Here is a 71,804-nt window from a genome sequence, read left to right on the forward strand (position 1 = left end):
GTAAGGCCTGGATTCATCTCCCTTTGAGCTGAGGCACTTGTCTAAGGCTTCTGACGATAGAGAATGAATGAATTTTGGGTTGTACATGATAAGCAACTCTCCACCATGGCAGGGTGGAGACTGCAGGAGGAAATCAAACACGCCTGAATGATCAAAACAAGAGATTTCATTTATTGTCTTGCTCCGGGCTGCAGTGATCTGTCTCACAACTGCCTGATAGATACCCCAGACAGCTATCACTGGAGCTTTTTTTGCATGCGTCATTGTCCCTTTTCCTGTTCCTTTGCCTTCCCCATCTTTGCCCACTAGTAATTAAATTTTGATTGGTCTCAGATTTGCTGTGTCTGTACCTGAGGTTGGTATTTCAGTTGTGCTTGCAGGGACACTGCTGGCCTTTTAAGCTTATGCTCCCCAGAAGGTCCCAAATACTCTCCTACAATTATCTGTGCTATTAGGCCATTTCTCATATAATTCACTTCTCATTTTTCATTATGTTATGTTCTATTCTGATGTTAAATTCTTAGCAGAGTGTCATATTGTTTCCTGTCACATTGAGCAATTTTCTCATATAATGGTCTGTATTTTTCACATCCTGTTCATGTGTTTTAACTTCACATGAGGGTTTACTCATCTGGCTGCACCACATTGTTCAAAAGGTCACTTCAAGTCCCACTTTTTGTTTGACGTTTTTACAACACAGGTTTTTCTACATTTTCAATTGTCCTAATCCATTCTTTATATCTAGTCTGAATCTATCCTCTTTTACTTTAGAGCCATTACTGCCATTATTGCTACAGGCTCCTTGTCCTATCTCTACAGGCCCTATTTCTAGGGTCCTTAATCAGAGCATGGTGATTCAAGGTCAGAACTAGCAAAGACCTGGGCAAATATTGTGGTGGCAGTAACGGCAATAAGACTTCAAGATTGTCAGCCTGGAGAAGGAGGTTATTCCGACTGCTGTTATGTCACTTCATGAGAGAGTTCACGCTCGTTACATTAACTGGGCTTGAGAAAGCAGAAATGCTGAAAGAAACAATCCTGTAGGCATCTCACCTTGAGAATGAAATAGCCTTTGAGAGTGACATCTGCAGCAGTCTCATGAGGCAAATCCAATGGCAGGATATTAGCGAACCTCTGAATTTTGTGGACGACAGCATCCGTATGTAACGTCTGAGGTCAGTGCTCAGTCTGTGGGGGTTTGACTGTATCAGTTGCCCTATCTCTTCTTCCTTCTTCTGACTTCTCCTGAGGAAAGGATCAACTACAAGGCAGAGCCAAGGGGTGATTCACCCCTGAGACATACTGTGTTTTACTGATATAAAGTATAAAACACCCTGAGTGAAAACCATACATTCTCCCAAAATCTTCTTTTCCTCTCAGAAATAATGGGAGGTGGACAGAACTACAGTGTTTGATCATTTCTTTACCAATAAGACACCTGAAGACTTGTATTTTTCTGCCCACTCTTCTGCCTAAAGTTTCTTGCTATGACCAAGAAGTGCCTCAAAACCCCCACTTGATTCGCAGCAGCCCTGTACCATAAACCGGAATGGAAATGTCAAAGAGCAATTCCCTGAATCTTCTCGGGTACTTAAAGCATCTGTACAGTCCGCTTAACATCAGGACAGTCCTTTGGTTTATCAACAGCCTGTTTCTGAGGGAAATCTGGATCGATTTCCTTGGCCAAGACAGGACAGCTCTCTTCTTTCTATTAATGAGATTTCACCGAGCAAAGGACTTGGCCCATGTGAACTCTGTTTATAATCTACTGGTAGGCTGACTAGAGTGCCCCTCACTGGGTCTGAGCCACGGGGCACAGCGATACCTAGACAATAATTAGCTGGAAATCTTGGCTTATTAACAGATATGTTGACCCTCCAGGTTCCTGTTCAGTTCCTAATGCACGGAGTGTAACAGCATCTGTTGTAAACAGCTTGCTCCGAATTTCAGGGTACTTTAGCATCAGCAGAAATCTCCAGTTTGGTGTGGTAGAAATTGTGTCAACACCAGCAGCAAACAAATTGCTCACCAAGCTTAGCAAGTTGCCTTTATGGAAATAGCCGTTAGTAGTGGATTTCTCCTGAAAGAAGTGGTTGAGGTAAAAGGATAAAAACTTAAGGCTTTCCATGTGAAAATGTGTGAAAATGTAACTAACTATTTACTAAGAAATACCTCCTATATTTTAAAAAAGTGTGGAAGGCAAAGGCGAGCTCTGGGCTTGTACCTGGAGAAGAATGTTGACGTAGGTTTTATGCTGTGCGTGATCTCTGCATTTACTGGGGCCGGTTGCAAAGGGAGCTGGTTTCTCTGAAGAAGGGAACCCAGAGACCCCAAATAAGGATCCCAGTAAAGCCCAGGTAGCGCTTTGGTTCGGTAATGTATTATGTTTTTGAAAGGGCCAGAAGGACTAGGACAACAGAGAGAGCAGATAAAAAGATGCAGCCTCTGTAAATGTATGGATACAGTCTGAAGAAAAGCACAAACAAGGCTAAATGTTTGCTGATTAAAAGGGGTTGGAAATACAACGGAGTGAAATATCTGCTCAACTCTACCAGTGCGTTATGTGTGTTTTGTCAAAGATAGATTCCCTAAGGAAATCTAGCTGTAATTATAAGGACTGAAAGGGAAGTGTAAATATCTTCATATAACGATAAAAGTTAGAGTAAATGAGAAAAGATCCAGTTACCTGCTGCTGTTTAACCAGGAAAGCATCAGTAAATCTTCTTTGATCATTTTTGTCCAGGGTTTTGAGATGTTCTCCAAAAGTAACTTGTACCTAAGCATGGAATTCACCTCTGCTCTGGAGGCGCCTTGTGAGCCCTTAGGAGGGACCCAAGGTGCGGGACGATGTTGTACACGTACAAGAGTAAAAGACGTTAGAGAGACTTTACCAGCCAGAGGTCTGAAAACACTACGGAAACAGATCAATAATGTTGTGCCCGCTTTACAAAAAGACAAAGACAAAGTCAAAGAGAAAGATTTAACATTAATGTTTTGTTCTTTAGACCATGAAAAAGTGACTGGACGAATTTGTGGTAGAAAATCCATCAAGGACCACTGAATACATGGAAAACTCTCAGCCCCAAATTACTCTTTTGCAGGAGTAGTGTGGATGTCAGGTGCAAACACCTGCAACTTGCCACCAGGGAGACGGAAATGTTGGCCAGCAACTTTTTTTATTGTTTAGCCAGCTCTTCCGCTAACACTTTTTTCTGTGTCAAAGCCTAAAGGAACAGAGATTAGTCTGGCGTGCGGCAGCATTGCGTGTGAGTATCAAAGAGTATTTATTACTCATTGAGACATTTGAGTGTACTAGAAGAATGGGCAAATGGATTTTGTATCAGGGCTCCTTGTACAGGGAGACCACGTATGCTATAGCTTCTCCCTGCCCCGTGTTCTGAGAGTGTACTGTTTTGCCTGGTCATTTTATACATTTGAAACATTTTTGGGGAATGCACTACGCGGTCTTATTTCTTCAGTCCAGGTTTAGCACTCTTCGGACTATAGCTTAAATATATTTTTGAGAGTCTGGGGGCTTGATTGTTGGCTTCAAGATTCTCAGGCTGTCTCCCAAGCTTTGTTTTGCCCCCGAAAGTGCTCGTAAGCCTATTATCTCTCAGCGTCTCAGATTTTTCTGTCTAATAGAAGCAATTGACTGCCAGTATTACTGCATTCCAGTGGCATCCAGTGGAAGAGCAACATAAAAATGTTTATCGTAACTGTAACCAAAGGTTTCCCGGCAAGCCTCATACCCGTACTCCCCCACAGTGCAGTCCTTGGTGGCCCATTTTCCCATTCGAAAGCCTCATAAGGCTGTGAGAGTGAATCTGCGCATCGCCTTCCAGTTTTCACCACGAGCAAAACCAAGCCCTTACACAAAAAAGAACATTTCAAGGTGGCAGAAGATTTTAAATAACTAACTTGTAGACAAATAATGTAGATATTTAGTAGTAGTGACTTTTAAAACAAGCTGAATTGCATCTAGGCTGAGGAAAAACCAATTTTCTCTTAAGTATTTTCAGGCCTTGATACCCTGAGAACTGAAATCTCAGTTCCAGTGCCCAAGTGATGAGTGCACAGAGATGTATTTCTTTAAAGCACTTAGGAACTGGTATAACTTTGCTTCCCTTGAGTTCATTGGGAATCACAGAATGGTTGATGTTGGAAAGGACCTCTGGAAGTCGTCTGTCCCAACCCCCCTGCTAAATCAGGGCCACCGAGGGCCAGTTGCCCTAGACTATGTCCAGACAGCTTTTGAATATCTCCAGGGAGGGAGACTCCAGAGGCTCCCTGGGCAACCTGTGCCAGTGCTTGGTCACTCGCAGTAATAAAGTGTTTCTTGATGTTTCAGAAGGAACCTCCTGTGTTTCAGTTTGTGCCCGATGCCTCTTTTCCTGTCACTGGACACCACTGAAAAGAGCCCGGCTCTGTCTTCTTTGTACCCTTCCTCCAGGTGTTTATACATATTGATAAGATGCCCCTGAGCCTTCTCTCCTCTAGGCTGAACAGTCCCCGCTCTTTCAGTGTTTCCTCATATAAGAGATGCTCCAGTCCCTTCAGCATCCTCACGGCCCTTTGCTGGACTCTCTCCAGTGCGTCCATATCTCTTTTGTACGGGGGATCCCAGAAGTGGACACCGCACTCCAGGTATGGCCTCACGAGTGCTGAGTCGAGGGGAAGGATCACCTCCCTTGACCTGCTGACAGCACCCCTCTAATGCAGTCCCGGACACCAATAGCCTTCTTTGCAGCAATGGCACATTGTTGCCTCCTGTTCAACTTGGTGTCCACCAGGACCCCCAGGTCTTTTTCCATCAAGCTGCTTTCCAGGTGGGTGGCCCCCAGCATGTACTGCTGGTTGTTCCTCCCCAGGTGCAGGACTTTGCACTTCTTCTTGTTGAACTTCATGAGGTTCCTGTCAGTCCATTTTGCCAGCCGATTGAAGTGCCTCTAGATGGTGTCACAACCTTCTGGTGTATCAGTCACCTCCCCCAGTTTGGTGTCATCAGAAAACTTGCTGAGGGTACACTCTCTCCCATCATCTAGATTGTTTATGAAGACATTAAAGAGGACCGGACCCTGTATTGACCCCTGGTCAATTGACCCTGCTACCTCCTGGCTTCCAGCTGGACCTCATACCACTGAGCCTCTGGGCCTGGCTTTTCAGCAAGTTTTCAACCCACCTCACTCTCTGCTCATCCAGCTCGTATGTCAAAAACGTGCCTATAGGGACCTTAGGGTAGGTAGTGTCAAAAGCTTTACTGAAGTCTAAGAATACTTCTTGTGACTAAGTTCTTGTGACTAAAAAGCTGCATCAGGGGTGTATGAGAAAGAAATTTGAGAGGCCTAAGCGGTGCCACAGAAGGACTGGTTTGCTTGGTTCCTGCTGGGAACACAGCACTGATTGTCTCTTCTAGGCAAGGATCCCTCCCCAGAAGCCATTTCAGGTGTGAAGCAAGATCTTTCCGGCTTTGAAGACAACATTGGCAACAGTTGGATTTGAAATGGAGAAGGACTTTTTATTTTTTCCATGCTTTTATCTTTACCATTAGCATGCACATTATTCTGTAGTAAACTAATTTTGCCTTCCAGACTGTGTATAACCACATGGCATCACCTGAGAGCCCTCTATGCATCTGCACTCCGGTTCTGCATCCGGTGAACGTCTCACATTTCCTTGTCTCAGGTTGAGCTGCTCAGTTATATTTCTCTGTGTGTGTGTGTGTGCATGCATTTAGGGCACTGGTGCGGGGATAAGTTGTGTAATGGACCATTTTTCTTAGGTAGTTTGGATGCAGCTGTGCTGGAAGTGAGGAAGGTGAAAGCCCCTGGGATTTTTTTTTTGTGTGTGTAGGTCAGTGCAGGACCTTCTGAGGTCTGGCCCAAAGACTGGCCCCAGCCTCTTTCATCGAGGGTGTGGTGGGTTGACCCTGGCTGGATGCCAGGTACCCACCAAAGCTGCTCTGTCACCCCCCTCCCCAGCTGGACAGGGAAAGAAATATAATGAAAGGCTTGTGGGTTGAGATAAGGACAGGGAGAGATCGCTCACCACTTACTGTCACGGGCAAAAGAGACTTGAAATTAATTAAGTTAATTAAATCAGTTTAATTTATTACCAATCAAACAGGAGTAGGGTAATGAGAAATAAAAACTAAATCTTAAAACACCTTCCCCCACGCATCCCTTCTTCGCAGGCTCAGCTTCACTCCTGATTTCCCTTCCTGCTCCCCTCCAGCAGAGCAGGGTGATGGGGAATGGGGGTGGTGGTCAGTCCATCATATGTTGTCTCTGCCGCTCCGTCCTCCTCGGGGGGAGAACTCCTCACACTCTTCCCCTGCTCCAGCGTGGGGTCCCTCCAATGGGGTACAATCCTTTAGGGAAAAACTGCTCCAGTGTGGGTCCTCCTCAGGGTCACAAGTCCTGCCAGCAAACCTGCTCCAGCGTGGGCTCCTCTCTCCATGGGGCCACAGGTCCTGCCAGGAGCCTGCCCCAGCATGGGCTTCCCACAGGGTCACAGCCTCCTTCGGGCGTCCACCTGCTCCGGTGTGGGGTCCTCCGTGGGCTGCAGGTGTATCTCTGCTCCACTGCTGACCTCCATGGGCTGCAAGGGGACAGCCTGCCTCACCATGCTCTTCACCACAGGCTGCAGGGGGATCTCTGTTCTGGCACCTGGAGCACTTCTTACCTCTCTTTCTTCACTGACCTTGGTGTCTGCAGAGTTGTTCCTCTCACATATTCTCACTCCTCTCTTCTGCTGCCATTACAGTTGTGCAACAAGTTTTTCCCCTTCTTAACTGTGTTATCACAGAGGCACTACCACCATCGCTGATGGGCTCGGCCTTGGCCAGCGGTGGGTCCAGCTTGGAGCCAGCTGTCGTTGGCTTTGTTGGACATAGGGGAAGCTTCTAGCAGTTTCTCACAGAACCCGTCACTATAGCTCTGCAACGCTACCAAAACCTTGCTGAGCAAACCAAATACAGAAGGGAACATGTGGAGGTGTAGGGAAGGACAGAATAAAAAGGGCTTCACTATCTCCCTTTTGGGATTCATCCTCAAAATGACCATCAACTTCCTTTTCAAAGAGTGTCTGCATGTCAGGACTGCCGCCTGCCGTAATGGTGGGAGAGACATCTCAGGCTATAAGACAAAGTACGCTTGGGCTAAAAACCCCCTACTGGATTCAGAAGTACCGAACTTCTCACATGGGACAGGAGACACAGATTTCATCTGGGTGTTTCAGGGAAAGGACACGACTAAGAAAAGCCTTAGGAACGTGGCACTGCACAGACCTCATGAGTCACTGGGGGGATGGTGATCCCAAAGGTGGGAGAGAGGTCCAGGTCTGAGATGGAAACTCCAGGGGGAGGACGGAAGGTGAACCTCTGCAGAAGGCTGGTGAAGAAGAGGAAGAGCTCCATTCTGGCAAGAGTCTCTCCAGCACAGATTCTCCGCCCTGGAACAAAATGCAGAACGGCCATAGGAAAGTTAGTGGGAGCTGCTTCTTGAGCTGAGGAGAGAAGAGTTGAGAGAGGAGAGGAGGGGAGAGGACAGAGAGAGGAGAGGGAGAGGAGAGGAGACCTCTGGTAAGAGTCTGAGAGGCCATCTCCAAGGGGAAAGGAGTCTTCGATGCCTAGTTCCCCTCAGAACCCCTTAAAACAGAGTGAAAGATACCTGCTGAAAAAGGTATGAAAGCTTCTTTCTTTACAAACTTCCCCTCTGAGTCGAGGAAATGCTCAGGGTAGAAGATGTCTGGTTTCTCCCACTGGGATTTGTCTCGCAGGACAGAGGCCAGTAAAGGGATAATGTAGGTTCCCTGCAAACCAAGGCAGAGCAGTTATTGCACTGAGGATGGTGTTGCTGTCATCATCAGAGGGATGGCAAGTGTTGGAGCTCAAAAGACCCACTTCAATAGGGGAGCTCCTACCAAAGTGCCTGTGAGAACCCCAGGGTGAGGAAGCACCCTTGGGTGCAAGCAGGACTTGAACGGGAGATGTGTTACGCTGGGGACAGAAGGAAGAAAAATAGGGCAGAGGTTGTCTCACCTTGGGAATGAAATAGCCTTTGAGGGTCACGTCTGCAGTAGTCTCATGAGGCAAGTTCAATGGCAAGATATTAGCAAACCTTTGAATTTCATGGACAACAGCATCCGTGTATGGCATTTGAGTTCGATGCTCGATTCGTGGTGGGGTTGACCCTATCACTTGCTCTATCTCTTCTTGGACTTTTTCTGTGAAAGAAATAGGGATCATCCATAGATAGATCACTTGAATGTCTCTCCCTCCTGCTAGGAATAGGTGGGTGTGGTGAATTCACGTTTTGTTCAGCCCTGCCTAATGTGAAGTCACATTTGAGGTGACCCGATGAGAAGGAAGCTGCTGATTGCCTAGTTTCCACTTACTCTGAATTTCAGGATATTTCATCATGAGCAGAAGGCCCCAGCGCAAAGTGGTGGACGTGGTCTCCATACCAGCTGCAAACAGATTTCTCACAACCTCAATTAAGTTTTCATTACTGAAATATTCATTGGCCTTTCCATTCTCCTGGAGATACAAAACAATAATAATATGAGCTGATTAAAGATTCAGGAAGGCACTTTTTCATTGGAGAGCAGGGAAAAATTTTCACATACAGCCCTCAGGGAGGAGTTAAGTGTAGGAAAAGTGAGTTTGCTGTCAGAGCTGGTTTTTGACATGACCTCAAGAGGTACTAGGGATCCGACCCATCATGATATTTACCTGCCACTAGCATCAAAAGAGACTTTAGAAAGGTGGTTCATGTTTTTTATTTTCCTGAAAAATTACTGGGGACACATAAAATATGCTTGTCTGTGATCAGTTTATCTCCTAGCTGACATGACTGCACAGTCTTTTAGCCTGACCACAGTGTCTGCTAGGAGTTTTGCACATGCTACATCTCTGCCGAAGACCATTTGTTTATCTACCAAGCCTTGAAAGGAAAGGGAGGAGAGTTGAAGAAGCTGCTGATATTCAGTTACCTCTTGTTGTCTCACGAGGAAAGCATCAATGAAGCTCCTCTGGTCATTTCTGTCCAGAGCTTTGAGATGTTCTATGAAAGTCACCTTGATAAAAGCACTGATTTCTTTTACATTCTGAATAAAAATTTTGTAGTCCTTCAGGAGGAACCCAAGGAACGGGAACATGTTGTATATCTGAAGATGCAGAGATAGCGAGGAAGAAAAAACAGCTGCTAAGCAGGTGCACTACAGTTCAACAGCGTGTATTAAGAAAAGACATTACAGAAAGTGGTGTATAGCCTTGTACTCAAGATGCAATACGTTTCTCTGTCCTCCTTTTTCCCTGGCCAACTGTGTAAAATGGTCGAAACGTATTCCCTCTTACACTGAGTACTAATCACAGTAGTTGATGATGGCCTAGAAATCCCATGTTTGTGCATATGTCCTTGACAAAGTTTCCTACCTCTCCGCTACTACAGAATTCATCCCTCCCTCTACACACTGGTTGGAATAGGGACTCTCAAGTTTAAGAGGCCATTGCAGTCATTCCCACACTGATTTTGACCTTGTTTTTTTGTGATGGAAGATGGGGAATAATGACCACCTTCTATTGCTAGGGGACACAATCCTTGTATCGTATTACACGTTATTCAATTCTTCAAGAAAGGAGGAACTTATAATTTCCCAGGCTGTGCTGCCAAGAGATATCCATAAATAACATCAGAGGTCCACCTTCTGCCATTTCAGGCTGCATTTGTCATGCACAGATAAACGTGTTGCAAAGATCAGCATTGGAGAGGTGTACCTCTGTATACCACCATCATGCTTTTGAAGAGCAGTATTCAAACAGTATGAATTACCGAAATTGATGGAGCTCCCAAAATCCTGGCATTTTCGTTCACCAATAACAGGAGCCTTTTGAATGTGGGGTCTTCATAGTCATATCGCTTTCCAAGCAATATGGATACGATGACATTAGCGACAGCGGCATTCAACATCAGAGTCATCTCAAGGGGCTTCCCTAGCATGGGAAAAGGAGGTACAAACAACAAAGTCAATAGTTATTCTAATTAATTAAAGTAGCATGCAGAGGCTCAGTGAAGTCCGGGACATGATAAGCATGGAGCTGGCAGGAGGAAAAGCTCCCCCATCTCAGGGTTCTCACATCCCTAACAGCATTTAGACAGACGAGAGACTGAATGCAAGTCTTTTGTGCTCCCTTCCATTTTCTCCAAGACTATTGCAGCCCTGGGTCTTTGTGGCCCTTCCCCAGGCTGCTCTATCTGGGCATACATGGTCTTAAAATTTCCAGGAATAAGGGAAAAGCTGCCTTGACACTTCCCCCATCGGCGCTGTCCTGGGCTGTCCCTTATCAGCACTCTTCTTTGAGGGTTGGACTGTGTCCGTTTAGGCCCTTTAGGTCCAATCTCTGAACTCAGTAGCTCCTGGTCACTCAGTCTTTCCTGCTGGGGCTCGCACTTCTACAGCTTCTAGATCCCTCTGGTGCATCCCCTTTGCAGCTGGATACAGCTCTTGCTTTCAGGGGTTCAAGGTGAGGACTTGAAGCCTGAACTAGAATGATGATGTAGAAATCTGTTTTTATCCCAAGTCTGCTTGGTCAAAAGAGCTACCTACTGAAGTCCTGTTGTTGGTAACAGCCTCATGAAAGGATTAGTCTTGGACAATGCTGGTGAAATGTGTAACTGGATGTTCTGCCTCCTATTGGAAAGGGTTTTGCAGACATGTGCCTTTAGCGACAATCAATTTTTTAGTATAGGTATGCAAGACCTCGCAATAGCCTTCTGCTCTCCCAGTGCCACTAAATCGATCAAAGGCACTGCACGTGGAGGAGCAATTACTCTTCTCAGATGTGCTGCTTGATGTCTGACTCCACATTTGACTTGCAGTGCCTCAATGAATGCTTTTCATTTGCATGTTAGGCAATTGCCAGGTAGAGAGGCAGAGGCAGACAGCTTGTGTAGACCCCTTGGAGCATGGAGGCTGGAGAAAGGTAGATCTCTGAAAGAGTTCAGAGACTCTTCTTCCTTTACTATTGGCATTTTTGTGGGAGGCTTGAGGAAAATCAGAGTGTTATAAAGGTAAGATTCCCCCCACCTTTCTGTGCCTCGATGGTGTCTGCCAGGCATCTGTACTCTTCTACAACACGATCCTCTATAGCCTTCTTGCCCATTCCAAAGTCTCGTAAGGTTGTAAGAGTAAATCTTCGCATCACTTTCCAGTTTTCTCCGTAAGAAAATATAACTCCTGAAACAGAAAACGAAAACACAGAAACAGAAATTTCACTATGAGAGCAAAGGTTCCTCATGTACCCTGAATCCTGGTAAAGATCAGTGCTGGAAGAAAACCTGTCAAGCTCTCAGGACATGTTGTGTCCCCATGTAGAATGAAATAAGACAAGAAAGATATGTCAGGAGAAAGTTCTGAGGAAGCAGCCACCATTCTCAGTTCATGAGGTGTCTGATGTGCCCTGAGACATGGGGGCTTTTGTTCAGCTTTATTTAGAACAAAGAGTGAGATTTGTGCCACTGGGACATCACCTGGGATGATGAGTGTGCTCATTAACCTCAGATGTCTCCCTTAGGTGATAGGCATCCTCTCTCAAAAGCACCTGTGTTCTTACCTAGACAGCAGAGGGTAAATGAAACCCCAAATATGGGCATCTGTTTGTAAAATCTCCCCACTTGGTGGGGGTAATCCTACCCCTTGCACACTAGAAAAGCTGCAGAGACTTGTCCGTGGCATCTGCAGAGAAGTTTTGGTCAAGCTGGTGCTGCTATTTACTCTCCTTGCACCTCTCATGCTCTCTTAGTCTTGCTCAGAGCCTTGTTCAAGAAACTGTCATTAGTGAGGAAAGAAAACAATTGCAGATAGGTGGCATTTGACAATATCTGGGTTACTCAGAGCTGGTCACAAGATAGAAATGTGCTCACCCTTGCTTTCCTGTCAGAAGACGACAATCCCTCATGTCCCTACTTCCACGTATCCCATCAATATTTATGGGTCACAAAAGATCAAGTTCAGTGTCTAACACCTGTGGAGGGCGCAATCTGCACCAGAAGGACTCAGAGCAGGAGTGAGCTCCCTCTGGGGAAGCAGACTAAAGGCTCAGGTTATTGTTGATTCTCTCTTAAAGAGAGATTTATTCTCAAATGCAAATTGAAATAATATCAGTCTCACAAGGAGTATTTGGAGATCGTGCTGCTGAGGTAGTAGACACTTCCCTGCCGACTTGTTTTGGGTTTATGTGGCAAGGTTTCGGTAGCTGGGCAAGTGCAGGGATGGCTTTTGTGAGAAGAGTTCAGGAGATGCCCCCATGTCAGCTCCTCAACGTGTCATCTTTAAGGGAAGACTCAGCTGCAGATTCAGGCCTTTAAATTACATGTCTGTGTAAATTAAGAGTATCATCTCTCCTTACCCCTGATGAATGTCACCACACATTGTTCAATTTCTACCTCATTTCCATTGCCTAACATGCTGAGCAAACAAAAGTCAGACGTTCTGCATTCTCCTCTCCATGACGAAAGTCTCATTCTTTGCAGAAGGCAGGTGTATGTGGAATAGAACAGCACACTCACCTTTTTCTCTTCCTTTTCCTGCTTTTTCAAGGATTGGTATTTTAGGTCTCCCTGCAAATGCATCCGCCTGGTTCACCAAAGCTTCTTTCACTGTGTCATATCCTGATAGCACCACCATTTTCTTTGGTCCCATCTGAATGCTGAAGACTGGGCCATAAGTTTTGGCTAGCTAATGGGACGAAAGGGGACAATAAAAGAAGATGATTTTCAGGTGATTTTTGGCAAGCTCCAAATGCTTGTTGTTCAGCAGGTTTAGTGTTCTCTTTCCTTCATGGCATTGGCTTTTCGCTCACTGTCCAAAATGTGGAGGGTTTGTCAGAAAAATGTTGGAGCTCTTTTGAGAAAAAGAATCACAATGGCTTCTGTAAATCTCTGGGGGTTATCTGAGTAAGAGGCTTTAGACAGGCTAAAGGAAAGGCTGAAGAGCAGACGGGCTTGGCCCTGTGTTCCTTTGAAGAGACAAATGGAAAGTGAATTTCTCAGTAATCATGGCAAAACGTGTTCAGTTCCTGGCATACAAATCTTGGGGAGGTACAAATCAGCTGGAATCACGAATAACAACTTTTAAATAGCCTGAAGTTATGCTTTTAGGTGCATCACTGCTTTTAGTGACAGCGTGCAAGAGCTGCAGCCACACCCAGGCAGGAGTAGACTGCATGGCTCACATGGGAATGAAATCTGGGAAAGCAGGTTGAGAATGGCTTCATTTTGAGTTGTGAGGTAACTGTGTCCACTACACGGACTCGGTAGGTAACTTTTGATTGAGAAGTTGAGAACGCATAGGGGATATGTTGGAAATGTTCCCCAACCTAGAAGGGGACCAGTTTTCAAGGTGGTACTACATCAGGGCACAGGAACTGTCTGAAACTCTTAGGTTTGCTCTTCATGGCTTTGAGGAGTAGTGCAGTGAGAGAACCCCAACATTCCTACACTATCCGACTGTCACAAACCATCTTCCCTGAAGTCACGGAGTTTACTGACACCAGATATGAAGGACTAAGCAGTGTTTATTTATTTCCTACTTTGTTTTGGGAAACCAGGAAAGCTCCTCCCTCATGGTGAGGATGAAGGGAGAAGGTCAAGAAGCTGTTTTCTGCCAGTTCCCTGATGGCTGAGTCCACCAAACAGCCTCCAGAAAGTTCTGGTCTTCTCCCTCAGTGTTTCAGCAGCCCCTGGTGGAAGCTCTGGTAGAAACTGGAGGGCCCCTCTCTTCTGGCTACCCTTGTCTGGAGAACCCCAGCATTTCCTGTGCTCCACAGAAGTCAATTCCCCTGCACTGACACAAGATTGTGTGATAGGAAGAGAAGTTACTGCAGATAATTAATTCTGCTGCCTTTGTGTCTACCTGTCCAGAGAAAAATTTGTACCCCTTTTTGGGGGGTCAGTGACTGCCTTAGACAGAGAGCTCTATAGAAAAAGAACAAGACAAGTTACCTCTAGCATTGTCAGGTAAGGTCTCTTCAGATCCACAGTGTGCAGATTTCCAATGATGGGTAAAGCCCTGGGTCCTGGGGGGAAGTTGTCTCTTGTGTGGCTGTTCCAGACATGTTGTCTTTTCAGAATCAGCAGGAGAACGAGTATAAATAGTAAGCCTTCAGGAGCAATATTGACCCAATCCATTGTCTTTCAGCAAAGGCTTAACAGAGAAGATGAAAATTCAGGCAAAGAGTGCAATCTTCTGTCAGAAGTTAAGTTTCAAGCATTAGTGGCACTTCTGCACATACAGAGATATGAACTTGACCTCTAAGAAATGGTAGAAATGCCTGCCTGGGTTTTTACCCTTGGAGAATCCCTACTAGGCACTCTCACCACTGTGTGCGCTCACTTTACCGTATGCTGGTTACTGTTTAATGAGTGATGTCTAAACTAGTCCTGTGCATTGGCAGAGGTGTCTGTGGGCATAAGTCCAATTTGGAAACAACAACTCAAACAGTGCCTTGAACTTTGAGACTGGGAGGAGGTGGGAGAAGAAGGAAGAGGCTCTACTGGTTGCTCAGGCTTTCCGTTCTCTCTCTATGGAAGATGGTTGGGATGCCAGGTCTTGACAAGAGCAGAAGCTTGACTGACTAGGGATCTGAGACAGTAGTGAAGATTCCTCTTGAGGAGCCTGAATGTGGATTTATGGCCTTGATGAGCTGTGGGTCCTACAGTGGAAAGCTGCATTGATCAAAAGTACTCAAGAGAGGAGGAACTCAGTGCCAAGCTCCTCTGAGCTAGCTGAATAATTTGTTGTGGCACACACATCTTTGTTTCGGCGGGAGTTCAAACAGAGTGGAATGTAGGGTAGAGTGATCTGGCCAAATGGTGAGGTCTGTATTGATCTGATAGCCTCAGCTTCCTTTAAAGTGAATAGAGGCCAAGGGGCACCTTCTCTTCCAAAATGAGAAGCTAAAACCAGTCAGGTAATCCATGCCTTACATGGTCCTAATTTTCACATAATGGTTGAGGCTAGAATGGAACTTTGGAGGTCACCTGGCCCAACATTGCTGCTCAAGCAGGGCAACCTAGAGCCAGTTGTACAGTAGGGGCTGTATCTTCAGCTGTGGCAATTGCTGTAACCATTTCAGGAAGAGAGGTGGAGGGAAGAGCTGCATGATTATCTCTGAACGGACAGCCAAAGCTGAGGAGAGAAGCTGAGAAAAGATGGCCTCTGTTGGTTGAGGAAAGAAGGCTGAGGTACAGCCTGACTTGTTTGTCTTAGAGTCTACGAGTGGCAGAGAAGGAGGTGTTAAAAGAAGCAGCCACGGAGAAGAGACCACCCAGGGCTTTTGTTGGGACTGACGAGAGAAGATGAGACACAGCCTTTGGAACAATGTTTGGAAGAGCTTTCTAGTAGAAGTGTAGAGAACTGAATTGTACATGACCTTGAGGCAAGAATGTGAAGGCTGTGTGAGGTGAGGTGCCCAGGCTGAGCACCTTGCCCTTGACCCTTTAAAGAGTCTGGATCCCTGCAGAGATGTGACCAAAGGCATAGGAGAGGAGTCAGCCTCACAGGGGATGGGGATGTGGAGACCTAGAGGAAAATAGCACGGGGACCTGTCTGGGAGTCTGGAAGAGGAGCTATAGCAAGCCTGCTCTTGCACCAGCTTGCCCCGAGGCTGCTGCTGCCCCTTGGGGTCTCTGGAGAAAAGGCCAGGACACTTCACCTACCTGGAAGGTGTCCTGGAAAAAGTCCTGGGCTGATGTCCAGCTGTGTGCCAGTTGGTTTGTTTCTACTCCACCTCCCCAAAGGAGGTAAAAAGGCATTGAGAAGGTAATTCTTACCACATATATCTGGGATTTAAGTATTAACAAAGGATGAGTCAGATACTGACTCTTGAGATATGAAGAGAATTCTATGGTGGCGTGACTGGCTGGGTCAGTGAAGGGAGAGCAGTGGATGTTGTTTATGTTGACTTCAGTGTGGTGTTCAACACTGTCTCCCATAAGAAGCTCACTGACGAGCTAAGGAATTGTGGGTTAGTTGAGAGGGCAGTGAGGTAGACTGGGAGCTTGCTGAACAACAGAGCTTAGAGGGTTATGATCAAAGGGGCAGAGTGTGGTTGGAGGCCCGTAAATAGCGCCGTTCCCATGGATTAATATGTTCAATAGGACTGGACCCAGCATAGACCCCTGGCGGGGGTGGTCCTCTAGTTACAGGCCTCCAACCAGACTCTGCCCCATCAATGACCTAGGTGAAGGGACAGAGTGTACCCTCAGCCAGTTCGCTGACGATACCAAGGTGGGAGGAGCGGCTGATACACCAGAAGGCTGTGCTGCCATCCCGCGAGACCTGGACAGGCCGGAGAGCTGGGCCCAGGGGAACCTCATGGAATTCAGCAAGAGCAAGTGCAAGGTCCTGCCCCTGGGGAGGAGCAACCCCCCACACCAGCACAGGCTGGGGCGGACCTGCTGGAGAGCGGCTCTGCTGAGAGGCCCTGCGGGTGCTGGTGGGCAGCGAGGTGACCCTGAGCCAGAAACATGCCCTTGTGGCCAAGAAGGCCAACGGTGCCCTGGGCTGCATAAAAATAGTGTGGCCAGCAGGGCGAGGGAGGTTTTTCTGCCCCGTGCTCTGCCCTAGTGAGGCCACATTTGAAGTCCTGTGTCCAATCCCAGGACAGGGAACTGCTGGAGCAAGGCCAGGGGGGAGCTGCCAAGGGGATCAGGGGCTGGACCATCTCCCTTATGAGGAAATGCTGAGAGACCTGGGTCTGTTCAGCCTGGAGAAGAGAGGACTGAGGGGGGATCTCATCAATGCTTATAAATATCTAAAGGGTGGGTGTCCGGACGATGGTGACGGACTCATTTCAATAGTGCCCAACGACAGGCCAAGGGGCAATGGGCACAAGCTGGAACACAGGAAATTCCACATAACCATGGGAAGAAAACTTATTTCCTCTGAGGGTGATCACAGAGCAGTGGCATGGGCTGCCCAGGGAGGCTGTGGAGACCCTTCCCTGGAGACATTCAAACCCCGCCTGGACGCGGCCCTGTGCCCCCTGCTCTGGGGGTGCCTGCTCAAGCAGGGGGTGGGACGGGATGATCTCCAGAGGTCCCTTCCAACCCCTGCCATTCTGTGAGTCTGAGAAGCAGCAATTTTTAGTTGTTTCCCAAGAGGTGGGTCCACGGTTAGGTCTGTGCAGAGTTTCAGTACAGGCACAGCATTTACCTGCCTCTACAAGACTCTGGGTTATTGGTAGGATGCTGTGGGAACTGGGGGCATGTCTTGAAATGCAGTGGGAGAAGGAGGCAACCCCTCCCACCCCATTGTCCTTTCCTGCTCATTTATTTTAACGTCACATGAGGGTTTACTCATCAGGCTGCACCACATTGTTCCGGAGGTCACTTTAAGTCCTATTTCTTGTTTGACGTTTTTACAACACATGGTTTTTTACATTTTCAATTGTCCTAATCCATTCTTTATATCTAGTCTGAATCTACCCTATTTTAGTTTAGAGCCATTACTGCTTGTCCTATTGCTACAGGCTCTGCCCTATCACTACAGGTCCTATTTCTAGGGTCCTTCTTTGTCAAAAAGGAAATGAGAATTTCCTGAAAAGTGTAGCTAGGTTAGGTGGAATAGACCTCTGTGTAAAGAGATATATCTCCCTTCTCTGTTTTTTGAGAGAACCTGAAGGACTGATTTCTGTGGGGCAGTAATCTTCTGAAAAAATGCAGAGGACAATAATGAGTACTTAGTGGATGAGGATCTGGGCTACTACCTCAAGGGAGGGGATCCTGCCCCTCTGCTCCGCTCTGGTGAGACCCCACCTGCAGTGCTGCCTCCAGCTCTGGAGCCCTCCAACACAAGAAGGACATTGATCCGTTGGAGTGGGTCCAGACGAGGGAAACAAAAAGATGCGAGGGCCGGAGCACCTCTCCTATGAAGACAGGCTGAGATAGTTGGGGTTGTTCAGCCTGGAGAAGAGAAGGCTGCGGGGAGACCTTATTGTGGCTCTCCAGTACTTAAGGGGGGGACTATGGGAAAGATGGGGTCAACCTCTTTAGCAAGGCCTGTTGTGACAGGACAAGGGATGATGGTTTTAAACTAAAGGAGGGCAGATTTAGACTGGATATAAGGAAAAAAAATTTTACAGTGAGGGTGGTGAGACCCTGGCCCAGGTTGCCCAAGAGGTGGTCGATGCCCCATCCCTGGAAACATTGAAGGTGAGGCTGGACGGGGCTCTGAGCAACCTGATCTGGTTGAAGATGCCCCTGCTCACTGCAGGGGGTTTGGACTAGATGGCTTCTAAAGGTCCCTTCCAGCCTAAACCATTCTATTCTATTCTATGATTCTATTATGGAGAGATTATAAGGAGAACTGGAGAACAAAACTACATAGTTTGTTTTTCCTCTGTTTTTTTTTTTTTGTTTGTTTTTGGTTTTTTTTTTTTTTTTTTAAAGAACAAAAGATAACTATTGAGGGCATTATTCTGAAAGATTTACTTACAGGGAGTGGTACTTTCTCACTCGGGTATTCTTTTGTGGTCAACAGTCACAATCAGTGAAATTACCTCACGGATGTAGGTGAATGAAAGACCCTCTAAATTCCCAAGTAGGATTTTGAGGAGTAAGCTTCATTTATTGAGGATAAGATTTTTACAGTTTGTCTACATATGGAAACTTTTTCAAGTACTTCAATACTTTGTGTTTGTAAATTATGCACAAAATACTTCTAAAATCTTCACATATGCAATATTCACATTCTTAAATACCTTCTCAGTTTTTACAAAAATTATTTTGTGAAAGCTTTCAAAGGATAAAAGGTGTCTTCTAGCCAAAAATATAGAGAATAGTCAGTAGTTGCATATCTGCAAAAGAGCATATCTGAACTCAAGTGTGTTACAACAAATGCATTTTCATTCATAGATAGAAACCTGAGATATATAGCAGTTTACAGCTGATATAACATATGGGACAGCTCTGCCCAGTATCTTTCTAAAGTTTTTCAAGGAAAAATACATCAGCAGAACCAAAAATATCTGTGCTATTTTATATGAGAAGAGTTTCCCCCTTAAATCTGATAAGTAAGACTTGAAACAAGACAGTGGTATAAAAAAGTCTTCAAAGTTCTTCCACTGTAGCTTGTCCTTCTGAGACATCAGTGATAGCTTTCTGTGTCTGAATAATGCCTAAAGGCACTGTGATCCTTCTGTTAGACTTTTCATCTCCCATCCATTGCCTCTCAATGGATTTCCCCATGTAGGTAGGCACAGATGTGTGACTCTGCTCCCAGCTACTGTCATCTCATAGAGTTCCTTCAGCTATCTAAATTTTTGTTTCTTTTAATTGAGCAGCCATCGTCAACACTTCTCAGGTGGAGTTAATTCACCTTAATTTAGCTCAGTTTTCTTCTTTCAGCTTTCTTTTGTTTTAGGAGGCAGTGACTTCAAAGGTAGCGACTCACCACACACAAGTTCTCCACTGAGTCTTCGGTAGGATGAACAGAGTTGATTTCTGATCAGCTCCTAACAGCTCTTGCATTTTCTTGGAGCTATCATTTAGTTCAGTTTATATCTCTTGACATTAACAGTGCTGCTATCCACTTATTACTGTTGGATGTAGTAAGACATATGTAATTACCTGTTCTTGAAGGCTCCTACTCAGTTTCCTTATTGTGTCCTTGAAACAGTCTAAATAAATATTTTTTTTTTATATTATTAAAAAGTTAATCTGGGATACCCTGGTGAAAGTCTTGTTAGAATCCAAATAAACATTATCAGTCCATTTCTTCTTGATTATCCCTATGCAGTTGAAGGATGTGACTGTAACTCAGAAATCTTGCAGTTAAATATGGTATCCTGTAATAGGCTTGAAACACAAAGGTTGTTTCAATGGCTGTATTGACTCAGTGATGACAAAAGGTAAAATACAGATAATTTTGTATAGCAGTTTGTGGTGGGTTTTGGAAGGATCTAATTAATTCACCTGAGCTTGGGATAATGACTATGTATTCTAAAATCAAGCTTGTTTTACATTAGAAAAATATACCTATCTACAGCCCCTTCTTGAAGACCTAGTGTGGTTTAGACACTACTTGGTTGTTGTTTGTTAGCATTAGAAACTGAAGAGCATCATTAGGACAAATATTAGAGATGAATTAGTTTTCTACATGGTGGTTTCAAGTCTGCTGTGCTCATCATAGTTGTTGAAGTGAATTTCATGTGGTTTCTCCTCTTCTGGAACCTGCCATGAAAATCGGAGAAGAGCTCAGTTGATGAGATATAGACTTCCTTTTGCCATAAAAGGAGACTAAAGTGAAATGAGAATGTCATTTTGTTTGTATATATTATTTGTCTGTTTATTAACAGAACCTGACATGAACCACCAGTTCTGAATTCTGAGGGACGAGTTCAGGATTTTCTTAATAGAAGAATTCCTTAACATTGATTTTAGCTATGAGAGTGCAAAATTAATATCTGGGATTTTCAAAGAGCTCTAAAGAAACAAGGTGACCATTTCTAATGAAATGTAAGCAATGCTGTATGGCAAATCTCATGTCCTTTCCCATTACCTGATAAAGCTCACTTAGAATAGATTATTTCTGAGCAGTTCTACTGATACTACAGGACCTTCAACTGAGCAGGGTTGTATTATTATCACTGGTCAACACAGGCTGTGAATTCTTCAGCCACATTTTAAAACTTTCCTTTTCCTGACTTTTTTTATCATTTACATATGACAGCTTATTTCAATTCTTGCCGAAAATCAGGGCTTTGGCTTTCCCAAGGTCAAACAGTGAATGACTTGTGGAGTTGTCATTAAAAGTTGTTTTTTTCTGTTTGTCATTTATACAGCTGATCTTTTGGCTCAAAAATTCCCCTTAAATGAAAAGCTTTCTCTCACCAAAAGCCAAATTGTGGGGTTCATACTGGAGTTTAATTCATTAAAATACTAATAAAATCTCCTTTGGGGTTCACAACATTTTATTTGCAATGAATGTACATCATGTTTTTCTCCTTGTCTTGCCTTTTTGAGTTTGTCCTGGCATAAAGGATAAAATTCAGACTGCCTAAATTAAGAACCTGTCATCAGTCTGTAATGAAGGGAAATGCAGAAAGCCTACAAACAGTACAGGGAACTTCTTAGGTTAGCCAAGAGGAAAGGTATGTCTCAGTTTCTCCTCTGCACTTGGTTGTAGGCATCCAACTCAGAGATGTAGGTGGGACTCAGCTGATCAAATCTAGGTCTCTATGGTATACATCTCTATACTTGAGGCAGGCAATGAAAGGTCTTTCATTATCAGTGGGAAATATAGAGACTTTCAAGGTTTTAATTCATGTAACCTAACATAGATCTGGAAGGATTAAAATGAACTGCAATCTAGAGCCATTTCTTCATGGAGCATAAAGGGAGCCTATCAGGGCTATTTCAGATATACTTGTTTCTCAGCCCCATTATTTGTGTCTTCATGCTTAAAACAATAGTGCCAGGAGGCCATCTTCTTCTGATAACCTCAGTTGTCAGATCATTCAACCAGAAAGCAGAAGAGCTTCTGCTCAGCCTAAAGGAGACTCACCCTAGAAATACTAAAGAAGTACTCTAAATTTCATTCAGTATGAAATTCTAGATGACCCTAGAAAAGCAGCACCATTTAGCCAAAATGCAAATATCATGTGTCTAAACTACAAGAAGGAAGAGGATACCTGACACAGTGAGCACTTAAAAGAGAGGTAAAGAGCTCCATTGAGGTCTCAATTTATTGGCTCTATTTCTGCTTTTTTTCAAGGTTAGTCCAATGTAAACGGCATAACTAGCTAGCAAACCCAAAAAAGATCCTGAAGGTGGCCTTGATAAATTCAGAGCCTGAGGCAGTGCAACATTTTTGAAAGCTGACTCCTGTGCAAATCACAAACCTCAGGAGAGCAGGACTGCAGTGTGCTGTACATCTTCCAACATAATGAAAATAAAGGGAGGTTTTATCTTACCTCCCAATAAACAGAGTCATCAAAGCAGTTCTGGTCAGATGCTTGTCCCAAGAAGGGCAGCTTTAGAATAGCACCTGCAGGAAAAAACAGCAACAGAGATTAAAGAATAGACAAAATGCCCAAATAACTGTTCCTCAGATGTGCCCTGAAGAGTGACCTAAGTTTTCTGACTTGTTTCCTAGTCTACAGAAATGCCCAACCATCTTGGGACATTGGCTCACTCATTATGAAAGGTGATGCAGGTTTCTTCAAGTCGACATGAATAAGAGCTTGTTTTTAATCACAGAATCATGGAATGGTGGGGGTTGGAAGGGACCTCTGGAGATCATCTCCTCCAACCCCCCTGCTGGAGCAGGCACACCCAGAGCAGGGGGCACAGGACCGCGTCCAGGCGGGGTGGGAATGTCTTCAGGGAAGGGACTCCACAACCTCCGTGGGCAGCCTGTGCCCCTGCTCTGGCACCCACACAGGAAAGGAGTTTTTTCTCATATTCAGGTGGAACTTCCCGTGTTCCAACTTATGCCCATTGCCCACGATCACAATCCTCTGAGCTCTGTTGTTCAGCCAGTTCTCAGTCCACCTCCCTGTCCTCTCATCTAGCCCACACTTCCTTAGCTTGTTCATGAGGACGTTATGGGATACAGTGTTGAATGTCTTGCTGAAGTCAATATAAAAAACATCCACCTTTCTCCCTTCATCGACGCAGCCAGTCACACCATCATAGAAGACTATCAGGTTGATCAAGCATGATCTTCCCTTGGTGAATCACAGAATCACAGAACCACAGGTTGGAAGGGACCTCAGGGATCATCTAGTCCAACCTTTCTGGGAAGAGCACAGTCTAGACAAGATGGCCCAGCACCCTGTCCAGCTGAGTCTTGAAAGTGCCCAATGTAGCTGAGTCAACCACTTCCCTGGGGAGATTATTCCAATGGTTCACTGTCCTCACTGTGAAAAATTTCCCTCTGGCGTCCAATCGGAATCTCCCCAAGAGCAATTTGTGTCCATTCCCCCTTGTCCTCTCCATGGGACTTCGTGTAAAAAGGGAGTCTCCGTCTTCTTTGTAGCTGCCCCTTAAGTACTGGTACATGGGGATGAGATCCCGTCTGAGCCTCCTTTTCTCAAGGCTGAACAAACCCAGCTCTCCCAGCCTGTCCTCATATGGCAGCTTCCCAATCCTCTGATCATCCTGGTGGCCCTTCTCTGGACCCCTTCCAGCCTGTCCACATCCTTTTTGTACAGCGGGGACCAGAACTGTACACAGTACTCCAGGTGTGGCCTGACAAGCACTGAGTAGAGCGGGATAATGACTTCTTTCTCTCTGCTGGTGATGCCCTTTTTGATGCAACCCAGCATCCTGTTGGCCTTCTTGGACGCAGCAGCACACGGTTTGCTCATGTTGAGCTTTCTGTCCACCAGGACCCCCAGGTCCCTTTCCACAGAGCTGCTCTCCAGCCAGGTGGATCCCAGTCTGTGCTGCACTCCTGAATTATGTTTTCCCAGGTGTGTGATCTTACACTTTTCCTTGTTGAACTTCATAAGGTTCTTGCTGGCCCACTCTTCCAGCCTATCCAGATCTTCCTGCAGGGCAGCTCTCCCTTCTGGAGTCTCCTTCCCCACTCAACTTGGTGTCATCAGCAAACTTCATCAGGCTACACTTGATGCCGGTATCCAGATCACTTATAAAGATATTGAATAACATTGGGCCCAATATCGATCCCTGGGGGACTCCACTAGTGGCAGGTTGCCACTTGGAAAAGGAGGCATTTACCACCACCCTTTGGGTGCGGCCTGTCAGCCAGTTCCCCACCCACTGCACAGACCACTTGTCTAGGCCATAATGCATTAATTTCTCCAGGAGGAGGCCATGGGGGACCGTATCAAAGGCCTTGGAGAAGTCCAGGTAGACAATGTCCACTGCCCGCCCCATGTCAACCAGGCAAGTCTGTTGTAGAAGACCACCAGGTTTGTCAAGCACGATCTGCCCTTAGTGAAGGCATGTTGGCTTTTCCCAATCACGTGCTTCATTTGACTTGTGATGGCCCCCAGGAGGATTCATTCCATAACTTTCCCAGGGACTGAGGTAAGGCTGATGGGGCTATAGTTACCCGGATCCTCCCTCGAGCCCTTCTTGTAGATAGGGGTAACATTTGCCTTCCTCCAGTCCTCAGGGACATCCCCCGTTCTCCATGACTGCTCGAAGATTATGGAGAGTGGCCTCACAATGACGTAAGCCAGCTCTTTCAACACCCTCGGGTGGATGGGGTCAGGGCCCATTGATTTGTAGGCGTCAGGCTCCTGTAGTAATTCACGTACTAACTCTTCCTTCACTGATGGTGGGTCAGTGTTCGAATCAACCGGCAATTTCATTCCCAAAGCCTGGGACCCAACAGTGTTGGTAAAGACAGAGGTGAAGAAAGTGTTGAGGACCTCTGCCTTTTCAGCATCGTTGGTGATTGACTCTCCTAATCTGTTTAACAGTTGGCCTATGTTTTCCTTCTTTTTCTGCTTGTGGTTGACATACCTGAAGAAACCCTTCTTGTTATTTTTGATATCTATGGCCAGTTTCAATTCAAGCTGGGCTTTTGCTTTTCTAACTGCATCTCTGCACACTCTGGCAATGCCCTTGTAGCTCTCAATGAATAATTCTTCTCTTCTCCGTCTCTGGTGTGCTTCCCTTTTGGATTTGAGTAGACCCAGGAGGTCATGGTTGAGCCATGGGGGCCTTTTGCTCCGCTTACTTCCCTTTCCTTTATAGGGGATAAAATGGTGTTATGCTTCCAATGGAGAATTCTTTAAGAACTCCCAGCACTCACTAGTTCCTTTATCTTCCATGGAAGCTTCCCATCAAATCCCTCCCAACTGAGCCTTGAGTGAACTGAAGTTTGCTCTTCTAAAATCAAGAATCCTTGTCTTAGAGGTGACCTTCAGCACACTCAGCAGGATCCCGAACTCCACAATATTGTGGTCACTGCAGCCAAGGCTATCACTAACCAAGATATTACAAAGCAGGCTTTCTCGATTTGTGAATAGCAAGTCCAGCAGCGCCTCATTCCTGGTTGGCACTTCTAACGTTTGTATCAGGAAACAGTCCTCTATATTCCAGGAACTTGGTGGATGACATGCGAGCTGCCATATTGTTCTTCCAGCAGATGTCTGGGTAGTTGAAGTCACCCATCAGGACCAGGTTCTGCTGGCCAGAAGCTTGCTTTAGTTCCCTAAGTATATCTTCATCGCCATTGTCATCATTATTAGGAGGTCGGTAGCAGATGCCCACTGTGAGGTCCTGCTTGGAGACGACCCTTTTGACTTTAACCCAGAGCCATTTGATAGAGCAGTTGCAATCACCATAGTTGACTTCAATACATTAGAGGTTTTCCTTAGAGTGTGACTCCTCCACCTCTTCTACCCTGCCTGTCTTTATGAAAGAGCATGTAACTGTCCATTGCGATCCCCCAGTCATTTGAGGTGTCCCACCATGTTTCAGTTACTCCTATGATATCGTACCCTTCTGAGTGGGCACGGAGCTCCAGTTCCTCCTGTTTGTTACCTAGACTGCGTGCATTCATGTACATACACTTGAGGTGATTACTCTTCTGTTTCACCTCTTGGGAGACAGCTAAGGAACCTTTATCACCACACTGCTTGGCCTGACTTACTCCCCCATTGGACGTGCTGGTGTGAGCATTTTCACAACAGATCCCACCACCCAAGTCCTTCAGTTTAAAGCCGCCTCACCACGTTAACCAGGCTACTGCTGAAGATTCCCTTACCCCTTTTGGACAGGTGGATTCCATTACTCTCTAGCATATTGTAGTCATTGAAGAACACCCCATTGTCATAAAAGCCAAACCCCTCACAGTGGCACCAGCCACATAGCCAGGAGTTGATATACAATATGCCTGTTTCTGGCTGCTCCCTTCCCTCGAACTGGCAAAATGGAGGAGAAGATAATTTTGGCACCTATGTTTTTCACTTGCTTCCCCAGGGCTTGAAAGTCTTCCTTGATTTTACCCAGGTTATGGCTCTCAGTGTCATTCATGCCTACATGAAATAGTAGCAGTGGATAGTAGTCCATTCTCTTGATGAGTTGTGGCACCCTCTTGGCCATGTTGACTACTTCTGATAACCTTCTTCCCTACATGCCTGGAGACAACTTCCAGGATGAACTCCTCCATCACCTTTCCAGGGGTGGAGAAGAGGCTGACTGGCCTATAGTTTCCCAGGTCCTCCTCCTTGTCCTTTTTGAAGACTGGAGTGATATTTGCTTTCCTCCAGTCCTTGGGCACCTCTTCTGTCCTCCATGACCTTTCAAAGATCATGGAGAGTGGCTCAGCAAGAACATCTGCCAGCTCCCTCAGCACTCGCGGGTGCATCCTATCGGGGCCCATGGATTTGTGAAGATCCAGTTTGCCTAGGTGATCTCTGACCCAATCCTACTCAACCGATGGTAAGTCTTCCTTCCTCCAGATTTTCTCTCTCTCCTCTTGGGGCTGAGATGCCTGAGGGCCAGCCTTAGCAGTAAAGACCAAAGCAAAGAAAGCATTCAGTAACTCTGCCTTCCCTGCATCCTGTGTCACCAGGGCCCCTTCCTTGTTCAGCAGTGGGCCCACTGTACCCCCAGTCTTCCTTTTACTGCTGACGTATCAGTCAAACCTTTCCCAGATTTCAGACTGGAACTTTCTTTTTCAGCCTGAATTTTTATTTGGAAAGTATCCACAATCACATGGAAACATGTGACACCTAAATGAATATGTCTTCATCTCAAACTATTTTCTGTTCAAAATTTTAAGTGTCTGAACCTAGAGAAGGATTCCATCCAGAACAACATCTTACTATTCCTATATATACAACCCAGTATCTTTGAAGTGTGTATTCAGTAAGATACCTAGGCTTCATTTGAAGACAAAATTATTGGAAAACTGCTTTTCCATATTTAAGTTTCTGTCAGGGTGCCATCATGCATTATTTCTATTTTTCTATTTTGTATTATTCACACAAAGTTGTTGATACATTGAAGTTCTCCATGGGCAAACCTCTAAATTCACATGCATTTCAGTTGCTATATGCATCATACTGACCTGTCAGTGCTCCGCCCACCAGTGCAATTCCAATTGTACTGCCCAGGGCAGCGGCCTGCCTGCCAGGAGTTAAGTAGATACCTTGCCTGAAAAGCACAGAAAAACAAACTATTGGCAATCAATAAATGGTTACACTTTGAGACTGATAATTGGTCTTACAACATTGTACTTGCTGTCTGCTGCACAAGGTGGCTCGTAGGAAACTACCCTGCCATTGCTGTGTATGAGTCAGAAATCATGATTTTATTTTGGTTTTGTTTTACACTACAGATGAAAACAAGTTCTTTGCAAAGATTATTAGTGTCTTGAAAGCCTTTAGAAAATGCTCCCCTTTGACAAAAAGACCAGCATTTCACCTTCTTGGAGTTTTTTAAGATAGTGGAAATTGCCTGTTTTGCCAATTTTCTTGGAAACCTTACAGTTACCACCAGTGTAATTACAGAATCATAAAAAAGATTCTTCCATGTTTTAGTGGTTCTGTATGCTGTTTTTGTGATGTTTTAAATTTATTTATTTTTACTTGAGCTTTTAATTTGGAACAAACTTGGCATATAAACAGTGTGTTAAAAGCAGGCTATCAAGAAAAGTCCTATTTAAACCAGAACACAATGTCTGACATCAAATCAAAGATGCATTTTCTGAAAAAAAAAATCACAACTGGATCCAAGAAAGGTGGAAGATTAGGATAGACTTTCAAAAATCAATAAACTCCCTTCTCTCTTCTCTATATAACTCACCTACTTTGGTGTCTCATCGCAGTTGCTACGATGCCAGCAATACCTCCCAATATTCCAGGTAAACCATGTAAATTATGAACTCCACAAGTGTCTTGAATTTTCAGCTTGGATGCCAACAAAGGCTGAAATGAGGAGAAAATGAAGTTTATAGTAAGTTTACAGTCTTCCATTATCTATAAAATGATACGTAAAAGAAAGTAGCACAGAAGTACAAGAAAAGACTTATTTCATGGACCCAAAATTTAGCTGTACAACATGCTATCTTTTCTGTCAGTATGAAATTATTTATATGCAGAGAAAAACAAGTACTTATGTATAATATCCAAGATACGATCATAAATATAATGGTACAAAATACATGACAGTCCACTGAGGTTCCTAATCTTTCCAGCCACTGCAGCAAAGGTTGAAAGGTGTGGCTAAGTAACACCTACGTGCCTGTTCTGAGTCTGCTAGTCAGGTATTTTCTTCCAGACTGTTTCTCCATGGGGAATGACAGTTTAAACAGTTTTAGTCAGAATATTTTGTTTTTACATTTTGCACATGGAACAATTCCTTTTTATACTTCAAAAGTATTTTTTGGTTACAGATCTATTTAGAAATTTTAAAAGACTGAAATGTAGTTAGTCCTATTTCACTTGGAGCAAAATTCTGGCAGCTTCTCGAACAGAAATCCCAACTTTAATAAACTAATATCTGTGTGGTCCTTCTCTGTTTTTAACTAGGTGAGGGACTGAAGTTAGCTCATAAGCATATATTTAAATCACACTGATTTAAAGATAATCATTATCTAGAGCTTACTGTCTGTAGTGCATCAGCCAGTTTCTAAACTCCCTTTCTAGCAAACCAAGGGAGCTCCAGTGAAGCCAGTGAAGTAGTAAGTAAATAAGAGCAGAGATGGGTCCTCAATACTTACAGTCAGGAAGCGGAACCCAAGGACAGAGATGATTCCAGCAATGCTCCCAATGCACATGGCAGCATAAGAGCCGATTGACATGTCAGCACAGGTACCCACTGCTACTCCTCCTGCCAGGGTGGCATTTTGAATGAGAACCTGCAAAGAGTATACAGAGATGGAGATGATATATGTGGAACACAGGCTAGTTTTAGGGCTGAATGACTTGTAAGACTCGCTTGCGTATAGGTTTTTCTTTTCTTTGGGTGGGATTTTTTTCCAATGAAGAATGAAGGAATTTAAAACAGGGTTCCCTGTTACATGTTCCAGGTGTTGGTTCAAGGCTGGTCTAAGGGAGTTTAACTGGAACCAGTTTAATGAAGCCCAGCTTTTGCAAAGTCACTAAAACTCATCTGATCTCTCAAGAAGCTAGGCTGAGCCAGTGAGAACTGCCTCTTACAACAGCAGCAAATTCTGCAAGCTCATTGAAAAGTGCCTGCTCTCACTGGGCTTAGATAAACACTGCTGGAAAGAAGAGGGTGTAAACATAGGGCTGAATTTTAGGGCAAGGAGATGAAAGGTGGGCAGCTTGGCAGCCCCCACCTAGTTTGGCCTTGCCTGTTGTGCAGCTGGACTGTGAGATTGCCAGGGAACAGGTCATTGCCTTGAAAGACCTATTTTGGCTATTGCAATACAGTAACTCACATAGGATCTTCCTTGGATAAGACCCAAAATTTCACCTGAGTGTTGGACTAATGTCTGTATGGTCCAGCAGGTTCTGTGGACAAGAGAGAACAAGGAAGCAGGACCATCACTATAATGCCTAAGAGCTTTTCACTCTCCAGAGTGAAAAAAACAGGGTAGGTTGCCTTAGGGCCCAATCTTACATTATAGCTTTTAGAAGTATAATAGCTCTAATTTTGCCCACAGTGTGAGCAAAGACTCCAGATAGCTCGCGGACATTGGGAATCTGCCTAAGCATCTCTATTATAGAAAGGTGACTTGATTTAACAGAGGTTGTGATGTGATTCTTACCATACTGAATTTGCCTCTTTGGTCCACTAGGCTGGAGAGGGCAAACGTTACAACAGTAGATGCAGCCAAGGAATAGTAAGTGTTGATAATTGCTTTTTCCTGGTAAATTTGTTCAACTGCAATAGCAGAGTTAAAACTGGGCCAAAAAACCCAAAGGAACAGGGTACCTGGATGAATATAAGACAAAATGAAACAAACACTGTTCAGTCACAAGCGGGTATTTCAATGTGAAATATCCAATACAGCAGATGAAGCTACAAGAAATGAGGAAGATGATCAATAAGAAACATGAAATAACCAAAATACTAGAAGAAATAATAGATTATGCAGAATCTTTTGACACTGGCAGCTGGGATTTTGACACCTGGTCTCTGTCAAATCTTACTGAAAGACTTAACACATTGTGACTGCTTGTCGTGCCCCACTCACTGCCAGAGCTCACCACCACTGTGAAAAACATACCAGAATAAGATGCATTAGCAGGGCAGTTCACATGCAAATCCTTTACCATCTATTGTCATAACTGGTAGTTTTAGCTCGTAAATTGATTTATGAATAGATCTCACAGGCAGTTGTATGGTTTCTAACATTCATTAGCGGGACAGGCACAGCTCAATACTTTTAATTATGGCCAATTTCTATGGAAATGCTGCTTATAACAGAAGATTTAACAAAAAGGGAGTCAATGCTAATGAGCAGTGAAAATGCATCTTTAATTTTATTCTTCCTTTTTTTTTTAACCAAGGAAAAACTGTAAAAATATGTATGTCACTAAAACGTTTTGCATGCATCAGACAAAAAAAAGACTATACCTCTAGGAGTGCACTTAAGGAAATGGGTGCAGCATAATAATAAGCAATCATTAAAAGATAGCGATGAACAACTGATCAGCACTCACTGTTACTTCACTTACCAATCATGGCAAATAATTCTGAATGATAAGTAGACTCTTCATTTTTGTGTTTCGTTTTCAGACCAGGACGATACAAGACTAGGGTTACAGCCAAACCAAAATAAGCTCCAAAAGCATGGATAGTCATTGAGGCTCCAACATCTGTGGCCTGTAAGAGGGACCCAAAATAGTGCCACAGATTTTATACAGCATAAAGATGAGGATTTGATGAAAAAGTCTGGATGACTTTAATGGTTTATTTTCTATAGTATAAACTAGAACCTAGCAAATGTAAACTGGAAGTATTACAAAGTGAAAGCATTTGCTATAAACAGAAAACAATTAGAAAACAATTCTTGCTAAATTGTAGTACCTGAAGTACTTCTGTAACTAGATGTTCGTTGCACGCAAAGATTGTGATCTCCAGAATTGTCAAGATCAGCATCTGAACAGGACTTGTTTTCCCCAGGACTGCTCCAAATGAAATCAAAGCAGTTGCTGTACTGAAGTCTGCATTTATCATGCTGAAGTTAAGAAATGAATAAAAACAAAACAAAAAAAAAAAAAAAAAAAAACACAAAAAAACAGAAGAAAAGAAAATCAGCCTAAAGAGACCTGAAATAAGGCTGTAATAGCAAACCTGTCATAGCATAAAAATTATAAAGCTTTAACTTTTCAGATATAAAATTATCAAGATCATATTTGTGATGAAAATTAAGCCTTTCTAGATGGGTTTTGTGGGGATCTTGCCAGCTACTGAGGAAAAAGTGTGGGAAGGTGTCCTTCTGCTTATACCATAAATGTGTTTAGCTACTTGAAATTATAGTGAAAAGTCAGATGAGATGTGTATTGCAGACGTGCAGGGATATTTCCAGCTCTGATGGTCACTTGAACTCCAAAGATGACAGGGAGCTCTTAGCTTTGGTCAGATGGTTTATCTCATTTCGGAAGCCTTGCATGCCTTTCTATCACTGTGCATCATGTTTTCACTAGCTGTCAGAAAGGTCCAGTGTTAACAGGGAATTGCAAAGGTAAAACCACAAATTGGTCAAAAACTTGCAGCACAGAGGGACTTTAACTTCTGGGTCTCCCTACAGGTGCCTGTCTTTAAGCATTAAGGAGCTACTTGCGTTATTTCTGCTTGTCCCTTAATAATACTTGGGCGGTGTTCCTTTCAAAATTGTCTACAAGTTGTCTCAGAAAACAGAGCTGCAGATGCGGAAAACACTCTGAGACCTTGGCAGAAGCAGGGCAGATGAATGGATGGGGGATTAAAAGTATCTAGGGACGTTTTTCATGAGGTTTCTTATTCTATGATTGGGGTCCAAAACCTACTGTGATATGGTGCTCATGCAAATCATTCCTTGAGATGTATGAGAAAACCTCTTAAGGGGATAGACACACTGTTCCAGCCTTCCTTCTGTGACCCCATGTGTCATGGGACAGATCCCTTCATGCCTGCTGGATGCAGGAGGTGGTGTTACTGCTGGAAATCTGCCTGCTTCCTCAGCTCCAGAGATTCAAAGCAGTCCTCTGCATGACCTATGGCCCACATGTAATGTAGCATCTCAAATGTCACCCCACCCTTTGGTTCCCTTTGCCCAGTGCCCAAGATGTTGCCTCTTCAGAGGTGAAGGACAGGTGAATATGGAGAGGTGGACGCTAAGGCTCAATGATATAGTGAATTTAGAAGTCTGGTCCCAGATTTGTATTTTATGGCTCCTCCTGATATCTTAAGGGATAGAAATGTCAGTTATGGTAAATTCACATGTACCTTTTGATATCAACCTGAATTTTCTGTTCTGTCATGTGCCAAAATCCTTGCATCAAGGTTCCCCACTGGAGACCGAAGGCAGCAATGAGCATGTTGATACCAACACTGCTGAATCCATATTTCTTCAGAAAGGTCATGAGGAAACCAAATCCAACAAATATCATCACATGGACATCCTGAAAGACTGAAGGAAAAACATGTCTATGTAGTGACTATGGCAAGTGACTATGAAGGGAGGAAAGCTAGGGACAAATGAAGATTTAATAAAAAAGAAGAGAGCTCCAAACTCATGTCTTCAGTGTGATTCATCCTTCCCCACTTCATGACCAGTCTACTAGTTGAAGATTGAGTGTCTGGAAAATGCAAGACCCAGTTATTGCTATTACTCCTTGCTATATTGTTATGGAAAAAAACACCAGATCTCTATACTAGGAAATTTAACGTGTCTGGAACTGTTCCCTGCATGTGAAGCTAGCTGGAACATCACAGCTTCATGTCCTTACAGAAAAATTCTCTTCCACCTCAAATGAAGGTTGTGACATGCAGCGTGTTCTGCCTAACTCCAAAATTGTACATGGGATTGGTTTGGTAGAGTGCTAGCTGGCCCAGTGAAAATATATGCTTGTGATCCCTAAAAATGACTGTACAAGAGATTGATTTCTTTACCTGGGTAAAATAAAATGCATTTAAGGTAATGTCTGAACTAGTAAATTAATATTGCTAATCAGCATATACTTAGTCCTCCTTCAAATGTTTTTTTTTTCCAAATATGAATTTTGTTAAAATATGGCTAATTATTTTTCTACTTCTTTTTAAAATGTTTGGGTTTTTAAAATTTATTATGATTTCCTTTTTTTAGGCTTTTTAACACAACTGAGTTTATCACCACAACATGGATATTTTATATTTTAAAATATTTTGTTACTCTGAAGTGTTTTATGTGAATTAACAGACTCTACACCAAACAGGTTTGAGCCTTATAATTAAAGCTTCTTCTCTGATTTTATTGTTAGTGAGAACCTCGGTATAGAGAAACTATTTATCTTCATTTCTATTTCATTGCCTTTTACATGCAAATACATGTGAAAAACTTGAGACATTGGCCTGGTTACTATAATATTTGGCTTGACGTTACATTTCACAGTTAGTTACATACCTCCAGCGTTCCTATAGTTTTGCTGTATGCATTACCATGTTTAGCCAAAAGAGGGCCCAGAAGTATAATGTTACTGGAGATTCCTAATAAACTATAATATTTGCACTGTCATATTTCAGCCCTGACCTAGCACTGAAACACATACGTGCAAGTAGTAAGATCCTTCACATTGGGCTACACGCATTAAGAAACAGCACAGAAATGCAGGTGGTTTGCAGACATCCCCGACGCTTTTGCGTCCTCGTTAGGCTGGATTTCTTCACAATTATTTCCTGATTGCAATAATAGCCAGTGATGGGATTTTTGAGGCCCCTGCAGTCCTTTGGAAGCTTCCTGGTTTTCTCCATGTTTCTCAGTTTCCAGAACTACTATCCAAATTCTTGTGTTGTCCTTACTACTTATCTTAAAAGACACACAATCAACACAACTTCCCTATTTGGGCGTCTGCTTTTGATATATTTGCATATTTTGTATTGCAATGCTGTGGGAAAAGAACTGTCTTGCTTAGAGCTCAACAAATTCCCTTGCTTGAGAGGACCTGGCAGTACATGAAAAAGACAGGGCCGGGGACAATACAAACCATGCTAATACAACCTTCCTGATCCTACCAGCAGCAAACTTTTTAGTGTCTTAGTGGATGCAGAACCCCAAACGCAGCTTAATTTGCCCATATTCCTGTGTCAGAGGGACTCAGCAGGGGTTGTTTAGGAAAAGAATATTTAACTACAAGATTATTTGACAGGTACTTCTGACTGTGCACCCTCCCAGCTTGCAGCAGCCTGTGCCACAGGAACGCAGAGCTGTGGCTTCGTGCCTGGCTTGACTGTGGTGGTGGACTGCGCATCTAGAGCAACTCTCCTTCAAATGTCTTGGAAAACATGTAGCAGTGGTTAGTGCCGATAGGACTGAGAGTGGATAGCCTTCCAGCGTTCTTCTGACACCTCCCTAATGATGTCAAGTACAGAGGATCACTCACTCTTTGTTTTTTTTTTTTAAGTGGGACAAAAATATGTTGGCAGGTCACATGAGAAAGCTCTCTTCAAATACGGGACGGAGTAACCCAAGATCTCTTTCCCTCTTTTTTGAGTATAAGTGGAAATAGGATGCTGAACAAGCCTTTTTTCCCCCCTTTAAAAAAAATTTTCTATGAGTGACCATTCACTCAGTAACCTGTGGTATCAGTGCTTTTGCATTTGAGAAGTGGCCTGGATTATTTGTCTGACTCTTGTAAAACTACTTTATTAAAAGCTTCTTAATGTTACCGGAAAAATACAGAAGTAGAGGGCAAATCCATAAAAACTACACAGCAACACCTCAAAAGCAGCCTTTTTTTTTACTCTAGAAGAAGAAAATTGAAATGTATTTAATAAATGCTTAGCATAGCAAGTTGAAGTATACATGGCTTCATGAGTTTTCAGTTTATATCACACTCGAGTCTCATGCACAAAATCAGGTGTACATTTTAAAATAACCTACTTCTGCTCTTTTTATTATTTAATCTGACTATGCCATGGACTTTCCAATAAAGTTTTTATTTTGTCCATTCAGGGGAGTTGGCTACAGGTAAGAAAATTTTTTTAGTATCCCAGAAGGGATTGTGTTTTTTTAGTATTTATTCCTTGCTCTTGTTTGCAGTCTCCTGGTTAAATCACTGCAGACAAAGCAAGTAAATTGTTCTCATCAAAACAATCCCATTCATGTACCCAACATCTCAGTAAATCAAGTCTGGATTAGTAAAAGACACTTTACTCCTTAAGTAACCTCACTCTACATATGAATAAAGGAACAGGTTTCAAAGGCACGTTGATGACTGAGGAGTTTAATTCTCAGTGCCCATCAACTGGGCTTCCCTCATATTCAGGTCTCTTTTAAAAGGTGCTTTTAAAAATCTTACCCCAGCCCTGAAGACTAGAAGCAATTCCGTTTGAAACAAGCAGCTGGTTGACATGTAACCCTGGGTCCTCCTGAGGGCTAGCCAGGATTAATATAAATGTTTTAAAGCTGTCTGGACTTCTTTAAACAGAAGATTAATAGTCCTGGTTAAAACTAGGCTAATTCGTGGATGTTGAGGACAAATTTCAACTAGTCTAGTTTATACCTTGTGCTTTAACTACCTCTTACACATCCTTTTAAAAAGTAAGTTTGGAATGATTTCAAATGATGGAGAAAGCAGCATGATTTCAAAGAAACTGTTTCAGTAACTAGCTGTGTTTAACAAAACATAGTATTTCTATTCTGTGAGACAGGAAAATAAAGATTGGGAAAAATGCTTCAGCAGCTCCTGAACAAAACCACTGCACATGATTCTGCAAAGCTGCCCAAGACCAACGTATTAATTCCACTGCAAGGTGGACAGTCCTAATGCAACGATGCTTGCGGCATCTAGATTTATACTAAAACTATGATTTTGCTCTGCCTAAAGGAGTAAACTGTTGAACCCTGAACAAGAGGGGCGCATATGTTTTCCTAAGCCATGAGTCAGGGTTCAATCACAGGACATTACATACAGGATACCAGTACTAAAGAAACCCCCTAGTAGCGCTTGCAAAACCATCACATGCCCTTGTCCTCCCATTCTAGTGGAACGACACACCTGAAGTTGTCCATCCAATTCGCCATCCCTGTACTTGCATCCACCAGAAACAGATATAATGGAAAGCTATGCTTTGAGAATGATCTCTGCTCAGCCCCTCCTACCTGACTGCAAAAGTATGGTGATCCTCAATTATTATTGTCATCTTTCTTCTGTCCAAAAATACTGAAACAGCTGGGATCCATGGTGCTGAAGTATTTAAGGCATATAAAAGCAAGCCCTGTGCTGCAGTTCTGAGAATAAAAATTGGCCCATGGATGAAACAACTAAATCTATGAGGTACAGATGGGTTAACAACCCTGGGACAGCATGGGAAGCAGGGAAGCAGTTTGCATCCAGACTCAGGATATGTCCTAATACATCTATACAACCATAGCATTAACTTTGTGCTGGGTCCCCAGGCAAACTGTGCTCTTGTATGCACTTTGTAGACAGGGAAGTTTGAGAGGAAAAGGGCCTAAAAGTGAAAACACGGATATTAGGAAATCCTGCTTTTATTCCACTTCTCTATTGTGAATGAGATCAATTAACTCTTAGGTCAGCACCTAAAAGTCCAACACTGCATCTGCGGCGTTTGCTTAGTTTATGTCTCTACTGGTAAACTGAACAGCCTGGCCAAAAGGCAAATGGCATAGATTGACTCACATCTGTACAGTGACATGCTCCTCTCTCCCAAAACACTGTTCCCACCTGTACTGCTTCTTGAGAGGAGTCACTTACCTATGCTATGCCTAAAGCCATACGCAGGAGGAGGTCAAGGTGCTGGCCTGCATGAGCCAAAACCATTCCAGAAGCTTGCTAGTTTAGACAGCTGGGGGACAGTGTGCAGGTATAATACAGTCATACACTGCCTGTGCAGGAAGGCATGGGAGACAGCAGGCTATTTCTCCTACGTTTTAGACACTGGTATTAGGGAAGGAATAACTATAGGTGAACCCTAACTGGATAGATCACATTTAAAGACCTATATTGTAGTGTTAGCATCTGATGAGAAGAATCCTTTTCTCTGTGATGCGGATGAGGGTCCTGCCCTCTCTCTGATGCATTTTTAAATGGAGATATTAAATTAAAAACAGGGCTCCACACAAGGGCTGGGAGAGGCTTTTGTGAAGTGTGAGAACAGCCTATCCCAGGAGCTCACTAGGGAACACAGTACCCACAGTGATGCATGTGTCACAGTCAGCCTCCATCCAGAAAACTCAAGGTTTACCAAGAAATGCACCACAGTACTGTAAGGGGCCACTGAAGACTATTAAATTACTGGCATAAGCGCAAGGATCCCATGCACTTTTCTTAATTTTCCTTGGTAAGGGGAACTCCCAGAAAATGCAGGTCAGTTTAGTACCAGAGCCAGCAGGTGTGATATTCAGACTGGAGAAGGTAATTTTCCCTGCTCTTGCCAGACAAACAGACCTTAATCTGAGTCTGAAGGACCCGTGTCCTAGATAGCATTCTTCTGGCTTACCAGATTATACAAAGATGCCCAAAACATTATTGTTCTGTGGCTGTATCTGTTGTTGACTTGTTGTTTTGAGGTCAAATCAGAGAAGAGGTAGGTGGACAGGTGTTTTAGGCAATAGCTGTTATTAAAATAACAGCGCCAGAATAGAATTATCTGTGCTGTCAAATTATTAGTGTGATCTCTGGCATAGTTTTTGCCTAGGCCAACTATCACCTCCTGGGTGAGAGTGGACCAAGGGTCATTCCCAGAATACTGCCTAGATAAGGCCACCTAATTTAGGAACTGGGATAGTTCAATATCATGGACATGACCAAGCTGCATCTCAGAAAGAGAACAAGCTCTGATGTAGCCTAAGTTACTATTTCTTAGGGATACTGCTGCATCTCAGTGGAGTTAACCCAAATGTGAGTAATTAGCTCCTGATGTTCATCAGGTGACTTGCATGTGGAGCTGGATAACACCATGCATTCACTGTTCTCTCAAATGGACAATGCTTTGTGTGAGAATACACAGCCCAAGGGAGTGAAGTGACTCCAAAACCCCATACCCCTTTAACAGTAACTGCAAGGCCAGTTGGAAAGAGACAAAAAGAGGGATACAATCAAAATTACATGGGCACTACATACAGGCAAGGAGTTCTGTACCGTTTTGATCATCATTAAGAGGTTTTCAATCAAGCCTACAAGTCATTAAGACATCAGAGCCAAGAAAACGAGCAACAACCCTTCAATACTGCCAGCAAGACACAGGCTGCTCCTCTGCAGACTTATTTTTCTATTTATTTAAAACAGTCTGATCTTTGCATGAGGAGGAGGAGGGTGGGAGAAGTCAGCCGCTACTTCTCAGGCCAAAAGCTTTCTCCCTGAACTTCATCAAGCATTTGCAGAACAACAAATCAACAGAAACTTTTGCAGGCTGAACCATTACTGCCTACAGCGGAGCCACTGCTTTGAAAGATAGGAGGAGGTTATCCACCTTGTGACAAAAGCTATTACCCTTCGTGGAGACCAGCTTCTGCAAACATATTTTTTTTAACAACGATGATTTTGCTGCCCAATTTCCATGTTCTCATAAGACAACCTTTTGGAACCTAGATGATAGCAATGAAATGTTCTGTTCATTTTCATTATTTGATAAAGTAATTGGGGTAGAAATTCCAGCAAGAAGCACTACCATCCATCTCTGGAAAATGCTAGAATTGTTCAAACCAATTCGTATTTCTCCAAGTTTTAACCTGCTATGCAAATACTAGAACTGTTTTCAGGACTCCTCTCTCCCGGAACAGCTAATTTCTCAGCAGTTTGCCTCTTTCAGAATTTTATATGTGCTCAACTTGAATTTGTCTTTGAAGCCTGCTTCTTTCACACCTCAGAAAAAGTTTGTTTGCCCCAAAGCATGCCTTTCTTTTCTAGCTATATCGGTAGGTCTCATAAGTTATTCAGAATTCTTGCTTAGGATTAGTTTAAAGAAATTCTAACTCCTATAAATATTAGATAGCAACACTTACTTGGGTATAATTTCTTGTGGGTATCACTGTCCTTATATTCCACAAATATCCCAGACAAAACAATCATGATCACTTCCAGAAAAAGAGCCAGGATCGAGAACTTGAACCTCATGTTGGTGTCATGGGCTGGAGGCATTGCAGGAGAGCAGGAGGCTGTAAGAGCCTGATAGAGGACGCTTGCCTTCAGGAGAACTGACTAATTTGGTGGATCTGGGTGATATAGTATTAAAAGAAAAAAAGAGAGACAGGCGAACACACTGTCACACCCACTGTGGGAGGGACACAGTACGGGTCAATATAGCGATTTCTATTTCCCAGGCTATTACTGTGCAGGAAATGCTGGCTTACATATTTTTTCAATTTCTAATGCAAACCAGCTCATTTAGACACACATATGCCTCTCACTGTCTATATATGTATTTTAAAAAGGAAATGGCCTAAAAGAAAATCTCACAGAGCCTGGTTTGCTGCACATATAAGGAACACAGCAGCAGTACATCGTGTTTCCTGTCGTCAATAATTTCTTCAAGTTGTAGCTTTCATTTTAAAAGTTAAATAATATTTCATCTTATAGGAAACATGGATAACCTCCTATCTCTTTGTATAGGGTATGATAAGCAAAGAGAATCTCTTTCAGCAGGCTGAAGAAGTACTTGCTCTTATTTCACAGTGAATAAAGTACTCAGAGCCCAAGTTCTCATTGTGAACTCTTATTTAAAAAGAAAAGAATTATACTTCTTCATAAGAAAAAAGGATATTCTCAGTTGTTAAAAAATAAAACTGTAGATTATTAAAAAGAGGAATTTGAAAAAAAAGCTCAATTTTTCAATTTTAATTATTGCTTTTTACATTTCCCTTAAGTCGAACAATGAAATTAGGTCAGATACCAAATCTCTCCAGTGGTTTTAAAAAGCTCAGCTTGTACACTTTCACATGAATGAAAGAGCAAATTAAATTTCAGTTAGATTGCTGTTGGATCATCACTCGTTCTTGAGATTCACATTGCTTGCCAAAATTTGTGTTGACTCTTAGAAGTTTTGTGGATAAAATATTTTATGGATGTGATACTGAGTAACTCGGCCTCTGTTAATCCAGTGTACAGAACATAGGACAAAATTGAATGGTAGGAGCCTTTGTTTCACTAAAAGATTGTATCTATTAAAAAAAGGGATTATACTGCAGTAATAGACTAATTGGTCATGAAGTAGTAGTGCTAGGATACAGCAATAAAATGCTGTGTCAGTGCTTGGGTATAAAAATTGGCATAATCTATAGATGCTGAGGGGTGATGCTACCTTGGGCTGCTGTCCTGGTGAGATTACTTTTGGAAATCTGCTCATGTGCTATGGGACTTTAAGAAGTTATTTTTTTTAGGGTACCTCTACACTGGTGTACCAGGCAGCGCGAGGTCCTTTTCCCCAGTCCTGAGGCCAATTTACGTATTTGTCAATCTTTAGCTTGGCAAGAAGGGTGGCTCACACCAGGCATCATTTAGGAATGGTGCCCAGTTCATGGTAACTCTTAGACTAAGTCTGCTTGACACTGCTGCTGTAATCTTAGGGAGGATAAAAGCCCTGGCACTGTTCAGTTTTCTAGTATAAAGGTAGAATTAGACCATTGTCCAAACTAAGTTTAAAACGATTTCAGCTTTTTCTCCTTGAAAATGGGTTTGTGGATTTGGAACGGAAACCAAATTATTTAGCAAAAGGAACATACCAGTCTATCACAGAATCAAACTTGCAAGTGGCAAAGCTAAAATAAGCATATACTTATTTTTTCTTTGTAGCAATTGTATTTCATTTGAACAGCTCAAAGAGAGGAAGCAGAGCTTTGTTAAAAAGCTATTGCCCATCCTTGCTTACCACAGGATAAGACAGATGACAATGTTTGACTGCAAGGACCTGTGAACTCCTTCGATTGCACAGGAAGTGATTAAAAAAGAAGTAAAAAATCACAAGAAAAGTTCATAGTTTTTTACCCATAGCTCAGCCATGAATATCTTTTGTTATTACATAATGTTTTCCCTAGTGAATATCTCACATGATATATGTGCAATCCTTATATTAAGTTCTTTTGGGGGTGCAGAAAAGGCTCCTTGTTGAAATCTTATTGGGAAAGTGCCTTTTAAGAAATGTTTAAATTTTAAAATAGGTCAAGTCAAGTTCATTCAATCAGGACTTTCTCTGAGATTGTTATTTTACATCTTAAATTGCATGCAGGTACATAACACACACAGAGACACACAATCTATATTGAGAGAGTACTCATGCATGTCTTAGTCACATTATACTGCCTTTTTAGTTAATGCATTTCAAGAAAATGGTTAGTCTTAACTCAGACGGTTCTCTTAGGAAAAGATGCATCATGTTTTAGAGATTCTCATTTCCCTTTATTAATTATAATGCAAGCCTATGGTCAGTAGTTCAGATTTAACCATCCAAACTCTAGAAACTTCACTGAGGACCAGGCTTTCCACCCAAAATTTTCAAGTACTTGCCAAATGTGCTCATTTCCTCTACTGTAATTCATGTGACGTGTGCGTGGATGAGACGGGGGTCTATTACCTGAGAGTACAAAAAAAGCTGTGCTTCAGCATGTATGGGCCAGAAAGCTGATGTACCAGTGTAACTAGAATACACAGTCCTTAAAAGTTACATTTAGCAAACCTCACATTGCCTTCTTAGCAGACTGCCCAATGCCTAGCTTCCCCTCCTCCTGTCCCCACTTCTTCTTTTTTTTTTTTTTTTCTTTTTGTTGGCCAGAAAGAGCAACTTACCCATTTTTCTGGTGAGGTAAATTTAAGTCCAGCAGCCACAGATAAATGGCCCCTACACATGTGCAGGTGATTTATGTGCAAATAGGAACTCTGAAGAAATTGTATTCCAATATTTATGTACTCCAGTATTTGTTCTTCTAAATAAATGAAACACTTCTCTCTCACCATTAACGAGGCTTAATCTGTCAACATTTAACTTCAGATAGTACCACCTTTAAGCAAAAAGGACTGCCAATACTACCTGTCAGGAGGGAAAAGATGCTTTATCCAGAGGGTGGAGCTGGGCTACTTTGCCCACTGGAGTTTTTGGGAAAACCCAGTTTGTCTTGACTCGCTGCATCACTTTCTGCCTGTTAGGACAGGCTCTGGCTTGTATCTTGTTTGGGTCTGGGGACTGCTTCAGGGAATAGCAGGTCTTTTAGATATTCTCTTCAAGCCTCTCCAAGGGAAGAAGGGTAAATAGCTATACCCTGAGTCTGAAGCAGTGGTGGCAAGGAGAACAGTTTCAGATTTCCTCTGCAAAAGCTTGAATTGCTCTTTGTGACTGGGACAAGATGATGCTCTACCCCGAGCATTGAAAATGACAGTTTTAAACTACTTGTAGCTCATCCAAACCCCATGAGAATTTCACAGGACAGGGAAAAGACCTATTTGCAGCATGTGGACTCCCCAGTGTGCTGGATCTGCTGAAAACTGGGTGGGTTTCTCAAAGAAAAGAGTGAAATGAAATCATGGGAATCATGGGAAGCATTACATGAGCCGTAAACGCTGTCCTCTGTATACATAGTTCAAAACAGAAACAGCTTCATTTCTCTGGGGGAAAAGAAATTATTCCCACTCTTTCAGATAATTTGTGTATGAATGAAGTTCCCTATTAAATAGAAAAACTCCTACAGGTGGCTGTGGGCCCTTGATTGTAGCATCTGTGGAAAGTGTGAAACATCTATCCTGTTAAATTATGAAAACAAGGTCTGATCCTGCAGTCCTACATCACAGTGGAAACTTTGTGCATAAGATAAAGTCAGTGCATAAGACAAAGCTCAACCAAGTAAATGCAGTTTGTCAATGCAGTCCTTAAATAGCATTCACCTTGAAGAGGGGAGTAACAGTAAGCGTGTTTTCTGACTCTTTGGATAGCAACAGTAAGATTGTCTTGACTGGATCCATATCACCCCCACCAGCTTCTTACCTGATTTCTTACAAATGTGGGGAAAATAAGGTCACTAATGCACCATTAAAAATTTATTACAGCAAACACTAAGATGTCCATCAGAAGAGGGGGAAACATAATGGGAAATAGCAATTGCAGATTAATAGATACATGGTTTAGTTTACCTCGTTATTACAGGGTCTCTTGCTGAAGTAACTGTGTGTTATTTTTCCATTTGAAATCACACAGACTTCTCTGTGGAAGGCCTTGCTTGATTACTATACCATGCTTTTCCTCTCTCCAGTGCACAAAGAACTGATAGGGGTTAAGACTAGAAGGAATCACTCAGTCTTTTTGCTCTCCTCTCTAAAATAAAATAGGCCAGAGAATTACATCCAGTTAAGCTGTGTTTGGCTAAAGTGTATCTTGTGGAAGAGGAGCATGGTGGGCTTAAAAACGTCATTCTTTCATGTTCTGCTTTTATTGCGTAAGTGTTGCAAAGAAGACAAAATGCAGGAGCAGAAGCTTTTGGTTGATGTGTATCCCAAAGTTGCAGGAAAGCTGTTTACAAGAGATAACAGGGTTTGTCTTGCTGTACACAAGGGCTAGTTTGTAATGCTCTTGTGATAAAAAGGGACTACCACAGGGAAGATGGGTGTTTTACATACACCTTAAAGCTCTACTTGTTATACTGAGAAAGCAATAAAAAATAGTATAAATGAGATGAACACTTTAAGTCTCAGACGCTACTTGCAAATGTGTATTGGTAAACCATCTATGTCTAATGTCCTTGTGTTAACGTAAGTTTGTCTTGCTTCCCATCAGTCCTCTCTGCTTAATCGTATCTGGCCACTTGAGGTGACTCTTAAGGGATGCTGTTCCTGCCAGTGTGAAGTCCCTTACTTAAGCCTTGCTCTAAAGGCAAGCAGCTATTAAGCTTCTGAAGAAACACAAGGAGATTACTTCAGGCATAGCAATGATCATTTCAGTTGTCTTTCCTTACTGAGGACTGTCTCTAGGTTTCAAAATCCAGTCTGGAGCTGTGAATATACCTGTATTTGTGTTTACTCTACTCTTTGCATCTTGACAGAAGAACACTAGGAAAGGGCTCTTCTGTCAGGGAAATTGAGAAGTCTTTTGTTCTTCAGTGATCTTTCATGATACTTCTTTCCTTACTGGCATCAGCAAATGCAAGTGCATGTCAACCTGAGCAATCTCCAAGTTTCTTTTGCGTTGCAGACACTCTACAACATCACTTCATGTAGATTTGTTGCCTTCAGTTGTCAGGAGGATGGGACTAGGCTATTTTCAGTAGTGCCTAATGACAGGCCAAGGGGCAACGGGCACAAGGTGGAACACGGGAAGTTCCACTTAAACATGAGAAAAAACCCCTTCCCTGTGCGGGTGCCAGAGCAGGGGCACAGGCTGCCCAGAGAGGCTGTGGGGTCCCTTCCCTGGAGACATTCACCCCCCGCCTGGACGCGGTCCTGTGCCCCTGCTCTGGGGGTGCCTGCTCAAGCAGGGGGTGGGACGGGGTGAGCTCCAGAGGTCCCTTCCAACCCCCACCATTCTGTGATTCTGTGATTCTGTAATGTGTTCTTGTTACATTCATGTTAATAAAAATAAATTTTCCCAACAACGTAGGACAAGATTTAAATGGAAACAGAAATTTTTATTCTACCAAAGCAAAGGCTTTAGTAGAAGCTCAGTAGTCGGGATTCTGTTAAAAAAGAAAACTGGAAAGGTCACTTAAAATAATTATTTTTCATTGTTATTTACAGGATTTGTTAGCTTTGCTAGCTATAGGGTTATTGGCAGCATGGAGTTTGGAGGGTTGTTTTCCAGTGTCAAAGAAGTTACGTATTCTTCTGAATTACCTTTTACCTGAAGATCACATACACATGGGAGTCTTCAAAACAGTTTCTAGCAACCTCTTCTATGTCTTCTATTAGCTGAGATGAAATTTAGGTAGACTTTCAGCTCTAGGTAGAAGTCCTGGTCATCTATGAATCTGCACAGATTCTGTAACATGCTGATTTCCCGTATTAGTTTCACCCTTCTTAGCAAGGAACATGAATTTTCTCTACCAATTATTTTCTTCTGTAAAGTTTCATTTACATAGTGGTTTTTTTTTTCTCCCCGCCCTTGCCTCCCTTGATTCCAAATGTCACATTGCAGAACTTGTTTTCTAGACATATACAAGATATTTTTCTGGGCTTATGCACAGATCACATGTACCACTTTAATAATTTAAATGGTCGACTTAGGTGCCTCAGTTTGCACATGGGTGGGGATCTGTTTCCCTGTGAGGAATAATGGCAAAAAAAGTGCTTCTGAGAAATAGTGACTCTAGAGAGCAATGACATTAGATGATACAAACACACCAGTAAGTGTATTCATCTCTTTGCCTTGTCTGTGACAAGTTGATTTACAATCTCTGTCTTGTGGCCTAGGAACTTTTGGTCCTCATATCAAGTTTTTTAGCAGTTTTATGTGTTTCTGAGTTTTAAGGTGTCTATTCCATTTTCTGTAAATGTTGAGTGTGATTTCCATTTCCCTGTTTGCTGAAAACGAAATAAACCCCCTTCAGCTTTATAAATACTCTCTTTTTTTTGCCCCCAAAGGTCTTTTTAGAGTAACCATTTTGCTCAGTAAAATGCTGTGCTATTCCTGCAAAGATCCTGTGTGCTCCATTTGCTGCAAGGAAAGGCCACACCATCAGTGACGAATACAGGAAAATTGGCATGCTTTGTTTCAGCTGAAGGACCTATTCCCATCTCTTCCACTTCGTCGTGCCCTCCTATTGAGACGGTTAATTTCTTCTCTCTCCACTAAATCTAGAAGAGTACACAAATGGTAAAGAAATCTTAAGTGGGCTACATAATGCTAAGTTTGCCGCAATAATCGCAATGCATTCATGAAGAGTCAAAGAGGGCAGTTAGTGAATATTCCTCAATGAAAAGATGTGTTAGCTTCAATTTCCCTAGCTAATATAGCTCCCAGTGCTACCTTTGTACAACGATCCATCCACAACAGCCAGATCGGAGAGGGCGTCTGTAGGCTGAGACTGTAGGAACCAGGTTCCAGGGAGCTCAGCCCAGAAGACCTCCTGTTATGTGTGGCACATTCATCATTTATATAACTTCAGCCTTTTAGAGGCTGAGCTGTGGTGTTCTTAGTGGCACAGCAGCATGGTGCCATTTAGTGGCAGTGCATGAAATGATTGGTCTGACCTACATGAGGATTTGTTAAGACAGAGAGGTAGTAAATTTCTGATTTCAGTGACTCAATGAGTTCTGTAAACTCTGAGCCACATGACAAGTTAAAACCCAAAAAAAATTGTGCATTTTGTACATGTGTTCACACCGATCCACAAATTCTAATCAGTAAAACCTTGGCAGAAGTCACAAATGTAGGTAGAACAATCAATACATAAAAAACTCCTACAAGAAACTCCCATACTGTTTCTTTTTCCTAGGTACAACTAACACCTCCTTCATTTGCCTGAATATTAGGCAAATAGGGACTTCTTTGTTTGTAGCTTGGATGCTGACCAAATGGAAGACGTGATTTGTGACCTTCATAATTAATTTATATTACTGTTTTTTACTTGTCAGGAAGTAGGTACTAAATCACTGAATTCTCAGTAGTAGTCCTGTGCTATTGAACTGACAAGGTGAATTTATTATTTCCTTTCCTTGCAATGGGCCAAACACAAATTCAATGAACAACTGCAACGTAACTTACTATCTAAAATACAACACCCCTTCCAGGACAAGGCAACACTGGAAGTACTACAATGAGTTGAGAGCGCATAAGATGGGCACATAAGGAAAAATAATGTCAATGGAAAAGTCCAGTGTCTGAAGTGTTCACACCAATCTGTGAAAGGTACACGTTTTCATGCCATATCTCATTAGGTGCTACATTCTTCCTAGACACTTTCCACGTACCTCTAATATGTATGCTTACCAGCAAACATATAGGGCTGGATAAAAATCTTTTATATCAGTTTGTTCAACTGATTTGTCTAGCTAGATCTGCAGTGACTGTTCGTGTGAGGCTACTGGAATAATCTGAGCTCCAAAACTTGGTTTGTGACATATTATGGTCAATATTATCTCAAAATGGTCTGGATTGTTGTTTTGTTTCAAAAGCACCCACCCATATGTTTATTGATTACATAAAGGATGGTCCAAGGCCCACCCAGGAGTTAGGGCAAAAACAAGACTAGAGACAGGTACACTGAGATGAGACAGGCTGAGCTAAAATGGGGCTCCTGGGACCATGGGCAGGTAGTGGAAGAGGCTTCAAGGGAGGATGGTCAGGGCTGTTAAAGCCTATGAGTGCTTTCAGTGCCCTAAAACCTCTTTGATGCCCATTATTAAATACTAGGCTTGGATGGTCATTCATATTTCTGGTGATTTTTGCCTGTCCAGCAAACTTTCTACATTTTTGGATGGCCTTTCCCTTATCTCATGGTTTGCCTCCCTGCCTTCACATTCTTCTGCTTGCTTTCATATCATAAACAAGGGCTGCTTTAATTTATCCTAGGAAGAGGGTTAGCTGAGACAACAGCATACTAGATAGCACCGTTTCTGCACGCAAACATTAGTTGCCTGAGGAAGGAGAGAGGATAAAGAGTTGAGCTTCCTCCTCTGGGTACATAAAGTGGTAAATAAAACTCTTTAACCTGCAACAATAGTTCTCCAGGCAGTCACGAAACCACAGAATTCCAGGAAAGCCTGCCAGATAATCACAAAGTCACAACAATAGTGTCTGTTTGGGAAAAAATAGCAGGGAGGAGACTCAAAACCTGATTTTGATCTGGAAAGGCTTGTGAATAAAATGTGTCCAGGTTTACCAAACTTTCACAGACATGAAGTGTTTGCCTCCTTTCCTGCCATCACCTCAGATACCCAGATTTTGCCTTGAACCAAGAGAAAGGTTGCTGTCCTTACACTTCCAGAAGACTTAGAGCATGTGCAAACTAGATGCTCCCAGATCTTCATCTGGACCTTGCTAGATATTAACTGACTGGCTCTGACATACACTGTTGTCACAACCATTAGTAGGCTCTTCTTCTTACTGGAAGTATTTATGGCTAGAATCTTGGGCCATTAGACTTTCATGCCTTATGGATCAAGGTGATGAAAACAGAACTTGACTTTGAGTTAGTCTACCTATAGATGAGAAGTCTGTATTCATATACCAACACAGCATCCTGCCAACTCCTTCCTAGCTGGACAGACAGCTTTTAGTAGCAAAAGAGGTTTTTGACAACATTTCCAGTATTAGAAAAGCATCTCTGATGAAGGACGTTTTGCTGCTATAAGCTTCTGTACAGTAGAACTTCTTCCAGCACAGAAATGTTGGAAGGTAAGAATTCTTCACACCTCTGAGTTGACAAACTCCCCCCCCAAATCATTCTAACATTCGGACTCTGCATGAACAGTATTGTGTTTTGTGCTCCTCATCAGTCTGAGGAAATATGTATGGAGTCAAGCATAGGAGTGGAAAACTTTTCAATGGAGCTTGCCTGTAAGCCACAAATTGGGGATGAATGCTGTGAAGGACATCTAGAACTTATGGTTAAACTGAATTGTTAAACCAATCTATGTGATAGATTTCCAGGATATTAAATGTTCATGTGAAGCTCAATTCTCTTTCAGAGTTATTAAAATTAATCAAATATACTTTTGCATTACTAATGCATTACCCCCTGTACAATAAAAAAGGGGAAAAAACACCCAGTTTTTTCACTTGTGGTAACCAGTATGATGAGAAACATCTCCTGACATAAGAAATCAGGACCACTCCTAAAAACAAAGTACTAACTTAGGAGACTATTTCAAAAACATAGGAGACATTTTTATATTTTCTGATACATCAGTGGGTGAGGGAGAAAAGTATCCTCCATCACATGGCCAGAGTTGCACAGCCACATCTGCACAAGAAGTGAATCCATTCTTGCTTTGAAATGGCCAGTTTTGTGTAATTTTTGTGCTTGAAAAGCAGTAGTCCTTAGAAAGTCTCCCGAGCTCCTTAATGTTTCAATCCTGTGCAAAAATCACAAGGGCTACATTTCAACTTTTGTCAAAATAAACAGCTTGTGACCCTTCAGGAATCACTTTGTGGGAAACGTGGGTTATCATATGTGCCTGCACAAAGAATGCTGTATATCACTAAATAAAAATAATGTGGTTTAACATATACTTCCTTTGTTATCTTTAGTATGTGTTTCTGGAATATGTTTACATTGGGAAATGACTTTTTAAAAAAGATAGGTGAATGGTTATGCATGCCCTAAAATAAAAGCTGGCATTTTAAAGTCAAAGAATAAAATAAAAAATCTTGTGTTTTATTCAAAATTTGCCAACAAAACAAATAAAAGCCTTAATTTGATTTTAGTTTGGCAGCTTGGGTTTTCCTCCTTTACTTCCATCACTTTATGCAGAAGTGGGAGAGGAGAACAAAGCAGAGGAGTGTTAAAGATGCAAAACAGAAAGAGAAAAATGTCATTTGATTTGAAATGGTTATTCCTGTTACTGTGGAAAAACCCAAAAATCACATGATAAGGATTTTAAAGAGCCATTTTCAGTTATACACGTGTTGAGCATTGGGTTGATCATCAGGAACAGAATGACTAGGTAACCTTTTCCTTAATGTAAGCGAGAGTATTTCCATTCTAATCTGTTACCTCAATTTTTCCTAAAAATTGCCTTTATTCAAGACTTAATATTGATGTGGGTGTCAGAATATCTTTGTTAGTCCTAGGGAACAGCCCCGTGGCTGCATTGCACAGACCCAAAACCAGACGACTAAGCCCCGTGACCAGCCTCTGAACCGTCAGACGTCACCAGTAGGTCAGCGTGGGAGGGAGTGTTATTTGCTCACTTGTATCTCCTGGTGCCCCATGTCCCCTTGACTTGTGGTTAAACTGAGATATAATTACACTGGAGGTGTGGCTACCAAATGTGATATTATAATTAACAGGTCTTATGGCTTCATAGGCTCTTTCTCAGCATTTGCTAATTAATCTTCCTTGCCCTGACCATGTCAGTTTATCTCTGTGTTGCAGTTGGTGAGACTGAAGTACGGAGGTTAAATGTCTTGCTTGCAGCCTGGAGCGGAGACAGTAGCTGTCAAGTTGCTTCTTCATGAGAAAGCTTGTCTCCTGTTTTTCATAGTTTAACCGTGGCCCTTACACTTAGAGGAACCTAATTTTTGGCAGCCTGGCCTAGAAGAGCTGGGAGCAGCCCAGGGGTGGGGTCCTGTCCCTGCTCTGGTGGCCTTTTGCTGCTTGGTTTTGCTCAAGCATCTTGCTATAGGTTTTGTTTCGTGGGCATTAATTGGAAATTCGGACAACACATATTTCTAATGCCATGTCAAGGTTTCCAATCCTTGTTTTCCATTTAATATAAAGTTTTAGCTTCAGCTGCTTGCCCTGTTGTTACTGTAGGTGTGATATGTTAAGGACATGAGGGAGGCAAAATTTATGGAAATGTTGTTCTCTCTATAATACCAATAAATGGAGAAAACCAGGGAAGATTTAGGCCCATGAATCTTAGCAAGACTTTGTGATACTGAATGTGAAAGACCTTCCATTTTGCTTAGCCCAGAGGCTGATTCTCGGACAGCCAAATAGATAACGTGACTACTGCAGTTGGCACATTTTAAATATCAAAAATATTCTTTCTTCACAAGCCATAAAACTGTTAAAGTTACTTAATAACATTTGTTCAAAACTCTGTTTGCAGTCCTTGTCATGTAAATTAACTGCTGAAGGGCTCTTACACAATTTTCCACAGATAAGACTTAGACTTGCACCATAGTAGTTGCTCTTATCTTCTTTCAGCGTATGTGTTTCTTTTGAGTATATCTGGAACCAGACTAGAAATTCTAAGAAATTATCTGTGTTACTAGCTTCTCGCCTGAACTATACCTAAAAAGTAGCACAATTCTGTAGGTGTAACCAGCACATACCAAAAAACTTATACTAGTACCAGAAAGAAAACAACTCTCAGGGCATCAGTATAAAAAATAAGTTTGTGAAAATGCAAAGGATGGAGAAAGTATTACTTGACATGCTGGATCTCAGTGAATGTCATATTGCTTTTACCTCACCTGTATATGGCAAACTCATATTCAGAAGCATCTCAGCCTTTCCAGGGACATGAAAAACTAAGTGGAGTGACCTAAGCTTTCCTTGAAGTCTGTACTCAGAAACTGGATTATCCAGGCAGCATTTCATCTCACCTGCTACTACTTCTATTCCACATCAATAGCGAAGCAGAATCTTATGAAATCCCATATGGAAGGAAGAAGGTTAATGCCTGGATACCCTGCAGTAGCCCAGCAGGATGCGTTATGCTCCAGGGTGACACTTCATGATGCAGATCTCTTCCAACTCCTGCTGCTACCATGCTCAAACACCATAGCTGGATATCCAGAGCATAAAAGCTGGCTCTTTGGGGAGGGAGATCTCTCAGAAATCTCTGATAATAAAATCATTCCTTTTAAAATATTCATTGGCCCAGAGAGAGAGAGGGAGGAAAATGTGTGTGGATGGAGTTTTAACACCCATCTCCTTCGTTGTAAGCAGAAATTAAATCTTGGAAAATATCCCAGAAAACACCTGAGAATTTTGACAAAATTATGTATCCTCCTGTAAAGAGAACTGTGGTTGTATAGAATAGTATTTTCTGGGGGAAACATAGGCTTCCCAGGAAATTTTCACCACCTTTGGTTTGAATTACACTTTCTACAAATATCGCTGTAGCTGTAGGGGCCTTGAATAGTGACACACAGTCATGATGTTGCAACTGAGCTTCAGGCAGGTAGAAAATCAAGGCTACCAGAATTAGTCATTGATATCCTGGAAACCATAAGTTACCTTAATTTGATGGTATAAATTGCTTTAATTGATAGTAATTTGGCCAACAGAGACAGGATGAAACAACAGAGGGAAAGAAACTGCTACCAATCTGTTTCTATATGTAGTGATTATTGATTCATCCAGATTTGTCTAAGAAATTCTGTGCAAACAAATGTTAAAATCAGGCCAGGGTAGGCCCAGAACTTTAATGTCTAGAAAAAGGAGGAGCCCTTTATACAGGTAGCAAAATGAAAAAAACGCTGTAGCTGAATGTCTGGGTATGGTTCACCCTCTTGTGTTTTTAACCAGAACTGCAGTCCTATGGAGAAAATTAATTTTACTGGTTTAAAATAGGAAGGGAAGGTGGCAAGTGGGATCAGTCCTGCTCAGGGCTGGTCTATGTGACTCAAGACCTATGGGAGACCAGCACCCATCTTGAGGAGCAGCTGGAGGCCCGGTGGGACACCCTAGTGCATCCTGCATAGCACTAGGATGTATGGCTTGGGATAAGTGTCAGGAGGAAGGTTAGTAGGAAGGATCTTCTCTGTTCAGTGAGAAGATGCTGTTCCAGATGTTTGCTCATTTTTTAACACCTACCAAGGTTTATAAACTGTAAGAAAAGAGCTTCTATTTCTTCTGTGTCTACCTTTTTATTAAAGTTAGAAATATAAAGATCAGATAAAAGCTATAACATGTAAAAAAATAGCTTTAAGATGATTCTGAAATACTGTCTTACTAATGTAATAATATTTTCAGTATCTAAAGACGCATGTTTGTGATAATGCCCCTCATGAAATGGGTCAGAAAATTTCTCCAAGAGCCAATGCCACTGGCAGGTAACAAATCTAAGTCCTCAGTCCTAGGTCAATAGAGATACACAGTCCTTTGAAGTCATGCCCTGCATTGTAAAGGGCATAGAAATATATGAAATTAAAAATTTCACTCAAGGAAATGCATAATTAGAAGCAATACACCAACTAACATGGCACTGTGACCCCCGCACAGCAGATCCAGCTAAACTTCCCCCTAGGCAGGAGCTGGCGGCCTACCTGCAAGCAGAGTGCTTCTCCCACCTAAGGCCTTCACTTAGTCTTCTTGGAGACATCCTAAAGGTATGCACTGCTAGGAACAGGCACTAAGATGGTTCCTGGGAAGTTCTGGAGAAAATAAGATATTTTGATGGGGATTTCTGGGGCTTTGGATCTACTGCTTTTTGGGGTTTTTCTTTTGTAGCAACATTTTTTTTCTACATGCTGGAGTATGAGTTCCAAGCAAGTGTGAGACTTACTCATAGAGAGGATGGGAAGGGATATACACACCCTTCTTTGTATGAATGCTTTTAAAAAGTTATGTATTTCTCAACTGTTGGTGCCATATGAAAAAACATTATCATTTATCACCTGCATACACAGGTGTACGAGAAGCTTTGTGTTCAGGCCACAGAGTAAAAGTTGGCAGATTCAACATGTGCTTCTTATTTTGGCCATACAAAAAAATGCATCACTTTTTCCTTTACCTTTCTTTTCCTGTCTCATCCCCACTTAACATGAAGTATCAAAGAGCCTTGAAATGTCCATAAGGATTTTTTCCAAATGAAAAAATTGAATGATAAATAACTTTAATGAAAATCTGTTTGCGAGCTTGTAGTAAATCGTGTATTTATTTAGCAAAAATACATTCCATTGACAATAAAAGAGAAGGTAACAGAAGAAAGTTAAAAATGGCTGTCATGGTTTTAGCTTTCACATATTTTGAAAAATTCCTGAAGTGTTTTTAAAAGTGTGTTTCCTATTAAAAAGAAATGAATCAGTGGAAGGTGCATTGCAAAGAAAACCACAAAGTAACACTTTAGTAGCTTAAGCATGATTTCTACAAAGTCTAAAATACCATCAGAGGTTATTTTGAGCTACTAGTCTTCTTTAGGACTGAAGTAATGGTGAGATTTCAGAAAAAAACATTACCTGTGGGTCAATCTGAGCTGATGCGCTGAGAGTGAATATTCTCAGTGAGTTCTACTCTTTCCTGATACGTAAGTCTCAAAGCGACTATAACGACATCCACCAGGACATTATATGATTTGAGTCGTGCATCTACAGGCAACAGGACCTTTTTGCTTCACGAGTGAATGGTTACAGCTAAACAAGATTTTCAGATTTCTGCACTTTCCAAAGAAGTCTTGACACTTGCAAGGATTGGCTAAAATACAAGAGACAGAAACAATAACAAAAAAAAGAAATATTAATTGAAAACAAAGTCCTGACTGACACTTCTGCATTTTCAAAAAATTCCAGGTTTTCACATCTATATAGTCTTTGTACTTTTGGTCTGCTGTCAAAATGGCTTGAATATTATAGAATAGGGAATGCAGGCAGAAAGGTGGTATCTTACAGTTCCCATCTATTTGTACACTTTGACTTGCCCCACATGGAAGGCTGCAGAACTGAGGGGCCTGTACAGATCTGCACATACATGCAGATGTGTGAAGCCTCAGAATCTGTTCGTGCTCTTAGATATAGATGTACACGTTTTTGGCGTGAGCTTTCCAGAAGAGGGCAGCAGAAGATTGACCTATTGCTCGACACCAACACAGTTCACCCATTATCACGGGATGGTTGAGGTTGGAAGGGACCCCTGGAGGTCATCTGGTCCAACCCCCTCTCAAGGTTGTGCCTGTTCTGGTGGGATATTTAACCACTATTATTTTGGGGGGGGGAAATGAAATGGGCAGTTCTAGGATCTTTTGTCCGGATTAGCAAGAAACTACTACACAAAAGTAAAATGCTGCTAAGGAACGACACTGTTATCTGAGGTAATGCAATGTTTGTTGTAAGGAGGAGGATGCACTCACTTAATGCAAAGCCCTCTCTCATAGTGGCCAGGGCAGTCTGCACATTTTGATCTACTTTTGTAGATGTAGCTACTTGCATTGCATTATTTCCTCTGAAATTTGAAAGAAATACAAGACAAAACAAGGTCACCTTTTATTGAATTCTCATCAACTTGATCACAAAATAACAGAACCAGAAGATATTTGTTTTGTTTTGTCTATTTAGCTTTTAAGTTTACAATTTAGCTGTCAGAAAGGATAAATAGAAAAATGGGTTAACCATGCCCTACACTTTCCAAATGTTTCTGAACATAAATTCTGGCAGGGCACTAAAGTTTTAAATTAAAATATTTTCATCATAAATATTTTTCTTTGTAGTTTCTTAATCAGGTGTTTTAATCCCTGTAAAGAAAAATAAATATTTCAAAATCAAAGGTATTGAATTTTTTTCTACAGAATAATATTTCTCATCTGGACAGGTCTTCCAAAATACTGGTTCCATTCCCTCAGAATTAGGTGAAAAGCAGTTTTAATTTACCATTTATCTTCAGATCACAGTGTGAATGAATGATAATAGTTTGATGGGACTGATAAGTTTTGCTGATGATAAGTACTTCCCAGCTCCCTTAAGTGTACTCCTGTTATTCTAGCGTATAATTGCAGTTTGTTTCAATTCTCCATACCTGAGTATAGCTCTTGATACTGACATTTTTCAGGGTTGCTCCAAATCCGTACTTGAAATTGAAGGCCTGACTGTACCAGACTTGAACTGCTTCAGCCCGTGTTCTTGGGTAAGATGATAACAATACATTCTCACCACAGGTGACACCTCAAGTAGAAGTAAGTCTATTTTATTATTTAGGGGAGAAGCAAGCTGTAGGGTGAGAGGTAGGACAGAGGGATTGTATGTACATCCTAAAAAGACCACTATGATGCCAACCTATTTGCCCTGTGATTTTGAGAAGAGGACAGTACACCTAATCTTATGAAAGCTGCAGGACATGTTACTCTGATTTTGTGCGCTTTCAGTCGCAGATATTTACCTGACTACAAAGTGTTACACAAAAATGTCTGTACTTAGTCATGCTGAAAGTCATCTATTGCGCTGTCTTGTCTCCAGCAGGAGCCAAAAGCGAAAACTTGAAGAAAGGTACAAACACAGGGCAAGTACAAAATATCCCTCTCTCTAGAGTTTCAACAATTTGTCTTTCAGGGTATCTATCTGACAAAGATGATGGTTTTGTGTTTAATTATCCTAACAAGATATTCTGCAAGAGATTAAAAGTTATCCTTACTTCTATTTTATATGCACAGGGGTCATCTGCAAATTGTCATTAACCCATCATCTCAGGCTTCATATTTGTCACGTACTATTAATGACTCTCTGATCTCTTGCATGGATTTTCATCCCACACTTATTTGCCCATTCCTGAACGTTTTGGCAGCTTTGTCACTCCACACCTGAAAGACACAAAGGAAGAAGTAACCAGGTCACAGATAGGTCAGTGCAGTCCATGAGAACTAAAAAAAAACGGGGAGTGATGTGGGTGTTGTGTGCTGAATGCTCCCATGGTCCTCAACAGAAAGCAGAGGAGTCGTGCCAGTTTACACTGCTGGGGCATGGGCACCACATTTGTTCAGCTGTTAAAGGTTGCAAAGCAGGTTATTTTGCACAGTATCACACAGTCCTGATCTCAAGAAAGTCCTGGTTAATAGGAATTTTGTAACATACTGTTACTTTCTTTTGGCTTTGTGTCTGACTTAACTTTGCAGGATGCTGTGCATTGAATGATATAAAATTGATTTTCAGCCCAGGAGCAGCTGACACGTACTGATAGACACCAGCTGGACTGTGAACCTGGGAAATGTTTGTAAGTCTTACTGTGTAGACTTAACAGTAAAGCACTAACCAGCTCGCCAGCTCTTGGGATAGGGATAACGAAGAATATCAGGGGTGATGGGGATGGGAGCACTGATGGCCAAAGCAAGCTCAGCTGCAGACAAATGGCTAGGCAGGTCTAGGCCTTTTTTGCCCGCCTGACAAGTGTGTGATTCAGAAACAGGTTCTTGCTAGTGCTGCTGCTCCACCTTTGCTTTACACACGCTTTCCTTCATCCAGGGCACGTGTTTTCCATCTACTAAGGGAGGTGCTTATCCCACAGACTAAAGAGTGTTATCCATAATCTGAGAGCCATCACTGCATTTTGTACCCTAACCCCAGTTTAAATAATAAGGCTTGAAAAGGGTAAGTCTGAAAAGGCTTGCAGTTGCTGTCTACTGCAATGAGCAGACATAAGGCAAGAACATCCGATCCACTGTGCAGGCTATGTTAACATAAGCTTGATGGCAATAAATAGATGTGATTGGGGCAAGCCTGTGTTTGTAGCTCCTGTAGATGAATAACCCTAGGCAGGGAACATTTCTGATATTGCTTAATTGAGTTTTGCTAAGTGGAGAAACTAAGGCATACTGGTGCTCATCCTGAGATGTTTGCAATGATTTTACAAGTGCTTGCAGCACTGAGGAGTGCAAAATTAAGCATGAAGCATGCTCACATTGTATGAGAATTCCACACCAGTTTGCAGTCAGAGTATTCCAACACACACGTCACAGTGTATCATGTCACGGTAAGGGACTTGATGTAGCGGTGCTCTTGCCAGCATTTACCTTTAAGGTTGAAAACGACTTCCTCTGAATTTAGATGCTAATAAGTATAGGCATAGCTAGAAACATTAATCGTTTTTACAACACAGGAAAGACTTTCCACTAAGACAGGAGCACAATCAACCAGAGAACATAAATGTACCACATGACTTTTGCACTCAGACAAAAGATCTTAGGGCTAATATTCACAGCAAAGTGTTAATGAACAAATATAAGGCATGAGTCCATATATCAGAAGGTGCCAGTTGAGCCGCTGTTGGAATAAGACATGATCTTTATTTTTTCAGATGCCCAGCTATTCAGAGTTTCAACCTACCTCTAGGGAGGTAAAACCAAAGAAGAAAAGTGAACTCTCCTTTCATTTGCATGGTAGCAATGCAAGACTAATTTGTCTGAGCTCAGACCAAAAGCTGTTGGGTTATTCTATGCAACGTGCTGTATTCTTTCATGAACTCAGAAGGTAATAAGCTTGATGTATCGATTTCCAAACTGATACTAAGGAAAAATAGTAGCACAGCATCACCAGTCAGAGGTGTGAGTTTGAATTCAATGGACTTCATAGTTACCTTATGGTGGCATTTTGCCTGGGCTAAGAAATACTAGGAGGTCTATTCAACCTATGAAAACAGCAAGAGAATGTGATGTGGTGACCATAATACTCCCATTATGAGATAGGTTGCAGCTAGATTGATCATTGTTTTCAGTTCTGTATTCCATTGCATGATATAAATCAACAAGACATATCCCATCACACCAAAGACTTCACGTCATTCAGATATTCAGCCTTTAGCTTGTTTTCCCACGCTTGCATAAGGAAATCATTTGCATGAGGTAGAGGCAGGGATCTCATATTAATGAAGAAGAAAATCTTAAACTGAAGGGATATCTTTGGCCACTGAGGAGTTATCTTGTCCTTACATGCAGAAACAAGATCTTCCTGAGACTCCCCAGAAAAATGATACAACTGGAAACATAAAACGTTTCCAGCTCCAGAATTAAACTTGATTAAAATACGACTGCACATCATTGATTGTCAGACTGTATAATCAAATCTGTCACTTGGAGTAAATGTATTTGGCATTACTTTCAAAGTCGAAAGACGACAGTTCCCAGATACAATTATCCTTCCATGTCAATAGTATTCAATCCACTAAATCACTTCTAAGCTTCTGAAAAGACAAATGTTAGCAAAAACTTTCAGTTAGCTCTGCTTGAAAACTGGAATTCCATGCAAATTTGATGGAATGTAAAAAATAAAATCTATAGATAAAAAGCTAGAAACAGAGTGTTCTTTGAAAAATACAGTCCAGCCTTCTTGTGTTTAGTCCTGGTGCTTCATTCTTCAGCAGAGCCTTTCTCCTGCCAGCTGATAAAGCTTTCAGGGCATAGCAGGTTTGAAAGTTTGTAAGAATGGGAATATTTGTCTTTTCAGCTACCTTGATATAAGTTTTTTTCTACCTTCTCTGAGTTTACATCTTTAACTTTCATTTTGTAAGAAAAGAAAAATTCACTCTGCATTAAGAAAATGCAATCAGCTTACTGCACACTATAAGATATAATAGACATTTTAGTACTGCATATACCTGAAAGCTTGGACAGATAGATAGTTAAAATTTCTAGATGGCAAAATTCTGAGTTCAGCCGTACTGGTGTATCCCAATACTCAAGTGAAATAATTTCAACATAACATTAATTAAAATGACATTAAAAAGGCATTTCCAGTGATTGACCACCCTCTGCAAAATGGATTATTTTATGTTCATGTTTGAAGAATGAAGCAAGTGAGTCAGTGTTACCTTTTGATCTAAAGAAACATGGGTATTAGACTTCACTGAAGCCATTTCTCACCCAGAGAAGTGGAAGGTGTGCTTCCTAAGCACAGATATAATTTATTTTTAAATTCTTCCTCTGGGATTATTATAAGCAGAATTTCTCTTTTAATTATCACATTTGGCACAACTTAAATATTAACTACATTAACCTTTGCAACACAGTGCCCAGTCGATACTGACCAAGTGATTCTATGGGTAAAAGCTGCAATACTGAGATTAAATTCTGCATACACTACCTTTGTCCAGGCAGAATCCTTCTGAGTCTTAGGAAGAGTGGCAGGAGTTAGAGGCTCTCCTCACTCTACGGTTGTGTATGCATATGTATGCATTCCCTCCTCTTCCCTTGTCAATATTTATTGCTGGTAAATGACATAAGCTTTGGGGCTGCACATTTTAGAAGAAAGAGCTTTTCTTTAGGAATAGGTGACTGAAAATCAACCAATCCAGCTGCATTGTTCTGGCTTTTTTTTTTTTTTTCTTGTCTCCAGGGCAAGGAAAGAGAGAAAATAAAAGGCCTGTTCTTTTACAGCACTTTGACTTTGCCAAAATGCTTGCAGTCCTATCAGCAAGCTGCAGTGCCGATGATGCGTTCACAAAACGAAAGCTCAAATTTAAGAATGATTGCTTCGCAATTGTCTTTGCCGGCTCTGGCAAAAGAGTGGAATAAATATTTTGAGTCAGCAGCTCACTTCATAGCCACGCACAGAGTGACCTGCACACTGGGCACCACAGTGGTGCTTTCTTCCAAGTGGTTCCTGAACTTCCATTTGCTAAATAAAATGTATATTGCATTAGCTCGCTGAAGCCAAAAGGCTGTGGCACGAGGCATTATAGTACACACAAGCCGCCCTGTGTGTTGCTCAAGAGTGACCTGCTTACAGAATGGTTACAGACATGTACATCTTTGCCCTTTAGTCTGAAGACGTGTGGCGTGCGTTTGCTTTTTTGCGCCAGGGCAGCATCACCCGGCTCACCTTCCCTTTCTGCAGAATCTTTGCTTCCACTCGTTTATAAGGTAATATCACAAAGCCAGCTTTGACAGCTCAACGCTCAGTGCTGCTCTACTGAAACACAACCTGCCTTGCTTGCTTCCGCGCTGCCTGTTGGCTTTCAGAAGGCATAAAGCATCCGCACATCTCCTCATTCTTTTGCAGTTCCTTGCTTCACCCTTGCCTTTGCTGTGATGCCTTGCACACCGAGCACCATTTTCGTTACGCTCAGTTGAGGTTGCTGTCCACAGTACAGCTCAATATTGTTTCATTGTTTCCTGTTTTCTGCAGTATTTCTGCAGTGACATCTTGCTGCCAGCATTTTAATATTGGATTATAATTCCTTTCTAACACAGCTGATTTTGTTCTTTATTTGTACAGTGAGGAGCGCTACGGGAAATCGCTTGTGATAAGGTCTCCCATCTCCTTCCTCCTGGTGATTTTTAATCTGAAGTGCTTGTGAGAGCCTTGATGAGACCAGGGCTATCACCATCAGAAAGCCTGATAAATTGCCTACCGCAGTTATTAAGATTGCACCTCTATTGACTGCGAGGGGAGGCAGTCTAACACCTCCAGATGCTCAATGTCCTCAGAGATAGTGCCATTACTTTACCCCATCCACTGTACTCAGTAATTTTCATTAATTTGCTACAGTCACCTGAGCTTTATTTTCTATTATTAATTTCACGTTAAAATGAAATAATACTACCGCATGTGTTCCTTTAAAGCCTGCCACACCTGTTTAAACAGTGAAATCCATTTGTTCTATAAAGGACTTCTGTCATATGTTACAATTCATGTCTGTGGGTAAAATAATGGAAGAAAACAAAGATTAACAAAACTGACGTCCAGGACCATGGTACAAAAAGCAATTCCCACACCCTCATGTGGCTTACTTGAAGGGGTGGAGTAATTTAATTTTTTTAAAAAAATTAATTCCACAGGGTTCTGCAAATGTATGGGGTTTTAAAAAAGATAGATCTGTTGGAAGTCCTTTAAAAAAAAATAGTTTGAGAGATTTGACTGCGGAAGTTCTTCTTCCAGCCCTTATATAAACCTGAACAACAAGAGTCTAATATAAACTCAAACAATGAAGGCAAAATTCCAGTTTCTTCAACTCTTCAGTTCCACCGAAGTTAATGACAGCTTAACTAGTACTTAACTAGGGCCTTTGATTAAAATTCATGCTGTTCTGTGTGGCTCAGGCTTTGCATAGACCTTTTTCTTAGCTGTACAGAACACCTTACAGACCAGATTCTTTTAGCTAACTTTGTTTTGCAAAAAGGAACATTACTAATTTCTTCCACACAACCCAACCATTCCAGATTATTATAAGGGAGATAAACAACAGGGTAATAACTCAAACAGTTACTGTCAGATGGGGGTAGGAAAAAAAGCTAGCCCAGGCAAAGGCAAGGCGCACAAATGCAGAAACTGTGAGTCTCTGGGAAGGCTATTGGGACTACCAGGGCTGAGATGCTAGGCATAGGCGACTTGCGAATTGGAAATTTTGACTCTTACACCATTATAATACTGTGCCATTGTTTTTGAACTGGAGGACGTGTGTGTAAAGCCAACGTGGAGAGCAGGTAGAGAAAATCCACCCTCCTCAGAGAAACACACCATTTGATGTCTGCCCTCAGTCTTCAGCGAGCAGAGCTACTCACCACGGCTTTCCTCTGCCATCTGTCAGTCCAAGCAGACGTACTGATGAGGTCACCACCCGCTGTGGCACAGCTCCAGTCTTTAAGGGTTAACATTTGCTTTCACGTTACAAAGGAGACATTTCAGGCACCATTGCCTACAGGTGATTTTCCAGGTCCGCTGTCAGAGGCAGACTTGTAGAGTTTCATTGCAACTGCTCCTCGTTTGCTGGGCTGCATTGACTTGACTGCTGAGTTTAAGCCTCTGCTGAACACGGCTTAATCGGATCTACAGTGCTGAGGGATAAGGAGCAGCTGAGAAAGACCCAAACCATTGCCTACTAGCTAAATTTGGAAAGAGAATTCTGCTCAATCCTGAGGTTGTTTTGGTCTTGTCCTTGCAGTGGCTGCTACTGAGCTTTGTATGGTTATACACATAATATAATGTGACTGACTTGTAAGTTTAAAACTACTGTGAATAAATATTGTTCAGGTTATTTGCTCTCTGGCCAGTAGCATGGAAATTCTCAACAAGTGAGGCTGTAGACTAAGCACACGCATAACTGTGTCTGACTGTGGTTACCTGAGGCAGTGTTTTTTCCATAACTATTCACTTCTGCCACAGAAAAATAATCTCATAAATAGATTTAATGGTTAAATATATTTGTATATAGACTTCAAAATAGGAAGGAAGTGTTTCTGAATTTCCTGAGCTCTTGCTTTGAAATGGAAAGGGAGATTTTTTAACCTTTTGTGACTTATAAACAGGAGTTCATTACTTTTACGTACTTCCTTAGATAAATCAGGACCCTAGAAACAGAGCGCAGGAGAAGATATGAAATATCTTTGCAATTAATAAAATAAGAGATAAAATTGTCAGCATAATCATGGTAGTCACTCCCACTACCTGCAAGGACTAACCAGGTTAAGTCCTTCAATTTCCCATGTAATTTTGATTTGTTTAACAAAACATCTATTCTATAAGTATTAGTCTAATTCTTAGTTAGAAATAATATCTTTTCAAAAGAATGATAGCTTCACAACTGAACTCAGAAACTTATAACCCTAGCATATTGTTACTTGAAAAAAATTGTCAATAAAAAATAAAAGATTTATTTTTTGTATGATCAAATATGAGTCTGTCTTATTTGACTAATCTGTCACTTCTTGTATCACCACACTAGGAAATTCCCATTAAGTATATAGTAATTTGCTAGTTTTATTGAATAAAGGTTTGACTACCAGATCTGAAGTGGGATTCACTTCCCCTACATTGGCTATTGAGAAGTTAAGTATCTACTCCAAACTCTTGGTAGTCAGTGGACGAGGCAGGTGTAACCAATAGGTCACGCTTTGCATTAGAAGTCAGAGATCTCAGGTACACGGGCTGAATTAAGAGCATATGAAGTAGGAGCTAAGCACACTAACAAGCAGTCCCACTACGTCCCTTGGACAAGCTTCCTTTTTGTGGGAGGGGACGAGATACTTCTAGATATTTTGAGATGTTTTCTAGACTCTCCTGCTTCTGCAAAACTCCAGATCTCTCAAGCAAATGGAGACAGTACTGACTGGAGTGCACAACTTGTAGTGATTGCTGCTAACCTACTGCTAGTACCCGTCCTTTGGACTGCAGCTGAGTTCTGAAAGTATTCATCCTGAAGCAAAAAATACGGGTCTACGTCCTCCACAGGGGATTTCCACCATTAAAGAAATTTAACTTTTTTACAGGGCCCAGAAAATACAGTGATTGCCCTAGCGTTTGCAGTAAGTGTCCTTTCATGTCACTGTGAAACTTGAAACCACTGCCTACGTGGCTATTCCTGACCAAGGGAAAAAATCCAAAGAACTAAATGAACCAACAGTAATTGTGTAAAATGGAATAATTTTTTAAAACTGTCACCCAGAAACTTTAAGAGGCCTATTCCCTCCCTTCTGTCCCCAGAACAGGATCTGTTATAAATAGGCTGTGCCTGACAGATGTTTTTCTACATGGTTCTTAAAAGTTTACAGTGAGGAGAATTCATGGTTTCCTTGAGTAATACACTTTATTCCTTTCTAGTCTTGCCATTCAAAAACTGCTCTTAAAGACAAAAGTACGAAATTATAGAAGGAATTTTTTCTTAAGGGGTGGACGCCATCTGCATGAAGCAAAAAATGGATCAACAAATGATTCGATTACTAAAATCATACACTTTTCAATATCAAAGTTCAATACGTGCATATGTACATGTTCTTTTCAATTTTCTCTGTTGAAAAGTGGCAAAGATGAGCAATGTGAAAATGTAGCATTGCTGTTTTTTAACTGTATGCAGATTGGCACTTCAGCTACAGTTTAGATCTAGTAATTCATTAGAAGCATTTTCTAAATCTATACTATGGGACATCGAGGATCTGGCTCCAGAAATCCCTTCCCACTCCTGGGACAACTCAATAGTGAAAGCACTTGCATTTGAGCTAGTCTTTTTCATCTCCCTTTCTTGTAAATAGCTAAAAACCACTTTTAAAGTCACCTTTAAGGAGCAACATATCTAATGCATTTAAAATGTTAGATTAGAGTAAGAGAAACTACCAGATACAGGTCAATGAGAGAGGTAAGCTACATCCCTTCAATCGCTTCTTTTCCATAAAACAAATAAACCAATGCCTGTTGTAAGTGAATGTTAACAACAATATGAAAGGATACAAAGAAAGTGAACACAGAAGAGTTCTGTATGGAAACCTCATGTGGAACAACACTTTTTTTTGAGTATGTCTTCCTCTGTGAGAGTCTGAGGTAACCAAACCAAACAGGTATGCCCAGCTGATGTTTTAGAACAAACTTGTTATTTGAAATAAATCTGGCCAATAGAAAACAAAGCAAGCAAGCTACATTTTCAGAACCCAAATTAACTTTTGATAAAGGTGATATTTTGAGTGATTTTTTTAAAAAAAAAGGAAATGGAGAATACATCCCTTTCCTTCCAACTAGTAGTAAATGACACAAAGTGGTACAGACTCCAAACTATCACAGATATCTCAAATGTAACGACGATCTGGAGATATTTATTTCTTACTCAGTGATAAAAATGGTTTTAAGAGCTCAGCTTCAGTTTACATGGTTAATAACTTCAGCCATAATTACCTCTGTGTAAAACAGGATATACGAGCTGAAGGTTTTAATGAATGCCTTTTTGTTTGCTACGTACATTTGCTGGGAAAAGGCCTTTCTCTAATCTAACACTAGTGATGACATTGTAGGGACTTTTGTTGTGAATTCTTTAAAAAAGTTCCAGCCCTAAATTCATTCCATACATGAGCATTTTAGCCTTCTCATGCACTTGACATAAGAGTGTACCAGAGGTATTTTAGTAGATGGCACAGAAAGAAGGTTGATCTTGTAACAGTTGGTAAAAAACACCTTGAACTTGCTGAGACTGAAAAGCGTGTTGAAATGTAGAAGAACACAGGAGAATCTGATTTGCAAGTCAGTCATCCTGCAGGGACGTTCTATTGGACTGGTTGCAGTAAGCAAATGAAAAACATTTGGAGCAGTGAAAAGAAGTACTAAGATAATCTCCATTTAAAATCACAATATCCCAACACAAAGAGTCATTTGGAAATGATAATGCTGATTAACTACAGTTTGACTCATAATAATTACTAAACTAACTGTATTTGGCCACAGCCAGGTTTGTTTGTTGAGTGGCTTCTCACCATTTTTATAATAGCATAGAGGTTATAACACTCTGAAATGGGAAACTACTTGATAAAAGATGAATCCAACCTACATAACCAAAGGCATATTACATACCTATTCACAGCATATCTTGACTGAGAGGGTTTTGCACACACCTCTCTGAAGCTGAGCCGTTCCACGGTCTGGCACGCAGGGACCATAGGGCTAGATGGAAAAAAAAGGCAAGAGGGAGTTTTCAATTGCATGAAAAAGGGCCTGAGAAAAAAAAGCACTGTAAAGGGAGGCAGAGATTTTTGGTTTCTGCATCCTGTGATGTTCTTCCCTTTTAGAGAGACATGATCTGATATAAAATGTACACACAGTCAGGAAGCAGAACCTGGAACACTCTGTAAGATAATCAACTGCAGAAAAATAATTGGTAAGAGTAAAAATGTTTCCTGACTGAAACTGATACTTGTCTTTTACAAGTTTCTGCTATTGGAAAGTATCCAGTTAGTCACACTAGTGTCAATGATATCTAAGAACACGCACTTACATTAGTGCTTTCCTATGATCAAGGCAGGGAAAAGCAATCACATACATTTCTTCATAATTCAATGAATAAACTCTTTTGAAAGAAGTAATAAAATATAGTTGCGCCTAACTAAAAGAGGGTATCTAAAATGTAGGTTTCTACATCTGAGCTAATTATCCCAACTGAGGGAAGGAGATCTTCTAAGTTAACAGAGACCTAAGGCTAAATGCAGCAGCCTACATGGAGGCACTTGGCATCATTTCATATAAAACAAGATGTCCAAGATACCCTTGAAGTGCTACAGATATAACAGAGGACATATGGAAGACCTGCGCCCTTCTAAATTGTAGCTGGACTCCTGGCAGGAGTTGTGGACTCCCAAATGAATTAAACCCTTAGACAAGACAATGAGGGATGTCTGGGAGACACTTCTCTCATGCTAAGACGTCTACTTTTAGCAGGTTTATTGTGTATTAAGCTCTGTTGTCTTCACTGATCTAGCTCCACCAAGGAGAGGAACCCAGAGCAGTTTACTGGACAAGCAAACCTTGTAGAATCAGGTGAATCTATATAGAGAAAACAATAATGCATACCCAAACTTGCAGCAGCCAGAAATTGTTTTAGAAGCAGAGTAAATAAATACTCCAAGCTTTCTGTTTTCTTTGTGTGATGGATGTCTCATAAATTATGTCAATTCTAATAAATTAATCTTGCTCAGAACAACTGTGTTCAGAGACGTGGGCCTGATGGCTTTGTTCCACCTATTGTTCCAAATTCAAGTGCATTTACTGACAGTGTCTGGTTTAAGTTACCATCTTTGTCCTGGGTTCTGACATTCTGTTGTGTTTTTTTTTGGTATCAAAACTGGAGCAAAGACCACCTTTCTTTTCCAGTTTGCCTAGTACATGTCGGGACATGGTAGAACCTTAATACAAAATATAGTAAGCAGGAATTAGTGAGAAGGAAGGGAAAGAAATGAGATGTAAAAAGAGAACAATGCAAAAGTAAGATAAAGGTATAGGGAAGGCAAGGTCAGCTACAATACGGGGCCATTGAAGGGCACCACACTGTTGAATTCATACCCACCTGAAATTATGCTTTGTTGAGAAAGCCTGACAGTGAGTGGCTCAGGTGGGTAGGGCTAAATTCTGCTCTGCTGTATCCATTGACCACACAATCAGCAGCTAAACAAGCGATTCAGCAATCAGGTCCTAGAACAGCACACACACTTTTCTCCTCACGTCCACTGCTGGCAAGGAGAAGTCACTGCAAAAAGTTCATTGATACACAGCCTGCAGGTGCAAAAAGAAAAAGGTACTAACTCTCTTTTCCTGACCTCAGCTCTTAACATCTTAATACCTTTGACGAGTGTCTTGCTTACAGTTAGGGATTTGGGGATGGGAATCCTGTCCCTCACTGCATCAGTACTGCTGCAGAACACCAGGAGAGATCAGTTTTGTGGTAACAGTTGTGGATGTGGATTTCAGAGGCTGCAGCCATGTGCAGAGAGGAAATGGCTAGAGTAAGAAACATAGGGCTAATGGCTCGTAAAACCCAAAGCATAAGGGCAGAAGTCTATGGATCAGTGCTATGTGAACAGTGCAGCAATAGCCTAGGGCCATTCATTGCAGGTTGAAGCTCTTCCAGGTTTGATTTTTTATCCATCCAGCTCAAACTAAGCAGTCATATGTGCTTGCCAGACAAATAGCAAATCTGTGGCCTACAGGGGGAGAACATGCCAGCTGGGAGGCAACACAGAGCTGAAAAAAAATGTCTGATGTTGAAAGCAGTAGATCTTTCACATCCTACCTCTGACACTGAAGATGAAGAGGAGATATCAGGAGTATGCCACTTGCTAATGTCAGATTGGGTTGTGAAGTCAGCTAGGTTGATGTTTGCTGATCCTTAGGAGAATAGAACCTACAGAGAAAGGGTAGATAAAGGAGTTGACATGCACATTTTAATCTGTCCCCTTTGCAAGCTGTAAGAAGCTGTCCCTCAACCTAGATGACTCATGAACTACCTACTAACCTCTTCTGAGGAAAAGGAATACCTTTTTTGGATAGTCTAGCCTAAAGAAATGTGATGTGACTGGGTTGCTTTGGATCTGTGAGTTTTTAGCCCTCTGAAAAGTCACAAGGAAAGAATTTCTGAAAATGAGCAAGATGACGCTGTGCTCAGAGAGAGCAGAACTGTAGTTCAGCTGAGGACATAGCGACAAACCAGTTTCTCAGAATGGGAAAGCTCTAGTGTGACCACAATCATGAACAAAAGTTTTATTGGCTCCGGCCCAGAATGCTCAGCTGTAGAATTTGGAGATGCTTTATTATGTATTCTTGTTCGGAAAATTCTGAGCTAGCTGAAGAGCACTGTTTTAGTTATCCCGAAACTACTGGGGGTTTGGGTCACATCAGCCAATACGTTTTGTCTGGAAGTAATTTTTCAGAGTTGGATAAACACTGTTGTTTTCTCCTACTGGCATGGGATTAAACCACCGAAGCAGGCTACATAAAATCCAATTTAATTCCCTTTGTTTTAATAGAGAACACATAGCAGCTCTTAACAGAGTTCCCCAAAAGGAGTTTATCCATTATTTTGAGGCTATTCTCCCCTGGTGATACCAACTCTGCAGCCTCATGGTTAAAACATACCCCTAGGAAGCAGTGTAGATTTATTGCAGCATTGCTTTAGAAATTGCAAACCCTGACAGATATAGATGCTTAGAGTGGATGCCATGTAGGTATTTCCTCGACTCTTCCTTCTATTCCAGAAGGGTATGGGTCAGTCACAAACCATTGCCAGCCCCACACAGAGGTACTATTGGCAGTGGGTCATCTAATATGGCATTACACACTTATTTTTGGGCATCTTAACCAATTCCAGAAGTCACTGGGAAGAGGGAGAAGAGGGGATAAAGACAGCATATTCATGAGCGCAAGCCACTCCAAATCCCTGGTGATGGGAGGATTACGGCACTCTTCCAAGAGGGACGTGTGCTACAGCACAGATAGGAGAGAGATTTGTCCAAGTTTCCTACGCAGTGGGTGAAGTATTTTATTCATGTAGCTACTAACTGTGAATGAGATGGAGATCCAAGCACTACTTGAATCAGAGTCATAGAATGGTTTATGTTGGAAGGGACCTTTAGAGGCCATCTAGTCCAACCCCCCTGCCATGAGCAGGGACATCTTCAACCAGAGCAGGTTGCTCAGAGCCCCGTCCATCCTCACCTTGGATGTTTCCAGGGAGGGGGCACTGGCCACCTCTCGGGGCACCCTGGGCCAGGGTTTCACCACCCTCATTGTAAGAAATTTTTCCCTTATATCCAGTCTAAATCTGCCCTCCTTTAGTTTAAAACCATCACCCCCTGTCCTGTCACAACAGGCCTTGCTAAAGAGGCTGCCCCCACCCTTCCTACAGCCCCCCTTCAAGCCCTGAAAGGCCGCAATAAGGTCTCCCCGCAGCCTCCCCTTCCCCGGCTGCACAACCCCAGCTCTCCCAGCCCGGCCTCGCAGCAGGGGGGCTCCAGCCCTCGGAGCATTTCTGTGCCCCCTCTGGCCCCGCTCCCACAGCCCCGTGTCTGTCCCGTGCTGAGGAGCCCCGAGCTGGAGGCGGCGCTGCAGGGGGGTCTCACAGAGCGGGGCAGAGGGGCAGAGCCCCCTCCCTCGCCCTGCTGCCCGCACTGCTGGGGGTGCAGCCCGGGGCACTGCTGGGGGTCTGGGCTGCGAGCGCACGTTGCCGGCTCCTGTCCCCCAGTACCCCCAAGTCCTTTTGGGCAGGGCTGCTCCCCATCCCTCCCTCCCCCAGCCTGTGCTGATCCCAGGGATTGTCCTGACCCAGGTGCATGACTTATACTTCTCTTTGTCTTTGATTTTCTCATAAATGCCCTGAATTAAGCACCTTGTTCCCAACTGAATGGAGCCATCCAGTCTGATTTTCTTTTTTCCTGATGTGTTGGAGAAAATGGGAAAGAAAAGTTTATATTTTTTTAATTTTAAATGAAGTTCCACCTCTAGGTCCCTGGTTGAGCTGCAGGAAAAGAGCACCAGGAGAGTAACAATTATTTTAATAAACTTTACAGGATCAAACACTTAATTTCTGAAGTCTGAGCCTTAATTTTAAATTTGTCTGTCTTAAAGAGACTCAGTAGACATTTCTGTGTTTTATTTAGTATTTACAGTCACAGTTTGACACCACAATTAACAGGTTAGGGTACTGCCTGATCACAGATCCTTGTGCTCTTTTCCATTAATGCTTCACTTTCATATTTCTCTTTGAGAATACTTTATTAAAGTCCAACTCTGGAGATCTTTCAGTTCATCTGTGGTGAGAGAGGTTTGGCAATAGGATTGATGTAAGCATTTGTAAAGGTCTGGTAGGGGAAAGGAACAGTATCTATCCAGATCTGAAAAATAACTTCCAGCCAATTATTTTAAGTACTTCATCAAAGACCATCTCACAATGCACTGGATGCAAAATATAGAGAATGCATATGACTGGTTTTTGGGAGAACTTAGGAGCAGTTATGGGAGTCTCAGGATGGTGACTTTTTCAGGCTTCTTGTTTCAAATGCAATTAAAATTCTAACACTGTAATTTAAAGCATTTTTGTGAAATCATAAAACCTTGGCTGTAGCTTTCTGCTACAGATGATTGTTGATTTTTGTCCCTTTTTCTTATTTGTCCTGTCATTTTTTAAGGATTGTTACTTTATGAAGGAGGAATATTGATTTATGGATCATCTCTTTTTGGTAATGTGCACTACAGTGTATCGGCTACTCAGAACTCTGTCTTTGATTATTATTATATTGCACGTTGTATTTTATTCTGACCATGCTGGTCCGGTTACTCCTTCCCCCTCAAGAAGGAAGAATAAATAAATCCTTTAGTTCTAGTTACTCAGACTGCTTCCTGCTATCTTTTTTCTGAACATTACCAGTCTCACAATCACATTGAGAAACTGAGGAAAGTCTTGATATATTGTGTGAGCCAAATGTATCCTCACTAAAATTCCCATTGCCTGAGGTAAAGTATTGCTCTAGATGGAGAAATAATTCTACTGGGATTATTACAGCTGTAAATTTCTAGTGGGGAAAAAAACCCTGAAAATTTCGAATATCTGCAGGAAAGAAGCCGTTTTCTTGCTTAATGCAGCCATGTAATATTTTAAGTTATCATGCAAATTACTTAGCCCAGCATAAAGTTGAACTCACACATCTCTCTTCTAAAAAACTGTGCTAGGAATTTCCAGAAAGTGCAGTATAGTTGTTATGTAATGAGTCATCTCTGCACTAATGTTTACATAGCGATATACTGTAAACATCTTTTGAATATTAGTACATCAGCTTAGGACTTAGTGATGGTGAACAGAGTGAAATAATTAACTTATAGGATCTTACTAACAGGAAGGTGGTTAATACATCCTGGAATGAAACATGCCTTTCTGATGTCTGATCCATTTTAAAGCTTGCTATCATCCAATTTACATTTCTATACTCCGTTATTCTGTTGTCTCATCTTTTATCAGACCAGATAACATTTCCAATTTATTAGGCCCTTTAATTCCAGTCCCATCCCCTACACAATGTTGAACTTCAACCAGGTTCAGTTATAAAAAATTTTTTAGAATTGAACTCCCTGTTCAACTGTACAAATAAACAATGAAAATAGTGATTGGCTCATACAGGATGAGAGCCCTCAGGTCCCTTACCTGATATCAATTCTTCATGTCAAAGTGAGATACGAATT

The 71,804-nt window shown here is 42.0% G+C and overlaps 2 protein-coding genes across 2 annotated transcripts; both read right to left on the reverse strand.

Moving 5' to 3' along the window:
- Positions 1-6,089: 6,089 nt before the first annotated feature.
- Positions 6,090-14,368, reverse strand: CYP2AC1 (cytochrome P450 2K4-like). The gene is made up of 9 exons (NM_001302366.1): positions 14,004-14,368; positions 12,570-12,738; positions 11,089-11,238; positions 9,834-9,994; positions 8,995-9,168; positions 8,398-8,539; positions 8,042-8,226; positions 7,671-7,812; positions 6,090-7,452 (listed from the first exon to the last, which is right to left on the reverse strand). Exons 1-9 carry the CDS (start codon positions 14,187-14,189, stop codon positions 7,265-7,267), a joined length of 1,497 nt encoding a protein of 498 aa, NP_001289295.1. The 5' UTR covers positions 14,190-14,368; the 3' UTR covers positions 6,090-7,264.
- A 4,236-nt stretch (positions 14,369-18,604) lies between these two features.
- On the reverse strand, positions 18,605-39,339 carry RHAG (Rh associated glycoprotein). Its single transcript, XM_064448224.1, has 10 exons — positions 39,109-39,339; positions 32,391-32,574; positions 30,990-31,140; positions 30,638-30,785; positions 29,725-29,891; positions 28,711-28,848; positions 27,795-27,916; positions 27,058-27,143; positions 21,977-22,050; positions 18,605-20,234 (listed from the first exon to the last, which is right to left on the reverse strand). The coding sequence occupies exons 1-10, from the start codon at positions 39,242-39,244 to the stop codon at positions 20,157-20,159; spliced, it is 1,284 nt and encodes a 427-aa protein (XP_064304294.1). The 5' UTR covers positions 39,245-39,339; the 3' UTR covers positions 18,605-20,156.
- Between the last annotated feature and the right edge of the window lie 32,465 nt (positions 39,340-71,804).

This window comes from Phalacrocorax carbo, chromosome 3 (assembly GCF_963921805.1).
Source record: "Phalacrocorax carbo chromosome 3, bPhaCar2.1, whole genome shotgun sequence".
Taxonomy (NCBI): Eukaryota; Metazoa; Chordata; class Aves; order Suliformes; family Phalacrocoracidae; genus Phalacrocorax; species Phalacrocorax carbo.

Bases quoted from the DNA above. Each gene is read 5' to 3' on its own strand.
- CYP2AC1 (NM_001302366.1), bottom strand. From the start codon at position 14,189: ATGGATTGGGTCAATATTGCTCCTGAAGGCTTACTATTTATACTCGTT. The intron at 11,239-12,569 runs GTGAGTGTGCTG...TTTCTGTTTCAG, and splicing joins AGGAAAAGGAAGAGAAAAAG to GAGTTATATTTTCTTACGGA. The intron at 7,813-8,041 runs GTGAGACAACCT...CTTGGTTTGCAG, and splicing joins AAGGCTATTTCATTCCCAAG to GGAACCTACATTATCCCTTT.
- RHAG (XM_064448224.1), bottom strand. From the start codon at position 39,244: ATGCCTCCAGCCCATGACACCAACATGAGGTTCAAGTTCTCGATCCTG. The intron at 29,892-30,637 runs GTAAGTGAAGTA...ATATTCATCCAG, and splicing joins AGAATTATTTGCCATGATTG to GTACCCTGTTCCTTTGGGTT. The intron at 27,144-27,794 runs GTGAGTTATATA...TGTGCTTTTCAG, and splicing joins GCGATGAGACACCAAAGTAG to GCAAGGTATCTACTTAACTC.